The sequence below is a fragment of the Salmo salar genome, chromosome 01 (assembly GCF_965601325.2).
Source record: "Salmo salar chromosome 01, fSalSal1, whole genome shotgun sequence".
NCBI lineage: Eukaryota > Metazoa > Chordata > Actinopteri > Salmoniformes > Salmonidae > Salmo > Salmo salar.
In genome coordinates, this window is record NC_138291.1 from 15,074,825 (window position 1) to 15,146,913 (window position 72,089).

Consider the following 72,089-nt stretch of genomic DNA (forward strand, 5'->3'; position numbering starts at 1 on the left):
CAGTGGAATTGCGTCGCGCGAAATCCAAATACCTCATAAATGCTATAACTTCACTTTCTCAAACATATGACTATTTTACACCATTTTATAGATACACCTCTCCTGAATCGAACCACGTCGTCCGATTTCAAAAAGGCTTTACAGCAAAAGCAAAACATTAGATTATGTTAGGAGAGTACCCTGCCAAAAATAATCACACTGCCATTTTCAAAGCAACTAGCATGCATCACAAATACCCAAAACACAGCTAAATGCAGCACTAACCTTTGACAATCTTCATCAGATGACACTCCTAGGACATCATGTTACACAATACATGCATTTTTTGTTCGATAAAGTTCATATTTATATATAAAAACAGCATTTTACATCGGCGCGTGACGTTCAGAAAATATTTTCCCTCAAATGCTTCCGGTGAATCAGCTCTACAATTTACAAAATTACTATTCGAAAACATTGGTCAAATATAATATTGTCATTCAAAGAATTATAGATTAACATCTCGTGAATGCAACCACATTGCCAGATTTAAAAATAACTTTACTGGGAAATCACACTTTGCAATAAACGAGGTGCTATGCTGAGAAAAATAGGCTAGGTTAGCGCCATCTTGGAGTCATCTAAAATCAAATATACTATTGTAAATATTCACTTACCTTTGATTATCTTCATCAGAAGGCACTTCCAGGAATCCCAGGTCCACAACAAATGTAGTTTTGTTCGAAAAAGTTAATAATTTATGTCCCAATAGCTCCTTCTTGTTAGCGCGTTCCGAAGGCTACTCATAATGTACGAGGCGCGCGGGACTTGTCGTCACAAATGTGCAAAAAATATATATTTACCTTCGTTCAAACATGTCAAACGTTGTATAACATAAATCTTTAGGGCCTTTTTCAATCAGAGCTTCAATAATATTCAAGGCGGGCGATTGCATTGTCTTACTAAACGTTTCGGAACGAGAGGGTACCCACAGGCGCCCGCGTCATAGTAGTAATGGCCCTCCCCCTATGACCAACTTTCCAGGCCTCTCGTTTGGTCAGTTTTTACCGGAGAAGACTCAAACCACTTTGTAAAATGAATCCTAACTCACGGTGTGTTTCATAGGCAAAGTGTTGAAGGTGATTCCACAAATCAGATTTCCACTTCCTGCATGGAATCTTCTCAGGTTTTTGCCTGCCATATAAGTTCTGTTATACTCACAGACACCATTCAAACAGTTTTAGAAACTTTAGAGTGTTTTCTATCCAGATCCACTAATTATATGCATATTGTAGTTACTGGGCAGGAGTAGTAACCAGATTAAATCGGGTACGTTTTTTATCCGGCCGTGCAAATACTGCCCCCTAGCCCCAACAGGTTAAAAGCATGTCAAACACTGTTTAAAATGAATCTTTATGGTATTTTTAACGTAAATTTGCGATATTATTCCAACCGGACAATAGCGTATTCATTGAAGGAGAAAAAGAATGAACAGCGTGCTCGCGTGAATGCGCATATCCAATCCCTTTGTTGCCAGGCAGACCACTCAGTAACTGAGCTCCTATTATCTGCCCAGTAACAGGAGAATGCTCAAACCACTTTCTGAAGGCTTTAGACAGCCATTGGAAGCCTTAGGAAGTGCAACGTAACCCCACAGATACTGTAGTTTCGAAAGGGACTAGAAAGAAGAACTACAATTCTCAGATCCTCCACTTCCTGGTTGACTTTTTCTCAGGTTTTTGCCTGCCATATGAGTTCTGTTATACTCACAGACACCATTCAAACAGTTTTAGAAACTTCAGAGTGTTTTCTATCCAAATCTACTAATAATATGCATATTCTAGTTTCTGGGCCAGAGTAGTAACCTGTTTAAATTGGGTACGTTTTTCATCCGGCCGTGAAAATACTGCCCCCTAGCCCAGACAGGTTAAATAATTTTCCACACACAGTCTGTGCCTGTATTTAGTTTTCATGCTAGTGATGGCCAACAATCCACTCTCACATAGGTACGTGTTTGCAAAGGGCATCAATGTCCTAACAGTGCAATTTGCCAAAGCAAGAAACTCTGAGCGCAGCCCAATCCAGAAATCTGGCAGTGGCTTCTGATTAAATTCAATTTTCACAGAACCGCTTGTTGCAATTTTGATGAGGCTCTCTTGTTCAATTATCGGTAAGTTGACTGGAGGCAGGGCATGAAAGGGATAACGAATCCAGCTTTTTGTGTCGTCCGTTTCGGGAAAGTACCTGCGTAATTGCGCACCCAGCTCACTGAGGTGCTCCACAATATCACATTTGACATTGTCCTTAAGCTTCATATGCACACAGATAAATCATACAATGATGGAAAGAGCTGTGTGTTGTCCTTGTTAATGCAGACAGAAAAGAGCTCCAACTTCTTAATCATAGCCTCAATTTTGTCCCGCAGATTGAATAAAGTTGCGGAGAGTCCCTGTAATCCTAGATTCAGATCATTCAGGTGAGAAAAAACATCACCCAGATTGGCTAGTTGTGTGAGAAACTCATCATCATGCAAGTGGTCAGACAAGTGAAAATTATGGTCAGTAAAGAAAACTTTAAGCTCGTCTCTCAATTCCAAAAAACGTGTCAATACTTTGCCCCTTGATAGCCAGTGCACTTCTGTATGTTGTAAAAAGCGTTACATGGTCGCTGCCCATATCATTGCGTAATGCAGAAAATACACAAGAGTTCGAGAGCCTTGTTTTAGCAAAGTTAACCATTTTCACTGTAGTGTCCAAAACGTCTTTCAAGCTGTCAAGTATTCCTTTGGCAGCAAGAGCCTCTTGGTGGATGCTGCACTGTACCCAAGTGGAGTTGGGAGCAACTGCTTTCACACGCGTTACTACTCCACTATGTCTCCCTGTCATGACTTTTGCGCCATGAGTACAGATACCAACACATCTTGACCACCAAAGTTCATTTGATGTCACAAAGCTGTCCAGTACTTAAAAAATACTCTCAAATGTTTTCCTGGTTTCCAGTGGTTGGAAGAAGAGGATGTCTTCCTTAATTGACCCCCCTTAAACGTAATGAACATATACCAGGAGCTGTGCCAGGCCCGCCACGTGTGCTGACTCATCCAGCTGTAACGCATTTACTGTAATTCACTGGCTTGTATGCGAAGCAGTAATTGTTTCAAAACATCTCCTGCCATGTCACTAATGCGTCGTGAAACAGTGTTGTTTGATGAAGTGATTGTCTGTATAGTTTTTGGGGCCTTTTCCCCCAGCATTGTCCCAGCCATATCCGCAGCAGCAGGAAGAATTAAGTCCTCCACAATAGTTTGGGGCTTGCCTGTCCTAGCCACTCGGTAGTTTACCATATAAGACGCTTCTAATCCTTAATTAACGGTATCAGTTGCTTTTATACATGTCTTACTACTCGAAAGTTGTCTTTATTTTACCTCCAAAAACTCCCGTGGCTTATTTTTCAAATGGTCATGTTTCGTTTCTAAATGTCTGCACAAGAGTGAAGGTTTCCCGCGAGAGAGTAACGGTTAATGTGATTGGATGTTAATTATTTGACTAGGCTACCTGTATTTGACATTGTGTTGTTATTTCGGTGAACACAAGATGGCTTAATTTTATTTTTGGCAGTGATACGAGGCTACTCAGGTGAGTTAAAAACCTCACCCAAATGTATAGCCCCGTTCGAAAATAGAAATGTACTGTTTGAAAATGTGAAGAAGAAATAAAATACATATATACAGTTGAAGTCGGAAGTCAACTTGGAATATGTAAACTTCTGACCCACTGGAATTGTGATACAGTGAATTATAAGTGAAATAATCTGTCTGTAACAATTGGAGTAGCCATCACAAAGCCTTGACCTCAATCCCATAGAAAATTTGTGGGCAGAACTGAAAAAGTGTGTGCGAGCAAGGAGGCCTAGAAACCTGACTCAGTTACACCAGCTCTGTCAGGAGGAATGGGCCAAAATTCCCCCAACTTATTGTGGGAAGCTTGTGGAAGGCTACCCGAAACGTTTGACCCAAGTTAAACAATTTAAAGGCAATGCTACCAAATACTAATTGAGTGTTTGTAAACTTCTGACCCACTGGGAATGTGATGAAAGAAATAAAAGCTGAAATAAATCCTTCTCTCTACTATTATTCTGACATTTCACATTCTTAAAATAAATTGGTGATACTAACTGACCTAAGACAGGGAATTTTTACTAGGATTAAATGTCAGGAATTGTGAAACTGAGTTTAAATGTATTTGGTTAAGGTGTATGTAAACTTCTGACTTCAACTGTATATATTATATATATATATGTTTTTTTTTTAAATATGTGAATCACATTTTTATTTGGCGTCCTCCCGACGGCATTGCGCTTACCCATACCCCATAGGAATACCTGCTGTAAACAAAACTTCTGAACAAACTTTCAATGGTAGTGTAAAACTACCATTATCGACAGAGCCAAGATATTTACTGTATTTGTCTAGGGATCCTTAATTTCATTCACTCACCAAGACAATGAGAGAGCATTGGGGATATTTTCTCAGCTCTTGATATATTGCTTCTATTATACAGTGGTTTGCCAGTGTGCTCTGTACACAATCTGCACATGGAGTTTGTACTGTAGGTCCCTGGGCTAAATCCAGGGGAGAATTTGATGGTAAGACTTGAGGACAGCGCAATCCATCAAAGTCCAGTGACCACATAGGCATATGTCATCAAAGCAGTGAGAGTGAGTTAAAATACATATTATCTGTATTATACAGTATACCCTAAGGTTAAGGCTGCAGATCTTCTGCTTGGGGAACTGTCGATGGAGTTTTCCAAAAGAAACATAAGAAGATACGCTAAAGATGAGCAAATACATGTGATTGTTAAAGTTTAGGGTAAAGTGTTGGGGTAAGTTTATAGCACCAAAAAGTTTGTGCCTGCTACTGTGATCTTAGCTATTTCACTTCATTTTTTTGTTTGTTTAATTCATCACCTCACGGGAATGGAGTAGCAGCTGGAGTCTGTAATTATACACTGCCCTTCAATAGCTCCACACTCTCTTTCTCCATTGTAGCCAGCTACTGCATAATTTACACGTCTATTAGCTCATCAATTACAGTGTAATTACGGCGTTACATAATGAGTTTTCATCATATTATGAAGCGAGTTATCAAACGAACCAACAAACAAACGATCAGGGTAAAGATAAAGAAATGAACGAACGAACGAGTGAGTGAAAATTGAAAGGCAAAAGGTTTAATGTGTGCCATTAGGTAAGTTCACACACACCCAGATGGCTGCCGTTGCTACAGACTGATTAGACTGAGAGGGAAGGCATTATCCCTGAGCATGATCCCTGAGCATTATCCCTGAGTATTAGAATGAGGATTATCCCTGAGCATTATCCCTGAGCATTATCCCTGAGCATTAGACTGAGGATTATCTCTGAGCTTATTGCTTATGTTTGTTTACCTGTAATTCAAATGTTCTGCTGTCGCATGATTCATTATTGTGATTAATAAAAATACTGTAGACTGCCGTCGCAGCCCTCGTCTCTCCATAAACCCTTTAAAGATGCATAATGCAGATTTCTCTGTGAGAAATTAATGACAGGGAAGATAATAACCAAATGCATTATGCATGATAGGAATTACCTTTTACTGGAAACAAGCAAAACAATTCCAGAGGTCGAGTGGCAGAGCTATTGACCAGCGACTGGAGTGATTTAACGGCGCATTGGGAATGTATTAGTCATAGCAGGCTGATATTCTGGTCTGGAATGTTATATGAGACACAAAACAGATACAGGGACAGTATGCTAACACATTGAGAAATTGGCAGTGTGCTAATGCATGGTTCATTCTAGTAGGGGCCTACTCTATGGGACTCTTCTTAACTTGTCATGTCCCCGTGTTATCTGGTGCCCTGTTCTCTCTCTCAGATAATATAATGAAATATGCAATTTAGTAGATGCTTTTATCCAAAGCGACTTACAGTCATGCGTGCATACATTTTACATATTTGTATTTATTTATTATGGATCCCCATTAGTTGCTGCCAAGCCAGCAGCTACTCTTCCTGGGGTCCAGCAAAATTAAGGCAGTTTATACAATTTTAAAAACATTACAATACATTCACAATACACTGTGTGCCCTCAGGCCCCTACTCCACCACATGTGGGTGGTCCCTGGACTTGAACCCACTTTCCTGGCATTGCAAGCGCCATGCTCTACCAACTGAGCTACAGTGTACCAGAATCTACAGTTAGTGTGAGGGAAGGCCAATGATATCACCTTCCACCTGCAGCTTCTCTTGACCATGTCAGTAACCCCACTATCCCCCACTCCTCCAGCCCATCCCAGCTATCCCCCTCTCCTCCAGTATCTCTCACTATCTCCCTCTCCTCCAGCCCCTCTTACTATCCCCCTCTCCTCCAGCCTCTTCCACTATCCCCCTCTCCTCCAGCCCCTCCCACTATCCCCCTCTTTTCCAGCCCCTCCCACTATCCCCCTCTCCTCCAGCCTCTCTTACTATCCCCCCCTCCTCCAGCCCCCCTACTATCTCCCTCTCCTCCAGCCCCTCTCACTATCTCCCTCTCCTCCAGCCCCAAATACTATCCCCCTCCCCTCCAGCCCCTCTCACTATCCCCCTCTCCTCCAGCATTTCTCACTATCTCCTTCTTCTCCAGCATCTCTCACTATCTCCCCCTCCTCCAGCCCCTCTCACTACCCCCTCTCCTTCAGCCTCTCACACCTTCCCCCTCTCCTCCAACCCCTCTTCTCTAGCCCCTCACACGTTCCCCCTCTCCGTTAGCCCGTATCTTCAAGCCCTTCTCCTGTACCCCTCACACATTCCCCCCTCCTCTCCAGCCTCTCTCGTCCAGCCCTTCACATGCCATAATTTCCTATAGCCAGAGAAAATAACTTGGTGTCCTTCTTTCTGTTAATCTCCCTCCCCAGATAGTACAGAGCGCTGTATGGTATGTAAGAATTTAAAACACTGCAGGTTTGTCAGAGTCCACAATTCAAAAAATGTGATACAGCTAAACATTTTGCTCTAGAGGGAATTTAATTGACAAAAATAACTCTTCAATCAAAACTCAGACAGCATCTTTCTCTGTGAGCATTGCCTTGAGAACTCTAAAGGAGTATACTCGAATTCTGCACACTCATTGTTTTTCCACCTCTGTCTAGGTATATCTTATTTAACATTGTCTAGACAGTCCATATACAGCTGACTTGTAAATAAAGAACTCATCTTCTGTTCTCTCTATGAATCTGACACATCTGACAATGGACGTTTCAGAGGTACAATAACAACCGGCTGCAGAACGGCCGGCTGCAGACTGCAAAACGGCCCATTCAGCATTCATACAGAATGTTGCTTGAGGTCAGAAGGCTAATAAATCTGTGGAAGTTAGACCTGGTAATGGACTCCAGGAGGGACGGATAGTTAAACAGTGATGAGCAATGCAAACTGTGGGCAGGCAACACACAGCTGTAACCTCCTTAGAGGCGTGGAGAGGATCGGAAGGAAACGGCAAACGTTTTGGAGGCCCAGCGATGGGTTCTATTTTTGGAATGGGAGGGAGTTAGTGTGTCCTGCTAGCAGTTAAGCAGCACATGTGGATCTAGAAGCAGTTTGAGAGTCAACATGAGGACAGAGGTCGTGTTGTGCAGAAAGTGAGGGAACAGGGGTGTTTTAAAAAAACGAATGGTAAACTTGTATAGACATTTTTAATGGGAGTGCCTTGAGCCTTGAGTGTTTATACAAGGAAGCGTATAGCTACACAATTTTACCCATGGAAACAGATATGTGTCAAGCCCCTGTTACGTAACTCTCCTGAGACGTAGTTAGAGACTAGAGGAATGGTAAGGAGTGGTCTGCTCTCTACTTTTGTCATTAGGATTGTAATAAAGCGTCGTTCAGGTTCGGCCCTTATCCTTTCGTCCTCTAACACCACATGATCTTGTACATTGTATATTCTCTTAAGAATAGAACATATTGCACGGACATTCTGGCGCATGTCCACAACACCCTAGTAGCATTGGCTTCCCTCCAGTAAAACCATGCTTTATGACTTTACTGCAAATTCATTGATTTCATTGACTTGGAATCTATGAAATCACTGGAATACATTTTCTGCAATCAATACGGATCGGTCTTAATTAACGGTAGATTCTTATCACTGAGACCACCTAAAAGACAAGCTTTAGATGTTTACATTGGAATTTTGCTTTTATTTGTGTTGGATTCCTTCCTTATGGGCAGAATCCCCTCGTCTGGCTCATGTCTGACTAACGTAAATAAATGGATCCAAACCCGAGCCAGTTGGGTTGGAATGTCAAGGGTCACCAGTGCAAGCACAGAAATTAGGTTTGAGTGGCCAAGCACCCAGTTCTTCTCAATTTCATTACAGGGTTCTGTGTCCTCAAGAACAGGGGCACTCAACTGGGGTCTAGTTCAAAATAGATGAGAGTTAGATATAGAAAGTGAATATACAATGCATTTGACAAAGCATGGTGCAAAAATATGCTCTGGAAATATTTGTTGACATATCTCAAGCCTCTTATTTTGCATCCAGGGAAAGTCTATTCTAGAAAAGTTGAGGTTTTTCCCCAGTCTGTCATTGCTTGTCGACATATAGCTAACCCAGAGGGAGTGGATCTCCTATCAAACATTAAAGAGCCTCTCCAACACACTTCAAGTAAACAAATTAGACTTGGTTCAGATGGCTCAAGTGACAATATTCTCCAATAATTGGAAATGATAAAGAAACACTTTTATGTGATGGAGGCTTTAACATGTCTCGAGTGCCTGATTAAAGGTTTGAAATCTCCCCTTTAAAATCTCAGTCTTATTATAAATCCCCATACCAAACATTTTTATAATGCTGAGTTTGGATGAATAAACAGCAATTCATGATTTATCACGCAACATATACATTGTAGAATGTTTGACATCGACAAGCTGCCAGCTCTCTCCATACATGACAGAATGCAGAGAGCCAGGAGCTTCACTCTGGGAAATTATGAATACAAAGTAATGTATTATACATCTCCCAGTGAATTTATTCATTCCCCAGCAAAAATCGTAAATGTAAGCCGGCCAAATCAATGGAATATAGTTCCTCTCTGTCCACCTAATCATTCGCTAATGGCTACTATCAATTGCCTGCCTACAGCTTGTATCCTGCACCCACCAGTGTAGCAAATGAAACCAAACAAGCGCTCACCGTCGACCAAGAGAAGGTTTAGCATTGAATCCCAGGTTAATTAATTGAATTATTTTTGCTTGGAGAATTACCGCTCTTATTTATTTATAATCACCTTATATATATAAAAATGTATGAAATTGTATGAAATGTATGCATTCACTACTGTAAGTCGCTCTGGATAAGAGCGTCTGCTAAATGACTAAAATGTAAATGTAAATATATATATATATATATAAAAATACAGTTATTCTAGGTTTGATGTGTATGTGGGGCCATGTTTATTGACTAGTTTAGGAAAGAGTAGAACATGTGGAACCATTTGGGGGCGGATTGGTTCGAGTCAATACATTACAATACATTACAATACATTATTGACTTTGCTAGCACTGACTTTGCTGATAGCTACTTCTTTTTTTGAGGACAATTGTACTTACTATGACTGATATATGTGGTTGTCTCACCTAGCTACCTTAAGATGAATGCACTAACCGTAAGTTGCTCTGGATAAAAACAACAATTTTAAAATACTAAAACATATGCAGTCGTCAATAGTTCAAAAGATGGATGGAGCAGAAATAGTATTGATACAGAAGACCTTCAGGCTAAAGTAGACATTAAGCTATGAGTAGAGAAGTGTACATTGACCCAGCTCTAGTCAGCTGTGCAGCATTCCAACAGGGAGTGAACACATAGAACAACCCCACCATTCGTTATATATACAGCACAATGCAATGCTCGCTTTTGGAAACGCTGTTACTTATTTATCATACCACGAGTGTTCTTCTTCATTCCAGAGATAATTTCTGTGTTACTGTCACCGTTTCTCCCTGTGTTTTCATAAAGACAGTAATGCTGGTAACTACAGCATCAACCGTGAGATGGAAGTCTTAGACGTTGATGTATTGTGTCAGGTTGCCTAGCCTGGGAATCCATATAATGGACAGCCGGAGAAAGCGTGAACAGCCTTTTTGCATTTGTTATCCAGGTCAAGCTATAAAGCATACATAATGCAGCTAGGACACACACAACTTATCTTGATATTATTTATCTTCTCAATATATAATGGAAATGGTTGTTTTCTTGGAGAGGATATAAGACCTTCTAAAGTGATTCAGAGTCATCTTTACATAACACTCATCCACCGGTCCAAGACCTTATACACTGGCATTGATGTGCACTAATGTGCTCCAGCTTGCTCCCTCTGGGCAAGAGCTGTCTAGATCATCTCTTCAATACTCCTTCTCCTGTACCTTCCCATCTCATATCCGTCTGATGTACATCACCTGACTGTTAGATGACGAGCTGAAATGTTGTTTAGCTGACCAACATCCACTTGGGGTTTCGGCCTCATCAACACTATTGGCCTGTCTTCCATTGACTGGCACACTATCGTTTGGGGTCAACGAGGTCTCATATCACTTTCCAGGCATCCAATCTGAATGAAACACATCCTATTGAAAATGTGTCTCAAACTGGACACCCCTTGAACAAGGATTGCTTTTCATGAATTTACCTCTTCCCAGAGATCGCAGACCTTTTGATAACAGTATCACCTATGGGAATCAATTCCCACAAAGCAGTATGGGAGGTCTATGGATATGGGAATCAATTCCCACAAAGCAGTATGGGAGGTGTATGGATATGGGAATCAATTCCCACAAAGCAGTATGGGAGGCCTATGAATACCATTGATCAGTGCTTTGATGGCTCTGGCCTTTAATAAATTGCAATCTTTTTATTATTGGCATGGCCAGTCAGTCTCTGAGATAGATCCTGGCCCTGTGCTGGAGAGCAAGTGGTCTGAGAGTCTATAAACCAAACCAGCAGGGTGTCACAGGTGTCAATACCACCACTGCTTATTGACAAATAGGCAGCTTTGGGGACCCCAGAATGCAATAGGAAATGACAGGGGACCTTGGCTTTGATCTTGACCCGAAACCTCATCCTAGAAATATGTCATTCCTCCGACCCCAGGGGTTCACTAAGGGTCTAGTCATAGACATCTACTGGCTTTAAAACAACAGAATGTCTATCACTCCTTGGATGAACCTAGTTTCCTAGAGGGGGAAGGAAGGAACTATGGGTATCATTTCACCTCTCTGCAGTGTGCTGTCGAGTCCAGACGCAGATAACTGCAGCCAATATAGTTTTATGTTTTATGTGGTTGTGTGCCAATAGGTCCAGATGGACACGGTAGAATGCATGTGTTGTAATGAGTCTGGTCTGCTTACTTTCTGTTCTCTGTTGCTCCAAGTGGTATGGGGTTTCAGGAGAAGGCAGCAGTCAGACATACTTTAGCTTGCTAAATAAACAGCTAATTGTTTTAAGAGGCCAGACATGGTCATTTGATACGGCACTAGACGTAGCTTCTCGTGCACTAGCAATCCTGTTATTTCACTGTTGTAGCACGCATGTGGTTCAGAGGATGAAATATGGCCAGCTACAAGGCACCCACTTACTGCAAGGGAGACCACTTTTACATTGAGGGAGAGAGCTCACTATGAAGTGTAATGTTGCAATGCTACTATTACATTAAAGTTACTATTATAGAACAAAATGTTTTTGGTCTACCCATCTCCCCACCACTTGAATAGTTTTTATAGTTCCTCATCCCTGACCACTTATTCAGCAGTGACACAAACCACCCAACGTATTGCAAAACAATTACAACAATAGCAATTTTCAAAAAACATGCTAAAAACATTAGCAGGACCATTTTATTCAATGTAGCAGAGGGAGTATTTTAAAAGGAAAAGAGTCCCAAAAAAATTCTCCTGAGGGTAAAAAAATAAGACGTTGTTTACTGCTTAACTACACACTGTATATCTCAGTCCAGTGCTCTCTCTCTCTCTCGCCTCTCTCTCTCGTTCTCTCTCGTCTCTGTTGCCTCTGTCGCCTCTCTCTCTCTCTTTCTCTCTCTCTCTCTCTCTCTCCAATCAATGAGACCATAACAGCAGTGTGATCTATTCCCAGCATGGCCCTTTAACATGTGAGCATGTCAGCAGCTCGCTAGAATTAATCGCCTGAGCTGACAGCAGATGGTGCTCTTTGGGTAGGAGAGGCCCTTCCGACCAAGCATTCAGCATTCAGCCCCACTCTCCATGCAATTCATCATCATTCTCTTTCTCTGTCTTCACACCCCCTAGAGAGGACTCAGGCTTGTCATTCTCTGACATAATTTACCTTTGTGCACGGGAATGTCAGTCCCCACGGCCTTGAGGTGCATAGTGGGAGTTAGAGTCCGCATAGTTTAGACCTGGATCCGCTTCCTAATGATGCAGTGTGGTGATAAACTACTGCTGCCTGTTCCACTAGAAGTGGTTTAAAGGTGATTCAGACCTGGAGGCAAGTGTTGTAGGGAGCTTTTGAGCTGTCTTTAGAAGTGTTTTGTGACGCTATAAAGCTTACACATTTATTTCAGAGTGTGCATGTAATACAAGAAAGACTCTCGCTGTTGTTGTCACAAGCCTGTACAATAAGCCTTGAAGTGAAAGGGGCAAACAGCCAAAGTACAATACAAATGAATGTAAGACACCTTGTATTTATTAAAGCATGCCTTTACACTCTTACACACATGCTGTTACACTCTTACACATGTGCTGTTACACTCGTACACATGTGCTGTTACACTCATATACACATGCTGTTACACTCGTACACACATGCTTTTGCACTCGTACACAGATGCTGTTACACTCTTCATGCTGTTACACTCTTACACAACTACTGTTACTATAACGATACAGGACGAGACCCAGATGCAGACATGGGAGGCAGATGGTTAGAGTCTCTGATATTTACTATATAACAAGGGGCAGGCAAGAGACAGGTCGTGGAAAGGAGATAGTGGAGCGGTAGAACTCACACTTCTCAGCTTTTACAAACAACTGATTCTCCAGGAGGCGCTGAAGGACTTGTCGAACATGAAGAACGTTTTCTTGGGCAGAACGAGTGAAAACCAGGATGTCGTTGAGGTAGACAAATACAAAACGATTCAACATGTTCCGGAGCACATCGTTGACCAGGGCCTGGAAGACAGCGGGAGCGTTGCTCAAGCCAAACAGCTTGACCAGGTACTCATAGTGTACACTGGCAGTGTTGAAGGCCGTCTTCCACTCGTCTCCTTCGCGTATACGAACAAGGTGGTAAGCATTCCGAAGGTCCAATTTGGAAAATATGGTAGCCCCCTGGAGAGGTTGAGGGTAACGATTCTTGATTGGGATGTCATTGAGGCCCCGGTAATCAATACATGTCTTGTCCTTCTTCCCCAAAAAGAAGAACCCTATGCCGGCAGGGGACGCAGAAGGGCGAATGCTCCCAGCAGCCAGAGAGTCCTCAATATACTACTCCATGGCCTTGGTCTCAGGGCCAGACAGGGAATATAGCCGGCCTCGAGGCGATGTGGTGCCCAGGAAGAGGTCAATAGCACAATCGTAAGGACAATGTGGAGGAAGGGAGGTAGCACGAGCCTTGCTGAAAACCTCCAGGAGGTCATGGTACTCTGTGGGAACGGCAGAGAAATTCAAGGCCGTACTTAACCATGGAGGTGGACGTTTCCGGGGAAGGCTGCGCCGCCTTCAGGCAATGTGAATGACAGAACGGGCTCCAACCCAGGCTTGAACCAGTCAATATCGGGGTTCTGCTTCTGGAGCCAAGAAAATCCCAAAACAACAGGAATGTGGGGAGACTCAATAAGGAAAAGCTATATTGACTCACTATGATTTCCAGATACCCGCAGATTAATGGGAACTGTTATGTGCGTGGCTCTTCCAATGGGAATGAAGAGGAGTTGAGTGGGGATACCTAGTTCCGATACCAGGGTAGCGTCCATAAAACATCATCTGCCCCAGAGTCAATGTGTCACGACTCCCGTCGAAGTCGGTCGCTCTCCTTGTTCGGGCGGCGTTCGGCGATCAACATCACTGGTCTTCTAGCCATTGCAGCTCCACCTTTCATTTTCCATTTGTTTTGTCTTGTTTTCCGGCACACCTGGTTTACATCCCTTCATTACTCTACGTGTATATTATCCTCTGTTCCCCCCATGTCTGTGTATGGTATTGTTCGTTCGTTACGTGAGTGACGCTACAGGCTGGTTTTGCGCCAGATATTGTTGTAACCCGTGGTTTTGTTATTTGTAACTATTTGTGTAATTTGTGCGCTATTGCTTTTTCCCTTGGGCCGGAGTGTTGTGACGCAGTTGTGTCCGGCTGTTTTTCTCTGCCTGAATAAAGTGTGCCTGTTCACTCATCTCTGCTCTCCTGCACCTGACTTCCTTTGACCAGTTGCGCACACTCTGACAGAATACCACACCATCTTATGGAGTCAGCAGGAGCAGGTACCCCTGTTGTAGGGGTCGAGGAGCGTGTGCTCCACCATCTCGGCGCCGTTATGGACTGCGTCGTTCAGACTATGGAGTCCCTCCAGTACCTCCACCAGCACAACAGGGGTCGCCACTACTCGCCCCTCCTGCACCTGGTCCCAGTGGGATTCGCCTCGCCCTTCCCGGGGAGTGTGATGGGACGGCGGCACGCTGCCAGGGTTTCCTGCAGCAGCTGGACCTATACCTGGCGACCGTCTACCCGGCTCCTTCGGGACGTGAGAGAGTGTCCGCCCTCGTCTCGTGCCTCTTGGGGAAAGTCCTGGAGTGGGCTAACGCCGTGTGGGTAGAAGGAGATGCGGCGCTGGACCAATTTGAGGAGTTCACCCACCGCTTCTGGGAAGTCTTCAACCACCCACCCGAGGGTAGAGCGGCAGGTGAACGTCTCTTCCACCTGAGGCAGGGGACGAGGAGCGCCCAGGAGTTCGCCCTGGACTTTTGGACCCTGGCCGCCGGAGCGGGATGGAACAACAGGGACCTTATTGACCACTATCACTGCAGCCTGCGTGAGGATGTCCATCGGGAGTTGGCCTGCAGGGATACCACCTTCACCTTTGACCAGCTGGTGGACCTGTCCATTCGGCTGGATAACCTGCTGGCCACCCGCGGACGTTCAGAGAGGGCTCTGTCGGTTCCCTCTCCCAGCACCACCGCTCCGGTGCCTATGGAGCTGGGAGGTGCTGCGCTCAGGGAGGCCGGAGGAGGGGCCTTCACGAGCACCATCTGTAGCCGTAGAGGTCACACTGTTGGTTGGTGTCGGGTTGGTTCCTCTGGGGTTCGAGGCAGCAGGCAGAGCACTCTGGCGTCACCCCAGGTGAGCCTGCACCATTCTCATCCGGAGCCTTCTGTTGCACACCTGTTTTTGCAGGGACTTTATCGACAGAGCATTTGCCCATAGTTTTTATTTTGTAATTTTTTTAATCATTTTCTTAGGGGTGGATCAGCTTAATATTGCGGAAAGAATATTGCTTCCATCAATGTAATTGTCTGCATCATTTCCAATCCCCCATATATCTTTGGGGTAAATATATATATCCATACACGTATGCATACATACAGTGAGGGAAAAAAGTATTTGATCCCCTGCTGATTTTGTACATTAGCCCACTGACAAAGAAATGATCAGTCTATAATTTTAATGGTAGGTTTATTTGAACAGTGAGAGAAAGAATAACAACAAAAAAATCCAGAAAAACGCATGTCAAAAATGTTATAAATTGATTTGCATTTTAATGAGGGAAATAAGTATTTGACCCCTCTGCAAAACATGACTTAGTACTTGGTGGCAAAACCCTTGTTGGCAATCACAGAGGTCAGACATTTCTTGTAGTTGGCCACCAGGTTTGCACACATCTCAGGAGTGATTCTGTCCCACTCCTCTTTGCAGATCTTCTCCAAGTCATTAAGGTTTCGAGGCTGACATTTGGCAACTCGAACCTTCAGCTCCCTCCACAGATTTTCTATGGGATTAAGGTCTGGAGACTGGCTAGGCCACTCCAGGACCTTAATGTGCTTCTTCTTGAGCCACTCCTTTGTTGCCTTGGCCGTGTGTTTTGGGTCATTGTTATGCTGGAATACCCATCCACAACCCATTTTCAATGCCCTGGCTGAGGGAAGGAGGTTCTCACCCAAGATTTGACGGTACATGGCCCCGTCCATCGTCCCTTTGATGCAGTGAAGTTGTCCTGTCCCCTTAGCAGAAAAACACCCCCAAAGCATAATGTTTCCATCTCCATGTTTGACGGTGGGTCATAGGGGTCATAGGCAGCATTCCTCCTCCTCCAAACAGGGCGAGTTGAGTTGATGCCAAAGAGCTCCATTTTGGTCTCATCTGACCACAACACTATCACCCAGTTGTCCTCTGAATCATTCAGATGTTGATTGGCAAACTTCAGACGGGCATGTATATGTGCTTTCTTGAGCAGGGGGACCTTGCGGGCGCTGCAGGATTTCAGTCCTTCACGGCATAGTGTGTTACCAATTGTTTTCTTGGTGACTATGGTCCCAGCTGCCTTGAGATCATTGACAAGATCCTCCCGTGTAGTTCTGGGCTGATTCCTCACCGTTCTCATGATCATTGCAACTCCACGAGGTGAGATCTTGCATGGAGCCCCAGGCCGAGGGAGATTGACAGTTCTTTTGTGTTTCTTCCATTTGCGAATCATCGCACCAACTGTTGTCACCTTCTCACCAAGCTGCTTGGCGATGGTCTTGTAGCTCATTCCAGCCTTGTGTAGGTCTACAATCTTGTCCCTGACATCCTTGGAGAGCTCTTTGGTCTTGGCCATGGTGGAGACTTTGGAATCTGATTGATTGATTGCTTCTGTGGACAGGTGTCTTTTATACAGGTAACAAAATGAGATTAGGAGCACTCCCTTTAAGAGTGTGCTCCTAATCTCAGCTCGTTACCTGTATAAAAGACACCAGAAAGGAGCCAGAAATCTTTCTGATTGAGAGGGGGTCAAATACTTATTTCCCTCAATAAAATGCAAATCAATTTATAACATTTTTGACATGCGTTTTTCTGGATTTTTTTGTTGTTATTCTGTCTCTCACTGTTCAAATAAACCTACCATTAACATTATAGACTGATCATTTCTTTGTCAGTGGGCAAACGTACAAAATCAGCAGGGGATCAAATACTTTTTTCCCTCACTGTATACGCATATATACATACACATACCTATATAGACATACATACTTTTTTAAAGATTATACCTTTATTATTATACCGTTGTTGACGGTGGCCACCCTCCCTTCCCTCCCTTTAAGTTTGGGGTTGTTTTTGGTGTTTTTGTTTTGTTTTTGAGGTGCATTCGGGGTCTGCACCTTTGGGGGGGGGGGGGGGGGGTACTGTCACGTCCTGACCAGTAAAAGGGGTTATTTGTCATTGTAGTTTGGTCAGGGTGTGGCAGGGGGTGTTTGTTTTGTGTGGTTCGGTGTTTTTGGTTTATGTTCTATATTTTCTATTTCTATGTGTATATCTAGTTTTCTATTTCTATGTTGGGTTTTTGGCAATGACCTCCAATTAGAGGCAGCTGGTTGTCGTTGTCTCTAATTGGAGGCCATATTTAGTTGGGTTGATTTTCACTTGTGTTTTGTGGGTGGTTGTTTCCAGTATAGTCTGTGCACCTTACTGGACTGTTTTCGTCGTCAGTTTATTTTGTTTATCTGTTTTCTTTAATAAAGAAAGAAAGCAGCGGGGATTGGAGCACCAAACAAGGACCAAGCAGTGGGGATTGGAGCACCAAAGAAAAGGATGGACATGGGAGGCAGAATTACGTTTCTGGGAGAGGAAACTAAGGGAGCTAGATGAGGCCGAGAGGCATCCCCCAAAAAAATGTTGGGGGGGGCACACGGGGAGTTGGGCAGAGTCAGAATGGAGACCTGAGCTAACTCCCCGTGCTTATTATGGGGAGCGACGGATCAAGCAAGCACCTTGTTATGCGGAGATACGCAATGTGTCGCCCATACGCGTGCACAGTCCGGTGCGGTCAATAAGGGCTCTGCAGCGTTGCCAGGCGAGAGTTAGCCGGCAGCCAGGGAGAAGTGCGCCGGCGCAGCGCATCTGTACACCAGTGCATCTCCTCGGCCCAGTTTACCCTGTTCCTGCTCCTCGCACTAGCCCCGAGGTGCGTGTCACTAGTCTGGCGCCTCCAAAGCCAGCCCCACGCATCAGGCCTCTAGTGCGCCTGCCCAGTCCAGTACATCCTGACCCTGCTCCCCACACTAGCCCTGAGGTGAGTGTTACTAGTCTGGCGCCTCCAAAGCCAGCCCCACGCATCAGGCTTCCAGTGCGCCTGCCCAGTCCAGTACGTCCTGGTCCTGCTCCACGCACTCACCCTCCAGTGCGCCTCCATAACCCGTTACAGCCAGTGCCTGCTGTGAGCACTCGGCCTCCAGCGACGCTCTCCAGTCTGCAGCCTTCAGCGACGCTCTCCAGTCTGCAGCCTCCAGCGACGCTCTCCAGTCTGCAGCCTCCAGCGACGCTCCTCAGCCCTGAGCCTCCAGCGATGCTCCTCAGCCCTGAGCCTCCAGCGACACTCCTCAGCCCTGAGCCTCCAGCGACGCTCCCCAGCCAGAAGTCTCCAGCGACGCTCCCTAGCCAGGAGTCTCCAGTGACGCTCCCCAGCCAGGAGTCTCCAGCGACGCTCCCCAGCCAGGAGTCTCCAGCGAAGCTCCCCAGCCAGGAGTCTCCAGCGACGCTCCCCAGCCCGGAGTCTCCAGCGACGCTCCCCAGCCCGGAGTCTCCAGCGACGCTCCCCAGCCCGGAGTCTCCAGCGACGCTCCTCAGCACGGAGTCTCCAGCGACGCTCCTCAGCACGGAGTCTCCAGCGACGCTCCTCAGCCTGGAGTCTCCAGCGACGCTCCTCAGCCTGGAGTCTCCAGCGACGCTCCTCAGCCCGGAGTCTCCAGCGACGCCCCTCAGCCCGAAGGCTCCAGCGACGCTCCCCAGCCGAGTTTACGGAACGGGAGCTACGCCCAGAACCAGAGCCACCTCCGTAGTGGGAGGATTGGGAGGGGGGGGGGTGTAGCACAGGGACCGTTGTTGACGGTGGCCACCCTCCCTTCCCTCCCTTTAAGTTTGGGGTTGTTTTTGGTGTTTTTGTTTTGTTTTTGAGGTGCATTCGGGGTCTGCACCTTTGGGGGGGGGGGGGTACTGTCACGTCCTGACCAGTAAAAGGGGTTATTTGTCATTGTAGTTTGGTCAGGGCGTGGCAGGGGGTGTTTGTTTTGTGTGGTTTGGTGTTTTTGGTTTATGTTCTATATTTTCTATTTCTATGTGTATATCTAGTTTTCTATTTCTATGTTGGGTTTTTGGCAATGACCTCCAATTAGAGGCAGCTGGTTGTCGTTGTCTCTAATTGGAGGCCATATTTAGTTGGGTTGGTTTTCACTTGTGTTTTGTGGGTGGTTGTTTCCAGTATAGTCTGTGCACCTTACTGGACTGTTTTTGTCGTCAGTTTATTTTGTTTAAGTGTTTTCTTTAATAAAGAAAGAAGATGAGCACTTTACCCGCTGCGTTTTGGTCCAATCCTTACGACACCCATGACACTATGAGGCCATGGAGAGACTCTAATTGTGGTTTTAAAAGAAAACATGAATCATTGGCGTACAATGACACCTTCGTTTTTAAGCCACTGATTTCTAATCCCTTAATATTATTGTTTGATCTAATGTAAACAGCTAACATTTCGATGGCAATAATAAATAAATATGCCGATAGTGGACAACCCTGTTTTACTCCTCTAGATAGTTTAAAACTTTCTGAGATGTAGCCATTATTTACTATTTTACATCTTGGGTTACTATACATAACTTTAACCCATTTTATAAGAGATTCCCCAAAATTGAAATATTCTAGGCATTTATATATAAATTCCAGTCGTACTTTATCAAAAGCCTTTTCAAAATCAGCTATGAAGACCAGGCCTGGTGTCCCCGATATTTCATAGTATTCTATTGTTTCCAGTACTTGTCTTTTATTATCTCCAATGTATCGTCCATGTAAAAAACCTGTGATTAGGATGAATAATATCTGACAATACTTTTTAATTCTATGCGCCAAGCATTTTGCTAGGATTTTTGCATCACAACACTGAAGTGTAAGAGGTCTCCAGTTTTTTAAATGGACTGGATCTTTATATATACCATTTGGGTCCTGTTTCAGTTATAATGATATCAGACCTTCTTGTTGCGTGTTTGATAATCTACCATTTATATAGGAGTGGTTAAAACATGCTAATAATGATCCTTTGAGTATATAAAAAAAAGTTTTGTATACTTCTACTGGTATGCCATCCAGCCCTGGAGTTTTCCCATCCTTAAAGGCCCCAATTGCATCAAGCAGTTCCTCCTCTGTAATTTGACCTTCAAATGAGTCTTTCTGTACAGATGTTAATTTTACATTATTATTAGGAAAAAAATCCATACAATTAGGTTCAGTTAGTGGAGATGGAGGAGCCTGAAACAAAAAAATATTCTTAAAGTACTTTACTTCCTCTTTCAAAATATCATTTGGTGAATCATGCGTGACTCCATCATTTGTAACAAGTTTTAATTTTTAAAAAATGGTAGCATTTCTATATTGAACATTGAAATAGAGTTTGGTGCATTTCTCCCCATATTCCATCCAGTTCACTTTATTTTTATAATATATTACATTCGCCCATAGTATAGGGATCCCTATTGTTCCTGTGGTTAGGCCCTTCCCAGTTCACGCTCTGGACAGTTGACCATTAGGGTCCGGGTTGATTAGGGAGGCCACCACTCCCCTGGGCATGGTGACGCAGGGGGGTCACAAGGAGAGAATCAGTCTCTTCCTCATTAACTCTCCTGCGTTTCCTGTGGTGCTAGGCATTCCCTGGTTAGCCTGTCATGACCCCACTATTTCATGGCAACAGAGGGCTCTCACTGGGTGGTCGCAAGAGTGCTCGGGGAGGTGTTTAGGGGTTTCCGTTGGTGCTACTACGGTGGAAAGTCCAGACCAGGTCTCTACCATGCGCATTCCCCCCGAAAATTCCGATTTGGCTCTTGCCTTCTCTAAGAAGTGGGCGACTCAATTATCACCCCATCGTCGGGGGGATTGTGCGATAAACCTCCAGGTAGACGCTGCACTTCCCAGGAGTCACGTGTATCCCCTGTCACAGGCGGAGATGGCGGCTATGGAAATATATGTCTCCGAATCCCTGAGTCAGGGGTACATTCGGTCCTCCACTTCACACGCCTCCTCAAGTTTTTTTTATGAAGAAGAAGGAGGGAGTTCTGCACCCATGTATTGACTATCGAGCCCTAAACCAGATCCCTGTGAAGTACAGTTACCCGCTACCTCTCATAGCCACAGCGATTGAGTCAATGCACGGGGCGCGCTTCTTCACCAAACTAGATCTTAGGAGCACTTACATACTGGTGCGTATCCGGGAGGAAGACGAGTGGAAGACGGCGTTCAGTACCACCTCAGGGCATAATGAGTACTTCGTCATGCCGTACGGGTTGATGAATGCTCCATCAGTCTTCCAAGCCTTCGTAGATGAGATTTTCAGGGACCTGCACGGGCAGGGTGTAGTGGTGTATATTGATGACATTCTGATATACTCCGCTGCATGCGCTGAGCATGTGTCCCTGGTGCGCAGGGTGCTTGGTCGACTGTTGGAGCATGACCTGTATGTCAAGGCTAAGAAATGCCTGTTCTTCCAGCAGTCCGTCTCCTTCCTAGTGTACCGCATTTCCACCTCAGGGGTGGAGATGGAGAGTGACCGCATTTCAGCCTTGCGTAATTGGCCGACTCCCACCACGGTAAATGAGGTGCAGCGGTTTCTAGGGTTTGCCAATTACTACTGGAGGTTTATCCGAGGTTTTGGTCAGGTAGCGGCTCCCATTACCTCACTGCTGAAGGGGGGCCCGGTACATTTGCAGTGGTCGGCTGAGGCGGACAGGGCTTTTGGTCACAGGGCTTTTGGTTTACCTCGGCTCCCGTGCTGGCGCATCTGGATCCCTCTTTGGCGTTCACAGTGGAGGTGGATGCGTCCGAGGCTGGGATAGGAGCTGTGCTCTCTCAGCGCTCGGGCATGCCACTGAAGCTCCGCCCTGTGTGTTCTTCTCGAGGAAGCTCAGCCAGGCGGAGCGAAACTATGACGTGGGGGACCGGTGTTGTTGGCTGTTGTCAAGGCATTGAAGGCGTGGAGGGCTTGAGGGGGCTAAACACCTTTCTCTCATCTGGACTGACCACCGCAACCTGGATTCCATCCGGGTAGCGAGGAGACTGAATCCTCGTCAGGCAAGGTGGGCCATGTTTTTTACCCGTTTTGTTTTCACCCTTTCCTACAGACCAGGTTCCCAGAAGGAGCGGCCAATGGATCCTACCCCCATACTCCCGTCCACCTGCCTGGTGGCGCCGGTAGTATGGGAGCTGGACGCGGACATTGAGCAGGCGTTACATGCAGAGCACGCTCCCCTCCAGTGTCCCGCTGGGCGTCTGTGCGTTCGGTCTGCTGTCCGTGACCGGTTGATCTATTGGGTCCACACGTCACCCTCCTCTGGTCATCCAGGCATCGGTCGGACGGTGCGCTGTTTGAGTGGGCAGTACTGGTGGCCTACCTTGGCCAAGGACGTGAGGGTTTATGTTTCCGCCTGCTCAGTGTGCGCCCAGTGTAAGGCTCCTTGGCACCTGCCCAGAGGTAAGCTACACCTCTTACCCGGTCCACAACGGCCATGGTCGCACCTGTCGGTCGATTTCCTCACCGATCTCCCCACCCCTCACAGGGAACACCACGATCCTGGTTGTTGTGGATCGTTTCTCTAAGTCCTGCCGTCTCCTTCCTCTGCCCGGTCTCCCTACGGCCCTACATACTTCGGAGGCCTTGTTTACGCACGTCTTCTGGCACTACGGGGTGCCTGAGGATATAGTGTCTGATCGGGGTCCCCAGTTCACGTCGAGGGTCTGGAGGGCATTCATGGAATGTCTGGGGGTCTCGATCAGCCTTACCTCGGGTTTTCACCCCGAGAGTAATGGGCAGGTGGAGAGAGTGAACCAGGATGTGGGTAGGTTTCTGCGGTCTTATTGCCAGGACCGGCCGGGGGAGTGGGCGGCGTTCGTGCCCTGGTCCGAGATGGCTCAGAACTCGATCTGCCACTCCTCCACTCCTCCACCAACCTCTACCGCTTCCAGTGCGTACTGGGGTACCAGCCGGTTCTGGCGCCTTGGCATCAGAGTCAGATCGAGGCTTCTGCGGTGGACGACTGGTTCAGGTGCGTGGAGGGGACATGGGACGCCGCCGATGTTCACCTCCAGCAGGCCGTGCTGCGCCAGAAAGCCAGCGCAGACCGTCTCCGCAGTGAGGCCCCGGTGTTCACACCGGGGGACCGGGTCTGGCTCTCGACCCTAAACCTGCCCCTCCACCTGCCCTGCCGGAAGCTGGGGCCACGGTTTGTGAGGCCATATAAAGTCCTGAAGAGACTGAACGAGGTTAGTTACAGGTTACAGCTTCCCCCCGATTACCGTATTAACCCCTCGTTCCATGTGTCTCTCCTCAGGCCGGTGGTGGCTGGCCCGCTCCAGGAGTCTTAGGTGCGGGAGGTTCCTCCGCCCCCTGTGGACATCGAGGGGGCCCCAGCGTATTCCGTTCGCTCCATACTGGATTCGAGGCATCGGGCGAGGGGCCTTCAGTATCTCGTGGAGTTGGAGGGGTACGGTCTGGAGGAGAGAGGCTGGGTTCCGGTGGAGGACGTGTTGGACCCTTCACTGCTGCATGCAGGAGTTCCACCGTCGCCATCCGGATCGCCCTGCACCTCGCCCTCCGGGTCGTCCCCGAGGCAGGTGTCGGCGCGCGTCGGGGGGGGGGGGGGGGGTACTGTCACAACCCCGGCCGAAGTCGGTCCCTCTCCTTGTTCGGGCGGGGTTCGGCTGTCGACGTCACCGGTCTTCTAGCCATCGCCGCTCCACCTGTTATTTTTCATTTGTTGTGTCTTGTTTTCCGGCACACCATCATTACTCTACGTGTATATTATCCTCTGTTCCCCCATGTCTGTGTGTGGTATTTATCGTTCGTTACGTGTGTGACGCTACAGGCTGGTTTTGCGCCGGGTATTGTTATAACCCGTGGTTTTGTTATTTGTGTAATTTGTGCGCTATTGCTTTTTTCCTTGGGCCTGAGTGTTGTGACGCAGTTGCGTCCGGCTATTTTTCTCTGCCTGAATAAAGTGTGCCTGTTCACTCATCTCTGCTCTCCTGCACCTGACTTCCTTCGACCAGTTGCGCACACTCTGACACAATGAGCCCCCGGAGTGACTTAGACTGGTCTCCCCAAAGCAGGATCACAAAAAAAGGAGTTTGGGTAATGGGAATTAGAGAATTCCCAGTCTGGCTCACCAGTGTACTTGTACCTACTAATGAGTCAGGTCTCTTCACTGGGCAGGTGGCTATGTAATGTACCGCAGCACCACAATACAGACAACTGTTGGAGCTTAGCCTACGTGAACGTTCCCTGGGCGATAATCTAGTACTGCCCAGTTGCATAGGTTCCAGTGTATCCGACTTACCCGGCACTGATGATTCTCGAGGGAACTCGGGTTGCTTCGAATCTTCTCGGAAATGCAGCCTTCGGGACTTCCGTATTCCTTAGGTGGTAAGCAAGCAGCAGCGGACGAACGAGTGTGACCTAGACCCGACCTAGACCCGACCTCCTCCCACTCCTGCCTTCCCGCAGATGCCCATCAATCCTAATGGTAAGGTCGATGAGGGAATCGAGGTCCAACGGTAACTCCCGAACTCCCGGTAACTCCCGACTTCGGATTCCATGCACTCTTGGTGGCAAGGAATCCGAAAATGTACTGTGTTGTCTGCCACACAACGGGAGTCTTGACGTAATTGAAGTAGTTTTTGGGCCGCCTCTCACACGGATACCGGAGAATCGAACACCTTCCTCACCTCTGCCATGAAATCTTCCAGATGACGACAAATGGTGGATTGTTGCTCCCAAAACTTTAATATCCCAGGAGAGCGCCCTTCCTGACATTAGTATAATAATATATGCTATCTTCGACCGATCCGAAGGGACTGAAGATGGCTACAGCTCAAAAATGAGAGAGCACTGAGAAAGAATATCCCGGCAGTTTCCAGGATCCCCAGAATATCGCTTCGGAGGAGGTAAGCGGGATTCTCGGGGAGCCGGGGTAGGCTGTACAAATCCACCACTGGTAGGGGAGTGTAACGGCTGTCTGTAAGAGGGAACCAAGGTGCAGCAGAGGATGTGTTCATCATTAGAATTTTAATACAAAAAAACAAGAGAACACTACAAAATGAACAAAAACGACAGCAAACAGTCCTGTTAGGAAAAATACTCTAAACAGAAACAATTACCCACAAAACCCAAAGGAAAAACATGCTCCTTATGTGTGACTCCCAATCAGCAGCAACGAGCTTCAGCTGTGCCTGATTGGGAGCCACACACATGGCTCAAAACAAAGAAATACCAAAACATAGAAAAAGGAACATAGAACGCCCACCCAATGTAACATCCTGGCATAACCAAAATAAAGAACAAAAAACCCCTCTCTATGGCCAGGGCGTTACAGGGAGTTACTGAGTGACTGGAAGTGTCACAAATTAAGTCGTGGTGTTGCAAAGAGGAGGACCAAAACGCAGCGGGTATGTGGAGACTCATTCTTTTAATGAATTAAAAAAAACAAAAGCATCCACAGGAAAAAAACTAAACAATGAACAGTACTCACGATACGACAGTGTAGCAGGCTAAACCAAAAAGCAGTGCTCACAAACAATTCCCCACCAACACACAGACAAACACACCCAACTAATATAGGACTTCCAATCAAAGGAAACACCACACAGCTGCCTTCAATTGGAAGTCCACCCCAATTACCTCTACATAGAAACACACTTACTAGACTACACATAGAAATACATAAACAGACCATAAACCAAAAACCCGGAAATACTAAATCAAACACCCTTTTACCAAAACACCACCCCGAACCACATGAAACAAATACCCTCTGCCACGTCCTGACCAAACTACAATACCAATTAACCCTTATACTGGCCAGGACGTGACAGTACCCCCCCTTAAAGGTGCTAACCCCGGAAGCACCTTAAAAAAAAACAAAAAACAACAACCCCAAACAACAAAACAAAAATTCCCCCCTACTAAAGGGAGGGAAGGGAGGGTGGCTGCCGTCAACGACGGCACTGTGCTACACCCTCCCTCCCCAACCCATCTATATCTGGAGGTGGCTCCGGTTCTGGCCGTTCCAGGCAGTCGGGCCACTCTGCCAGCTCGGGGCAATCTGGCCACTCTGGCAGCTCGGGGCAGTCTGGGCAGTCTGGCAGCTCGGGGCAGTCTGGCATCTCCTGGCAGTCTGGCATCTCCTGGCAGTCGGGCCACTCTGGCAGTCGGGCCACTCTGGCAGTCGGGCCACTCTGGCAGTCGGGCCACTCTGGCAGTCGGGCCACTCTGGCAGCTCCTGGCAGTCGGGCCACTCTGGCCTCTCCTGGCAGTCGGGCCACTCTGGCAGCTCCTGGCAGTCGGGCCACTCTGGCAGCTCCTGGCAGTCGGGCCACTCTGGCAGCTCCTGGCAGTCGGGCCACTCTGGCAGCTCCTGGCAGTCGGGCCACTCTGGCAGCTCCTGGCAGTCGGGCCACTCTGGCAGCTCCTGGCAGTCGGGCCACTCTGGCAGCTCCTGGCAGTCGGGCCACTCTGGCAGGTCCTGGCAGTCGGGCCACTCTGGCAGGTCCTGGCAGTCGGGCCACTCTGGCAGGTCCTGGCAGTCGGGCCACTCTGGCAGGTCCTGGCAGTCGGGCCACTCTGGCAGGTCCTGGCAGTCGGGCCACTCTGGCAGGTCCTGGCAGTCGGGCCACTCTGGCAGCTCCTGGCAGGCGGGCCACTCTGGAAGCTCCTGGCAGGCGGGCCACTCTGGAAGCTCCTGGCAGGCGGGCCACTCTGGCAGCTCCTGGCAGGCGGGCGGCTCTGGTGACTGTTGGCAGGCGGGCGGCTCTGGTGACTGTTGACTGGCGGGCAGCTCTGGTGACTGTTGACTGGCGGGCAGCTCTGGTGACTGTTGACTGGCGGGCAGCTCTGGCGACTGTTGACTGGGATGATGCACTTGAAGCCTGGTGCGTGGTGCTGGTACTGGACATACCAGACTGGGAACACGTACCTCCAGGCTGGTACGGGGAGCTGGCCTGGGGCTCCATTCTTGCCCCGCAAAACTGCCCTTGTGCCCCCCCCAAAAAAATTATTGGGGCTGTCTCTCGAAATTCCTAAATTCTTCCATTGCCCTGGAAACGCGCCTCATTAACTCGGGCCATGTCCATCCTTCCTCCTCGTTCCTCTGCTGCTTGGTCCTGGTTTGGTGGGGAATTCTGTCACAAATTAAGTCGTGGTGTTGCAGAGAGGAGGACCAAAACGCAGCGGGTATGTGGAGACTCATTCTTTTAATGAATAAAAAAAACAAAAGCATCCACAGGAAAAAACAAAACAATGAACAGTACTCACGATACGATAGTGTAGCAGGCTAAACCAAAAAGCAGTGCTCACAAACAATTCCCCACCAACACACAGACAAACACACCCAACTAATATAGGACTTCCAATCAAAGGCAACACCACACAGCTGCCTTCAATTGGAAGTCCACCCCAATTACCTCTACATAGAAACACACTTACTAGACTACACATAGAAATACATAAACAGACCATAAACCAAAAACCCGGAAATACTAAATCAAACACCCTTTTACCAAAACACCACCCCGAACCACATGAAACAAATACCCTCTGCCACGTCCTGACCAAACTACAATACCAATTAACCCTTATACTGGCCAGGACGTGACAGGAAGGGCTCCGTTGTGGAATACTGCCTTTGAGATAACTCACAGAATTGCTCCAGTAACGTCTTGAACCCCTGGTCGTGGTGTTCCGTCAGTGAACGGAGCCCTTCCATAAGGTTCTGGAGTAGCTCCTCGTGTTTTTGAATGGTGGCTCCTTGCCGGGAGACAGCATGACGGAGCCAGTCTGTGTCTGCTGGGTTAGTCATGGCCAGTTCGTCCTATAACGATACAGGGCGAGAACCAGATGCAGACACGGGAATCAGATGGTTCGAGTCTCTTGATATGAATTATAAAACAAGGGGCAGGCAAGAGACAGGTCATGGACAGGCAAAAGATCATAAAGCAGGTCAGAGTCCAGGAGGTACAGAGTGGTGGGCAGGCTTGAGGTCAGGGCAAGCTGAATGGTTAGGCAGGCGGGCATAGTGTCAGGGCAGGCAAAGGTCAGAACTGGGAGGATGTGAAAAACAGAGACTTGGAAAAAGCAGGAGCACGCGAAAAACACGCTGGTTGACTTGACAAGACAAGACGAACTGGCAACAGACAAACAGAGAATACAGGAATGTATACCCTGGGAATAATGGGGAAAACGGGTGACACCCAGGGGTGGGTGGAGACAATCACAAAGACAGGTGAAACAGATCAGGGAGTGACAGTTTCACTCTTACACAACTACTGTTAAGCTCTTACACAACTACTGTTACGCTCTTACACAACTACTGTTACGCTCTTACACAACTACTGTTACACTCTTACACACATCAAATAAAATAGTATTTGTCACATGCACCGAATAATACAGGTGTAGACCTTACCGTGAAATGCTTACTTACAAGCCCTTACCCAACAATGCGGTTTTAAGAAAAATAAGAGTTAAGAAAAATATTTACTAAATAAACTAAAGTAAAAAGAGCAACAATAAAATAACAATAACGAGGCTATATACAGGGATAACGGTACCGAGTCAATGTGCGCAGGTGCAGGTTAGTCAAGGTAATTGAGGTAATATGTACATGTAGGTAGGGGTAAAGTGACTATGCATACATAATAAACAGCGAGTAGCAGCAACATAAAAAAAAAAAAATGGGCGGGGATCAATGCAAATAGTCCGGATAGCCATTTGATTAGCTGTTCAGTAGTCTTATGGCTTGGGGCTGTTAGCTGTTAAGAAGCCTTTTGGACCTAGACTTGGCGCTCCAGGTACCGCTTGCCGTTCGGTAGAAGAGAGAACAGTCTATGACTAGGGTGGCTGGAGTCTTTGGCAATTTTTAGGGACTTTATCTGACACTGCCTGGTGTAGAGGTCCTGAATGGCAGGTCCTGACGGCTCTCCTTTTAATGTAGTCCACGATCAACTCCTTTGTCTTGATCACATTGAGGGAGTAGTTGTTGACCTGTCACCACACTGCCAGGTCTCTAACCTCCTCCCTATAGGCTGTCTCATCATTGTTGGTGATCGGGCCTACCACTGTTGTGTCATCAGCAAACATCATGATGGTGTTGGAGTCGTGTTTGGCCATGCATTCATGGGCTAACAGGGAGTACAGGAGGGGACTAACCACGCACCTCTGAGGGATTCCGTGTTGAGGATCAGTGTGGCAGATGTGTTGTTGCCTACCCTTACCACTTGGGGGTGGCTCGTCAGGAAGTCCAGGATCCAGTTGCTGAGGGAGGTGTTTAGTCACAGGGTCCTTAGCTTAGCTTTGAGGGCACTATGGTGTTGAACGCTGAGCTGTAGTCAATGAACAGCATTCTGACGTAGGCGTTCCTTTTGTCCAGGTGGGAAGGGAAGTGCTGAGTGCAATAGAGATTGCATCATCTGTGGATCTGTTGGGGCGGTATGCAAATGGGGGGTTCTAGTGATTCTGGGATGATGGTATTGATGTTAGCCATGACCAACCTTTCAAAGCACTTCATGACTACAGACATAAGTGCTACAGGTTGGTAGTCATTTAGGCAGTTTACCTTGGTGTTCTTGGGCACAGGGACTATGGTGGTCTGCTTGTAACATGTAGGTATTTCAGACTCTGCCAGTGACAGGTTGAAAATGTCAGTGAAGATACTTGCCAGTTGGTCAGCGCATGCTTGGAGTACACATCCTGGTAATCCGTCTGGCCCTGCAGCCTTGTGAGTGTTGACCTGTTTAAAGGGCTTACTCACATCGGCTACGGCGAGTGTGATCACACAGTCGCCCTGAACAGCTGGTGCTCTCATGCATGCGTCATTGTTGCTTGCCTCGAAGCGCACATAGAAGTAATTTAGCCCGTCTGGTAGGCTTGTGTCACTGGACAGCTTGCAGCTGGGCTTCCCTTTGTAGTCCGTAGTTGTTTGCAAGCCCTGCCACATCTGGCGAGCGTCAGAGCCGGTGTAGTAGGAATCAATCTTAGTGCTGTAATTACGCTTTGCATGTTTGATGGTTCATAGCAGTATTTCTTATAAGCGTCCGAGTTAGAGTCCTGCTCCTTGAAATGCGGCAGCTCAATACTTTTAGCACAGTGTGGATGTTGCATGTAATCCATTTCTACAGGTTGGGGTATGGTCACTGTGAGGACAACAACATCAATGCACTTATTGATGAAGCCGGTGACTGATGTGGTATACTCCCCAATTCCATTGGATGAGTCCCGGAACATATTCCAGTCTGTTTTAGCAAATGGTCCTATAGCTTAGCATCTGCATTATCTGACCACTTCCGTATTGAGCGAGTCACTGGTACTTCCTGGTTTAGTTTTTGCTTGTAAGCAGGAATCAGGAGGATAGAATTATGGTCAGAATTGCCAAATAGAGGGCGAGGGAGAGCTTTTTACGCGTCTCCGTGTGTGGAGTAAAGGTGGTCTAGAGTTTTTTTCCCCTCTTGTTGCACATGTAACATGTTGGTAGAAATGAGGTAAAATGGATTTAAGTTTCCCTGCATTTAAGTCCTCAGCCACTAGGAGTGCCGGATCTGGATGAGCATTTTCTTGTTTGCTTATGGCTTTATACAGCTCGTTGAGTATGGTCTTAGTGCCAGCATTGGTTTGTGGTGGTAAATAGACAGCTATGAAAAATATAGATGAAATCTCTCTTGGTAAATAGTGTGTTCTCCAGCTTTTCATGAGATCCTCTACCTCAGGCGAGCAAAACCTAGAGATTTCTTTAATATTTTAATTTGTGCTCCAACTGTTATTGACAAATAGATACAGGCAGCTGTTCTGTCTTGCCGATGCATGGAAAAACCAGCCAACTGTAATTTATCCATGTTGTTGTTCAGCCACGACTCAGTGAAACTTAAGATATTACAGTTTTTAATGTCCCGTTGGTAGGATAGTCTTGAACTGAGCTCATCCAGTTTATTCTCCAATGATTGCACATTGGCCAATATGACGGATAGTAGAGGCGTATTACCCACTCGCTGACAAATTCTCACAAGGCAGCCGAATCTGTGTCCCCTGTATCGGCGTCTTTTCTTCATGCAAATGACATGGATTTGGGCCTGGTAAGGTATCTGGAGTAAATCCTTCGCGGCCGACTTATTAAAGTTTTTTTTTTTCCAGTTCGAGGTGAGTAAACGCTGTTCTGATATCCAGAAGGTATTTTCGGTAATAAGAGATGGTGGCAGAAGCAATATGTACAAAATAATTTACAAACAACGCAAAAAAAACACACAAAATAACCCAATTTGTTCTGAGCCCGTAAAACGGCAGCCATCTCCTCCTGCGCCATTCACCATGCTGTTACACTCTTACACACATGCTGTTACACTCCAATAACATATTAATGGCTGGAATGGAGGGAATAGAATGATATCAGACACATGTAAACCATGTGTGTGATGTGTTCGTTAGTATTCCATTTATTCCGTTCCAGCCATTAATATGAGCCCGACCTCCCCAATTAAGACGTCACCAGCCGCCTGTGGCCTATAGTATATACTGTATGTCACTTAGATACCCATAAGCAATCTAAAGGGGACTCACTCTCCCTCCTCTCTAGTTTTATAAGTCAGACCCTTCATCTCAAATGCAAATGTTTTAATATGTCAAAGTGATGTCGAGAACCAATCAGGTATATTGCTGTGATTAGATTAAAATCTGGATTTTTCACCAACTCAGCAGAAGCTGTATTGGTAGTCAATTCAAGATCTGTGCTAATATGATGGAGGACAGTTTGAAATGATCCCTACTAAAACGCACGACAGGCCACTTCTAAAAGGGTCACCATCGATGAGCTTTATTCGCTAGAGGCTTCACATGAATAAAAATATAATCTGCTGGTTTCAGTATATGTAATATTTTCCTGTGCCTCAAATGAAATGTCAATGAAGGCTGAACACCGGACTCCCAGACAGCTCTGCTAGCACATTTCCCATTTTCCCCACACAATAGAAATCAATGCACCGAGTCATTCACATATTCATTAAGAAAATGTGCCCACAGTTCCCAGCTATTTGTGAAGTGGGCTGACAAATTGTTGCCTTTTCACATTATTACTTTAGCCGGCAGTGGGATTCAGATTTGGACACTTTTCTCCCTTCAGTTAATAGTGCTACTTAATGCTCATCAATCTTAGCCTTCAAAAGTTATTGATTGCCAGCCAGAATAAATCAGAGTTATTCCACTGTGATGGCCATTACAAAGTACAACTATTACAGTGAAATGGCTCTTGATTTAATATGTGAAAAGTCTTTGCCTTGGTGCACTGCAGTATGTGACCACTGGGAAGGAACTGAGTGTACGAGCTGTACAAGTGGTCCTCATCTTTACTCAATGTTCTGAAATGAATTTCAATCTCTGCAGGATCTCGCTCTTTTTCAATCCCCATCCACAACTCCATTACAATAAAGCAATGCATAACATCAACCTGGACTTTTCCCTAGTGATTTATCTGAGCCAAGTTATGATGGTGATGTCATAGTGGGTGACTGCATCATAATCACAATGTGTCACTAATGTAGTCATGCACATACAGTTATGGTATTATCCCACAGACAGAGCCTGCGGTTTCTTTTGAACGTGTTACATGTTACTCACTTTGGTACTAAAATAATTTATTTGAGGATAAAATGTTCTGTGAAAGATTACAAATCTGAACACGCATGCTGTAGTCTGAAAAGAGGTCTGTTCAGTTGAGATCATTTCCTGAATCTAGTGGGCTGTTTTTTGGGCCCATTATGATGGCATTATTTTTGCCCAGTTAAAATCAAATCAAATTTTATTGGTCACATAAACATATTTAGCAGATGTTATTGCAGGTGTAGCAAAATGCTTGTGTTCCTAGCTCCAACAGTGCAGTAGTATCTAACAATTCACAACAATACACACAAATCTAAAAGTAAAATAATGGAATTAAGAAATATATAAATACTAGCAATGTCTGAGTGGCATTGACTAAAATACAGTTACGATGGCATACACTTATTCTCAGCGTTGGGTAGATTACTTTCTAAATGCAATCGGTTACAGTTATTAGTTACAATACCTGTCCAAAATTATAATCAGTAACGTCAGTTTTGGATTACCCAAACTCAGTAACGTCCGTTTTGGATTACCTAAACTCAGTAACGTCCGTTTTGGATTACCCAAACTCAGTAACGTACATTTTGGATTACCCAAACTCAGTAACGTCAGTTTTGGATTAGCCAAACTCAGTAACGTAATCTGATTACTTCTCCTGTGAGAAGCAATAGAAGACAAAAAGGATCAAATCAAATTGTATTTGTCACATGTACCGAATTCAACAAGTGTAGTAGACCTTACAGTGAAATGCTTACTTACAAGCCGTTAACCATCAAAAGCATTTGGTGTGTCGTCATAGTGGCCTCTGACTGTCACAATCGTTATATAAATAATCGGACCAAGGCGTGAGTAGAGTTCCACATTTCATTGCTCGTGAAACTTCAAAAAAACAACAAAGATATAACGATCGTGCAAAACAAGCGCACAAAGCACTCACACAAAAAAATATCCCACAACACAGGTGGGAAAAGGGACACACTAAGTATGATCCCCAATTAGAGGCAATGATATTCAGCTGCCTCCAATTGGGAAGCATACTCACACACCAACATAGAACTACAATAACTAGAACCCCCCCCCCTAGTCAGGCTCTGACCTATTACACCATAGAGAACCCCTAGGGCTCTCTATGGTCAGGGCGTGACAGTACCCGCCCAAAAGGTGCGGACTCCGACCGCAAAACCTGAACCTAGATGGGGAGGGTTAGGGTGGGCAACCAGCATCAGTGGCGGCTCCGGTGCAGGACGTAGCACCCACTCAGACCGCGGATCCGGCCATGAAGCCGAGCTGAACGCCGTGCCCGGACTGGGCACCGGAGCAGAAGAAGGCTCCGGCCATGGAGCAGGACTGGACGCCGTGCCTGGACTGGGCACCGGCGCAGAGGAAGGCTCCGGCCATGGAGCGGGACTGGACGCCGTGCCTGGACTGGGCACAGGTGCAGAGGAAGGCTCCGGCCATGGAGCGGGACTGGACGCCGTGCCTGGACTGAGCACCGGCGCAGAGGAAGGCTCCGGCCATGGAGTGGGACTGGACGCCATGCCTGGACTGGGCACCGGCGCAAAGGAAGGCTCCGGCCATGGAGTGGGACTGGACGCCGTGCCTGGACTGTACACCGACGAAGAGGAAGGCTCCAGCCATGTCACCGGCGCAGGAAGCTCCGGGACGTGGAACGTCACTGGAGGCTCTGGACTGTGAACCGTCGCTGGAAGCTCCGGGCCCTGGACCGTCACTGGAGGTTCTGGGCTGTAGACCGTCGCTGGAGATTCAGGGCTGGTGACACTCTTCAGGGCGAGTGCGGGGAGCCAGCACAGGACGTACCGGACTGGGGAGGCGCACTGGAGGCCTGGTGCGTGGAGCCGGCACAGGTTTCACCGGACTGATGACACGCTCCTCAGGGCGAGTGCGGGGAGCCGGCACAGGACGTACCGGACTGGGAAGATGCACTGGAGGCCCGGTGCGTGGAGCTGGCACAGGTTTCACCGGACTGATGACACGCTCCTCAGGGCGAGTGCGGGGAGCCGGCACAGGACGTACCGGGCTGGGGAGGCGCACTGGAGGCCTGGTGCATGGAGCCGGCACAGGTTGCACCGGACTGATGACACGCTCCTCAAAACGCCTGCGCTGCAGCATACTCCTAGCCAACACCTCTCTCCGATAACCCTCCTCAAATTGCTCCATCGACTCCCAGACGGTCTCTGGCTCTCTCTTTGGCTCGGCCGACCGCCCCTTGTGCCCCCCCCCAAAAAAAATCTTGGGGTTGCCCTTGGGCTGTTTATGGCCTCGTACCCCGGCGTCGTCGCTGTCCCCCTTTACTCCTCGGCGACTCCCGCTAAGGAAGGGTCTCGCATCCACCCAGTATGTCTTCCCATGTCCAACTCTCCTTTAGCTCCTGGGCATGCTGCTTGGTCCTGTAATGGTGGGATATTCTGTCACGATTGTTATATAAATAATTGGACCAAGGTGCAGCATGAGTAGAGTTCCTCATTTTATTGCTCGTGAAACTTCAAAAAAACAAACAAGATATAACGATCGTGCAAAACGTAGCACACAAAGCACTCACACAAAACAATATCCCACAACACAGGTGGGAAAAGGGACACACTAAGTATGATCCCCAATTAGAGGCAATTATATTCAGCTGCCTCCAATTGGGAACCATACTCACACACCAACATAGAACTATAATAACTAGAAAAAAAACCTAGTCACGCTCTAACCTATTACACCATAGAGAACCCCTAGGGCTCTCTAGGGTCAGGGCGCGACACTGACTTGTGGTCAGACTCACTCAGCTGGAATAAATTTAAACTTGTGCCGTTTTTCAGTGCTGAACTGAATGTCCTTGAGAAAACAGAAGTGTCATAATGTATTTTTACCTCGCAAAAATCCTTTCTGAATTTAAAAGCAATCTGATTACAATATTTTAACCTGGAACAGAAGTGATTCAATTTATCGTTTTTCTGTAATCAGATGACATGTAATCAGTTACTCCCCAGCCTTGCTAATGCTCTGTTAAAACCACACTTTACCATTTGAACTCCCATCGTCTTGTCACTGGGCCTTATGACAGCTGTGTCACTAGCCCTGTACTGTACTGTACTGTAGTGTCTTATGAGAGCTCTAACTAGGTCTGTAATGTACTGAGTGTCTTATGAGAGCTCTAACTAGCCCTGTACTGTACTGTAGTGTCTTATGACAGCTGTCTCACTAGCCCTGTACTGTAGTGTCTTATGACAGCTGTCTCTCACTAGCTCTGTACTGTACTGTAGTGTCCTGTAGTGTCTTATGACAGCTGTCTCACTAGCTCTGTACTGTAGTGTAGTGTACTGTACTGTGCTGTCTTATGACAGCTGTCTCACTAGCTCTGTATTGTACTGTAGTGTCTTATGACAGCTGTCTCACTAGCTCTGTACTGTACTGTAGTGTACTGTACTGTGCTGTCTTATGACAGCTGTCTCACTAGCTCTGTATTGTACTGTACTGTACTGTACTATACTGTCTTATGACAGCTGTCTCACTAGCTCTGTATTGTACTGTAGTGTCTTATGACAGCTGTCTCACTAGCTCTGTACTGTAGTGTACTGTACTGTGCTGTTATATGACAGCTGTCTCACTAGCTCTGTATTGTACTGTAGTGTACTGTGCTGTTATATGTCAGCTGTCTCACTAGCTCTGTATTGTACTGTACTGTACTATACTGTACTGTGCTGTCTTATGACAGCTGTCTCACTAGCTCTGTATTGTACTGTAGTGTCTTATGACAGCTGTCTCACTAGCTCTGTACTGTAGTGTCTTATGACAGCTGTCTCACCATCCCTGTACTGTACTGTTGTGTTCTATTAGACAGGTGGGCTAGCGTGTGCCTCACTGCGCTGAAACAGCTGGGACCAGTCATCAGCACTCACTGGAGATGACATCACCAGACAAGTGTTACACTGACTCATCTCCCTCACTCTCTTTAGCATTCTCTCTCTGACACACACTTTACCACAGAGCCAATGCGTTCAGTGACAGTATGCTAGGCTAGGCTAGGTCGGTGAAATAACCAGGCTGTGAGCCAGGTGAATCCCAACTGTTGCACTTTGCACTTTAATGGGCACAGAACATGATTTAGAACATGGGTTTTTCCTGACCATATGACCTGACCAGGAAAAGCCCTGGACCCTATTACAGACATGCTCCGGAACTTGGGAAGACTACTAAGTATTTTTTTAAATCTCCAGCTTTGGTCTGGATGTGTCAATGTGTAGTTCATACATGCATAATCTATGAGCAGAATTACAGTCTTACCTCAATTAACCACGAAATCCCTAGTTTGAAAGCGACTGTTTTTCTGGCAGCTATGCTGCGCCATTTTCACACCATTTTCCCCCACATGGGCCAGCCCACTAGCAATTTGAGTTCTAGCCAATGAGCTTCAACCCCTTTGCCATTTGAGTGACAGCTAGCAAGATGCACACAAAGCAGAGCAAGAGAGAGAGCAATGGCATGGTGCACATATCTGCACATACAGTATGTGACGTAGTACGCTAAAAACTATGCAAAAGTACCGGAGAATCTCTTTAAAGGCTTTACCTATAGGGCCTGGACCCTATTTAAAGCCTTTACCTATAGGGCCTGGATTTTATTTCCTGACCAGGTCACCTAGTAAGGGAAAGTACCCATACAAGGCTTCCCTTCCTCACAGCAATATTACCATACAGTTTGTACCTACTTTAGCTGTGAAAACAGAATATAAGGACAATGAAAGTATGAGGGTTGTTAAAAATATGACCAAGACAATTTGGCTTTACTGCCTAGATGGGTCCACCCCTGCCCAGGATATAAACCAGCGATCTTTTTAATTACATGGCATAAAACCCACAGTATAATATGATCACCCCTCTTATTACAAAAGGACTGGGATTGTATGATTTCTCAGAGATGACTGATGGCACTAGTGCAGGTTTTCCCAAACTCGGTCCTGGCGACCCCCCTGGGTGCACGTTTTGGTTTTTGCCCTAGCACTACACAGCTGATTCAAATAATCAATCTTGATGTGTTCGTTATTTGAATCAGCTGTGTAGTGCTAGAGAAAAGGGGGGGGGGGGACAGGACCGAGTTTGGGAAATCCTGCACTAGTGGAGGGGAGGGAGTGCATAGTGCATAATGCAAATAACTGGGTCCCATTGCAGATGTCATAAAAAGCAATGAATTAGTAATTTATACATTTCTGGAGAAGGTGAACGTGAAGAAATATGTGATGTGCTGTTAAACTGTCCAACGTATCTTCTTAACTTATATCCACTCTCTTATCTATAAATGTAGGAGAAGGTATTCATGTGATATCAGTCGGTGATTCCTTCAATCAAACTAGAAGAAGTGGGCTACAGTGGGGGAAAAAAGTATTTGATCCCCTGCTGATTTTCTACGTTTGCCCACTTACAAAGAAATGATCAGTCTATAATTTTAATAGTAGGTTTATTTGAACAGTGAGAGACAGAATAACAACAAAAAAATCCAGAAAAACGTATGTCAAAAATGTTATAAATTGATTTGCATTTTAATGAGGGAAATAAGTATTTGACCCCTCTGCAAAACATGACTTAGTACTTAGTGGCAAAACCCTTGTTCGCAATCACAGAGGTCAGACTGCTTGTAGTTGGCCACCAGGTTTGCACACATCTCAGGAGGGATTTTGTCCCACTCCTCTTTGCAGATCTTCTCCAAGTCATTAAGGTTTCGAGGCTGACATTTGGCAACTCGAACCTTCAGCTCCCTCCACAGATTTTCTATGGGATTAAGGTCTGGAGACTGGCTAGGCCACTCCAGGACCTTAATGTGCTTCTTCTTGAGCCACTCCTTTGTTGCCTTGGCCGTGTGTTTTGGGTCATTGTCATGCTGGAATACCCATCCACGACCCATTTTCAATGCCCTGGCTGAGGGAAGGAGGTTCTCACCCAAAATTTGACGGTACATGGCACCGTCCATCGTCCCTTTGATGCGGTGAAGTTGTCCTGTCTCCTTAGCAGAAAAACACCCCCAAAGCATAATGTTTCCACCTCCATGTTTGACGGTGGAGATGGTGTTCTTGTGGTCATAGGCAGCATTCCTCCTCCTCCAAACACGGCGAGTTGAGTTGATGCCAAAGAGCTCCATTTTGGTCTCATTTGACCACAACACTTTCACCAGTTGTCCTCTGAGTCATTCAGATGTACATTGGCAAACTTCAGACGGGCATGTATATGTATTTTTAAGCAGGGGGACCTTGCGGGCGCTGCAGGATTTCAGTCCTTCACGGTGTAGTGTATTACCAATTGTTTTCTTGGTGACTATGGTCCCAGCTGCCTTGAGATCATTGACAAGATCCTCCCGTGTAGTTCTGGGCTGATTCCTCACCGTTCTCATGATCATTGCAACTCCACGAGGTGAGATCTTGCATGGAGCCCCAGGCCAAGGGATATTGACAGTTATTTTGTGTTTCTTCCATTTGTGAATAATCGCACCAAATGTTGTCACCTTCTCACCAAGCTGCTTGGCAATGGTCTTGTAGCCCATTCCAGCCTTGTGTAGGTCTACAATATTGTCCCTGACATCCTTGGAGAGCTCTTTGTTCTTGGCCATGGTGGAGAGTTTGGAATCTGATTGATTGATTGTTTCTGTGGACAGGTGTCTTTTTTACAGGTAACAAGCTGCGGTTAGGAGCACTCCCTACCTGTATGATAGACACCTGGGAGCCAGAAATCTTTCTGATTGAGAGGGGATCAAATACTTATTTCCCTCATTAAAATGCAAATCAATTTATAACATTTCTGACATACGTTTTTCTGGATTTTTTTGTTGTTATTCTGTCTCTCACTGTTCAAATAAACCTACCATTACAATTATAGACTGATCCTTTCTTTGTCAGTGGGCAAACATACAAAATCAGCAGGGGATCAAATACTTTTTTCCCCCACTGTATATGGTGAGCACATTTAGCAGTACCCTCCTTCTGTGATCTACAGCTCACCCTCTAGCGCACTTCATCAACCTTAATACCAATAATATCACACAGTCCTATGAGTAATCATACAGATGAGGAAGAGGAAGATGATAAAGGTGCTGCATGAAGCAGACTGGTCTGGCTCAGTCTCCGAGGGGGCTGATAACTCCTGAGAGAGGCTGTTGAGTGCAGTCAGTCCACAACATTACATCATCGCCCAGTTTGCCTTCCCGGCAAACTGAGCTGAGATCAGCGTGCAATGTACGTACCTCCCACCAGCACACAGGCAGAGACACAGGCTGCAGTCTGCAGTACCTTAATGCAGCCCCCCCCACCCCCTCCCCGCCTTCGGAGAAATCTGAGAGACACTTCGTCTGCAGCTCAAACACGGCTGGTATCAGCTTCATTCTCAGGTGAAGCAGCTTCTATTTGAGTAGTCAGCAGAGCAAATCAGGCTCTGGCAAACAGACCCAGAAACCCCAGTGTTTGCAGTGAGATCACACAGAGTAAACACATTATTACATAAATCAAAGAGTCCATGGATGTCACAGAACATTTATATTCTAGAACAGTATTTTTTGCATATATCCAGACATAGCAGTGAGCTTGCACATATCTCCTATTGTGAGACGTATTACTCAATACTGTATATGGTCTCTTTTAAGTATTGTAGTTTGGTGTCAGTGAATATTAGAATCTTATTGTTAGCTAGACTGCATCCCCTGCCCTTGCATTGGGGGCCTAGTGTCCAGGGTGTCAGTTGGGTAAAAAATGTTATGAAGACGTATGGCCAGATGATCTAATTCCACCAGGTTGACACAGGTGACTCTAGCTCCGGTTTCACCTAACTCCCCCTGGTTAGCTCCAACTGACAGCATAATGATGACAAAGCCTAACCAGTAAGCAACCAATAGTAGCAGCACCAGTGCTTTTATGGTGCAATGAAAATGAAGGATGAGGCATCACTGTCAAACGGGCTCCTGCAAATCACCAGACATGGCCGCCGGATAGGCGACCACGGGCACGATGGGGACGACAGTGCTGGAATCGAGTCGAGCTTGAAATTTGTCAACAATCAGTGGATAGTCACCGGAATGTGGTGCCGCAAATCGACATGGCTGCTGATCTGTGGTTCACCACAGCCAGAAAAACTGTCGCTGTCAGTGTCACAGTTTTTGTTTCTAGGAATGTTCTACTATGAAGTCTATGGCAAGATGAAGTGCTAGATAGTTATACGTAATGTTAGCAATAACATTTCGGAACATTTCTACCAAGGCCTATAAAAACATTTACATTTAATACACACTTTACTGCACGGCCGAGGTCAAAGAGCAACTTTTTCTCTCTTTTTTGTTTGAAGGCCGTCATGACAGCTGGTGGAAGGCCTTGTGAGGAAAAGCAAGAGGTTTTACTGACTTCACTACACATCTTCTGATGCCTGCTTTCCCCTTTTGTCAAGAAGACCCAAACGCAAGCAGCTGGAGCAACACAGTGCCCAGGGACTTAAAGAGGTACATTGTTAAACAAAACTTTTCACGTATGCTGCTATAAAAATGAAGCCTCTAACCAGATTACCACGTCTCCACTGCTCTGAGTACGTTGACGCAGGCGGCGGCCATTTTTATTGGAGTGGTTTGTTTTGGGAGCAGCAGAAGACACTGTGATGATGTCATATGGGTTGACTGGCCTTTCCTCTTGGTAGTGTGTAGCACACGAACTCTCTTGTCCTGTGCATGAAATCAGTGCTCAGACTGTGGGTCCACGCTTTGGAGTGTCTCTCTCTGCCTGAGGTGTTGTGCTGTAAATGCCATTATGGTCCCAAAATGGATTACTGGGAGGGTGTGGAGAGAAACAGCACAGGCTGCACACGTACTAAAAGGTCTTTACTTGTACCGTACTGAGTTACAGAATACAGCACTTCATCCCAGAATATAAAACCCACCATCCTACAGGCCACTCTAGCAACACATGGAAAGATATTCGTCCAATAAGGTATAATTTTAATTCCGCATCATTCTATTCTAAGTATTTTTAAATCAAGGTGTTTTTGTTTATTATAAATAGTCAAGATTGATCAGGTTAAGGACAAAACACACAACTGAAACTCTACTGCGGAATAATTATCCTGTGGTCAATATCAATTATTAGCACAACTTGTTACACCTGTGCTAGATACATCACCAGTGAATATGGTCTTCTTTAGCTGTCTAGTCATTGGTCCATCCAGTCTAATGTAAAGGGCAGACACATACACACACATACATGCATGCACGTACACACACACAGCAGGCAAACAGCATGAGGAGATGCATGTTCCATCCAGCCTGATGACATCACCGCCTTGGCTAGGTAGCTTGGTCATTTTCAATAGGCTCTCCTCTGTTGCCGAGGAGAGCCTCCACCAATCGCTGTCCCTTGTTTTTAATGTATACAACACCGGTTCCATAAATGATCTGTGACAAAGTGATCCAAAGACAACATTATGCGATCACTCAAAGGAGGCTGTTGTCTGCTGTTCTCCCCATGGCTCTGTACCGTCTGGATGCACTGTGTTTATGGCTCTGTCTCACTGTGAGCAGAATATTGAGTTGCTGAAGGTTTGATGCGCGATATGTGCATTTGACAGTGCGTCATCTGTGGCTCTTTCCCGATAGAACAAAATATTTTCATAATTCCTTGTCCTTTCTATATGTTTAGGTGTTCCAGGATAAACACTAGATGCAGCAGTCCAGTTGTGTACAGTCTATAATTTAACATTGAGAAGAGCCTATAGGGAAGCACATTATTTCAGAACTGCTGACTGGACAGAGTCCTTCTCTCTCTCTCACTGTTCTGTTTAGCAGTACATGCACAATACACGAACTGTGCAGACAATAAATCCTCAACTGTTTAGCTCAATACCATACATGACACTGGCTGAAGATCTATACATGTCTTGAGATTCCCCCCCTCCTCTCAATAGCCTAGCAGTCCCTTGGCGGACATTTAAGGAGCCATGAGCCGCTAAAGCTCTCTTTCTCTGGAGAAGCAAGGTCAGGAGGTCAGAGATATGTGTTCTTTTCCCACTGCACACAGGATGTGTCAGAGCAATGTCAGTGGAATGAAAGTGGAGAGAAAGACGGCAGGAGAGGTAGGGCTTGGAGACAAAGGCCAGGCTTCACAGTGAGAGCTTTAGATCACTGCATCGGCAGGCTACGCACTCTGCACACGAGGCAGACCGAGGCACACACCTCAAACACAACAATAAAAATGTTCCAGTGTGATGCCTAGATTGACCTATCTGGGGTTCTGCTCCTGGAGTGTGTGAGACGGTCACACACACACAAAGGACTGCCCACCTCTATCCCCCCTGTCTACTTCAGGAGCCCACCATAGCAGAAGAAACCCCCGACGCGTGTCGAGCTGAGGAATGGATCTGGGTAACTATCAATTAAAATGAAATCCCATCTGTGGAGCAGAATGAGGAGGACACGTTCAATAGAAAATAGCTAAAATACAGTCCTGAGGAACAGTCTTGAGCTCAGTTCTGCCTGACGACAGCGGTTGATCCAGGCATCGGTGCTCATATAGGCAATGAATCAAATTGCTAGCATTATCAGTGACTACACCTCAGAAGACTTCAACATGATTCATTACAATTAATTACAGAAATGCTATATGCTGTCTAATTTATCATTTTTGCGTTATTCTAAATCCATCATCAAAACGTAGCCAACAGCAGGTTTTTTTTTGCAACAAACTGCCAAATCAGCAGGTTTCAATGTGTGCATTTCAACCGCCCCACTGATGATTCCAAACATTGGTAAACAATTAGCATCTTTGCTGAAGCCTATATACACTGATTTCAAAATCCAAACTACTCTCATTTGTGATCCAACATCAATGGGAAATGGTTAGGAAATGGTTGTAAATATCTCTAAACCTTTTTTCAACAAACTATACAGAAAAAAATCATCCAATTATGTCAAATCCTTAAGGAATTGATGAGAATTAGATTTCAAAACATTAAACTCTTTTACATCGTGGGATGTAAGATAAACATTTAAGGGAAGTGTAGAAATGGTAAAAATCATCATATATATACATTAATAACGCGCCAGGCCTGGACTAAAGCCACTCTTCACAGTGCAAAATCATCACGGCACGGTTAAGACCAAAAGGTGAAACGGTCCGCAGGCATCATTACCCCAATGAATGACCATTCCCACTGCATAAGCAAAACCCAGTTAATGGTAGAAGTCACTACCTTGGTCATGATAATGGTTTTAAATGCTCATCTAATGCAGTATGCTTATGCAGAACTTTGCTACTCCAAATGGAAGGACATCAGCTTTAGCGACAATAAAGGTAATTGAATCGAGGGGGCCTCTGCCCGTAGCAATTAAATGGTCAAGGGTCAAAGACTGTGGGTGATTTGTATCATATATTTTCATTATCAAGTGTGTATTAACATTTTACCTTGTATAATCGCAAAGTGCGGTTTGTTACATGTACTGTAAATGTTAGCGATTCTAGCGTTTTGTCTATATATGTTTCCAGTATAGGAAATCAAATCTGATCTGAAAGTGCTCTTGGGGAGGTCCCAGTCATAAATATTCCTGTTTTTATACACTGGACATTCATCAGAGGTTGAAATTGCATAGCATTAGCAGGCGGTCCAATGAAGGAAAAATGATGGGCTGTAATTACATTTGAAATTACGTGATATTTCATCTGGTCTCATTAATTAGGAAAGAGGATGATAATTAAATAATTATTTATTTCTAGGAAATAGGAGAGAAAAATTGAAATCTACTCAAGGATGTCAAGGGTTAAAGGAGACCAGAGTAGGAAGTGTTGGCCCTGGTGCATTTTGGGTATCATTACATCATGGAAAGCAACTTAATTCAAGGTGCAGCAGAGTAAGCCAGACTTCTGAAAATGTGGAAGGTTGGTAAACAAAAAAATTGCGTAGGCTCGTTTTTACTAACACATTGAAAATGTGGCACACTTGGTGCTTGTCCTTGCAATTAATCAAAGCCATAAGGCTACTGCATCTGCTTTGTCTGACAGCGTATTCTTCTATAGCATCACTATCACAGCTGATAAGACCTTCGATGGCCACCCATCCCTCTTAAAAACGCATAGAGACGTATCTAATCTTATCTAATACACGATTACAATACGATCTCCCATTTCAGCCCCTGTATCTTCCCCTTAATGGGGGGTAGATGAGAATAAATACCTTTGTCCAACTACATGGATCCAAATGCCACCCCAGTCACCTGGCCTTAACTTTGATCAGTCATTTTCTAGTAACAAGATTTCTCTGATTTCATTAAATAGTAATTTCGCACCTGGAGGCCCATGGCTTTGCTCGGAGATCAATGATGTAATCACGTTAGCATTATGCCAATTGGCTTGAAAGTCTTTTGTAATATCCCTTTATTGTTTTAATGACTTTTGGTTCAGATTAAACTGGTTTCAGGAGCTAAGGTATTAAGCGACACACCCATTGAGGGGAGAAAAGGCTTTTTCTTGATGCATATCTTATTATGGCAAAGGGAAGGATTAAGGACTGTACGCTATCCTCTCTCCACGTCCTGCTCCTCAGTGATTAGTAATGGACCTCTCAGGACAGACCGTTGTCAAGTTTCTGCCCTGCAAGATACATATAGCCCAGTTCTAATACCTTGATGGCTATTTCCTTCAATCCTCCCTTCCTTGACTTTACGACTGATCTGAAATGCTTTGACCGGTAAAAGCTATAGAGTGGAAGGTTTGCTCTCTCCTATCCAGCCATGTCTGATGTGTGATTTCTTTGAGGCAGAGGAGGCAGGAAGGATGCGTTTTAAAGGCATACTCTACTCTTCTGTACCCTGTGGATCCACAACGATCCTCTTCCCCTTCTTCTTTGATTGTGTATTTGTAAAGACCCTCAGTCCTACAAAACAACAACAACAACTAGTCAGGCCACACTGTTGAGGGGAAATAAACGTCATAGTACTCCTTCATAAAGAAATATTCAGGGCCTCTCAAGTGGCACAGCGGTCTAAGGCACTGCCTCGCAGAGCTAGAGGCGTCACTACAGACCCGGGTTCGATTCCGAGCTGTATCAGAACCGGCTGTGATCGGGTGTCCCATAGGGCGGCACACAATTTGCCTAGCATCATCTGGGTTAGTTTGGCCGAGGGGGCTTTTGCGCTGTAGAGACTCCTTGTGGCAGGCCGGGTGCCTGTAGGCTGACCTCGGTCGTCAGTTTAACAGTGTTTCCTCCGACACATTGGTGTGCCTTCTGGGTTAAGCAGAAGGGTGTTAAGAAGCGAGGTTTGGTGGGTCATGTTTCAGAGGACGCATGACAGCCTTTGCCTCCCGAGCCCATTGGGGAGTTGCAGCAATGAGACAAGATTAAAAAAAAAGAATATATGAATCAAATAAAACTCAGTGTAACTCAATGCTAGAACTGTGAACTGTGTGCGACTATTGAGCAAACACTAACATTAACCGCTTGACAGTGAGTGCTAATTACATCCTTGTTGATGGCTACGTGGTATATTAACACTGCTGAATCATTTAATTTGCGGGATTGTTTTATGATTAGTCAAATATCTGGTTTACCTGAAGGCTATATCTTGTGGTGGTTTAGATCACAGAGCAACTGTTTTCTGAAAGACAAGGCCCTGTTATAATCATCTGGAGTCTTCTGTGACTGACACCAGAGGCAAGCATTAGTCGCAGATTGTTTGTACTCTATCACAAAGCAGCAATGAAACGCATTCAGTTGATGTTTTTATGGCATAGTAATATGGATGTGTGTGTGTGTTATCTGACGACGATATGTATGTATGTACACACACACACACACACACACACACGCACACACGCACACACGCACACACGCGCACACACGCACACACGCACACACACACGCACACACGCACACATACACAAGCCCGACACAGATGCCCTTGCAGATGAAGAATGAGGTCACCCCCATAGATCCATGTCATCCATCCTTCTGAAAGCTTGAGAGCACTGCTATTTCTCTTCCTAACAAGGCGGAGGATTGTTGGTGCTGGTGACGATGCTCGTTGAGGTACTCATGTGCATTTCTGTCACCTAGAGTCGCGGTCATGAGCAGGATTCACTGAGAGGGAAATAATTAAATAAACACATGAAAGCGCGGCCCGAGTCACATCTGACAGTGAAAAGAAGGAACAGCTCGCTGGAACGAGCCCCACAATCCCGGTGAAGGTTCTGGGAGGATAATTATGAAGGCCAGACGTGTGGCGGGACACTTTCCAACGTGGTTCGTCTCTCACTCTCTCTTTCTCTCTCTGTCTGTCTCTGTCTCTCCCTATCTCTCTCTCTCTCTATCTCTCTCTCGCTGTGGTAATCTTCCCCAGCCTCCTCAGTTATGTGTCCATGGACAGGAAGAGGCATTTTCTCCGGCATGAATACCATGAATACCAATAAGTGTTTCAGAAAACACATTACCAAACACAATTAGAGCAGACAATGCTTCCATAATCTTGGAGGGGGACGCTAACGCGTGGCCCTGTAAACACATATTTACTTTTAAATTAAGTTCATGCCATTTCGGCTATTGGGGTCTCGCTCTATGTCATATAATACAAGTGTCTTCTTCTGAAGAGTAATGTCCAATCTATGTAATTACTTGGCTGGGATGGGGGGAGGACTTCTTTCAGGACATAAAAAATAAGAAATGTTCCTCCGGCACAATGTAAAAGGGTGCTTTTTCCATGCTCATGCTGTTTGCAGATGAATTGTCTTGAGGCTGCCCCAGGCAACCATAACAGGGCCCTTATTGCTTCTGCTGGTGTGTGAGTGAGAGCCACAAGGATGACTGTGTCAGTGACTCCTGGTGAATCACCCTGGGTGTGCTAATCTAATGCGAGTAACAAGAGCTGAGTGTGTTTGGTGTTGTGTTTAGGGCTTACTCTGTGTGTGCAGGCTGTCTGCCCCTCAGTAAAACCCTGACTACATAGCCCATAGCTGGGCAGGAAATGGGGCCTACAGGGCAGTCTGTGGTTCCTCTAATTATCTTAGTTGTGTGGGAGAGTTGGGAGTAGAGCAAGAAAGTGAGACATGAGTAATGGAATGAGGCAGATCGATTTCACACGTTACATGTTCCTCTATTGTGTCTTAGTCGGCAGGTGTAAACAGAGAGTTCACGTATCCTACCTACAGGCAACACAGCTTACTAGTTTATTAAATGGGTAGAAACTAACTGCCACTTTTGCTGCTAACTTATCAAAGTGCCTGTAAGATGAGCTGTTTATGTGTGAGCCATTACACAGTACCGTCTGTTGCATACACAAAACACTGTCACGTGTAGTTTGACTAATCTCTATTAATTACGCTCTGAAAATGCCAGTGTTGACTCTCTGAAGCAAATATGTGTATGTCTTCGTAGAGAAATGTTTCTTTCACGCTGTGATGTTATTCATCTATCCTCAGAAACTCATCTCATTGTTGCCATAACGACACTTTGGTTAATTGTAAGTGTATATAAAATGAAGCCAAGCTAATGCTAATCTAATGTTACGTGTTTCTTTCCTGCACTGCAAAGTCTGAAAATCAACTATTGATATCCATTATTCATTAGGTGACGTGACTGATAACAATGCACAGCTGTAGGCCACATTTGTACGGATGTTCTATTGACATACGCGTACTGTTAGTTGACAGCGCAAACACTACTGACTCTTAGTGTCACACTTCCTGTCTCCCCCATAGGGACAGAATAGAGAGCTGTGTAAATCTGTCAAGTTGTTTTGACTTTTCTCTGAACAATATTTAGTGTGGACAAACAAGTGATAAAGGTCTCTTGAAACATTGGTTGACCTGTAAACCTTCAGTAGAGAAAAGAAGAATGTCATTATGTACGAGGATATGCTCATGGGTTGTATGCAGTGTTGGGGAGTAGTGAACGACATGTAGTTTATCTAGTAATGTAACTCCGTTTTGCAGTAGCTTGGTGGTAGCTGAACTAAATTCAAATCTTGGTAGTGTTTTCAGTAGTTCTTTACTTTTCAGCCATGTAGCGGTGTAGCTAACTACTGGAACTACAAACTACTTTTTGCAAAAAGGAAAGAAAATATGGGTGAATTAGGTAATAATATACATTTTTTTCAGCATCAAAACCTGCCTAATTCTCATTTGAAACATAGTTTTTGTGCTTAATAGGCTAACTCACACATTCTGTTATCATCTGACATCAGAGGGAGCTGTTCTTGCAATTTGTAGTCTATGACATTTCAGATGTAGATATGATCATTTATCACACAGTAATTTGGATGTAGTGATGTACTTTTTCAAAGTAACTTTAGTTAAGTAAACTATACGCTTCTTATTGGTATCTTGAGTGTAGCTTAACTTCTGTCAGTGTGAAGTAGTTGGTAGCTTGGTAAACTATATTTTCAGAGTAACTTCCCCAGCACTGATTGGATGATGTTTAAGTGTTGCATGAGAAGGTGTGCAAACATATAAATAAATAAAATGCTGCCACATTATTCCGTAATCTTTTCCCAAAGCACATATGAGAGGGGATAAAAAATACATTAGTCTTCTCATAGTGCAGCGCATCAGTGGGCCATTGGGTAATCAATGAGCATACTGTACCTGCGCAGACCACCACCGCCTGCCGGCATGAGACTGCCTGGGTACCTCATGCAGTGGCTGTGGATAGATAGTTAAGATAGACTCTGAGAAAATGAGCTCATTGTACTTGTGAGGCACTTGAATGTACTCCATACAATGAAGTCTGTGTGTGTCATCATACACTTAACCTCTATGGAAATTGGTCTTTAACTGTCTAGATGTCTCAGGGAAAGACAGGAAACAAAGTTGAACTCATATTACTCATCACTCAAGATGTAATCCACTGGTGGTTTGAGTCAGTGTTGCAGAAACACCAATTAAAACAGAGAGATTATCAGTGAATTTGTTCCCCACACACACACACACACACACACACACACACACACACACACACACACACACACACACACACACACACACACACACACACACACACACACACACACACACACACACACACACACACACACAGAAATAGGCCTGAACTTGTCTTCCATGGAGCAAATCCTGGTGCATCTTTATCAGCTGTCAGAGTCAGACAGATATTTCTTCAGGGCCAGGCAGGAAATTAGGCTATTAAATTACAGCATTTCACATGCACTTTGTCATTTTCCTTTGCTTTCCTATGTTCCATCAAAGTAAGATATTGTAGCCATGTATCTTTCCCAGGCTGGGTTTTTCCTCCGGTCTCAGACCTGAGCTTCTTTGGCTTTTGAATGTTTTCTGTCTGGCTTCTCTGCTCTTCTGCTGATCTCAGCTTAATTTGCACCTACATTGGGTTCAAGGACAAAATCCATTTCAGAGAGGTCAGTGAGGGTCACTGGCCAGTCTGGGGCCAGGGAGAGTGAATTAGCGATGATCATACATGGCTTCCATATCGAAATGTCTGCGACCTAGATGTTACATCAGTAGTACGGCCAGACAACCCACTGGAAGGCTGGAAATGTGACCTAAAGACTAAGACATACAATCACAGTGAAAACACCTATATTCACCACATGGATGGGTGATAGATCAAAATATGAAATCCCAATAGTAAATGAGAATGTTCAGTTCTGGCTCAGACTATTGGTTTCTTAAAAAAAACGTATTTTCAGATTTGTTGAAGAGAAGAGGGGTTTAATCTGGTAGTCTGAGGCCCTTTGTGTAGCAGTACCTAATTTACAGTAGATGCAGTTGTCCCAGGAGGAAATGTGTGAAAGGGGTTTTGGCCACATTTACATTGAGTGTAACACCTGTGTAACAATATACTATGTAACATGATAGTTAGTACATGTATTTATACACCACTTCCCTACCTCTGTTGTGCTTAGTCTTTTTATGTTATTTTGTCAAGTAATTAATCCAAAGAGAAAGCATCATTGAAAGTTTATTTCCAAGTCTGGTTTAAAGCTATACGTTCAATAACATGTACAATGGCATCAACAGTAGCTGTTTTCTTGATATGTAAATGCGCTGAATATAATATGCTAATCTTCATGAGTTTGGAGTCTATAGGATGTTTACTGCCGAAATACACTACAGTCACATATGGCGAAATGTCAATAAAAAAATTTACATAAATATTAATTTGTGAATTCAAATGCCCATCACCTTCTTTTGTGCCTTATGAAACACTGATAAATAGTATGTCGGGTTGCTTCAAGAGTATCCACTTTAATACAGTCTGTTTGTAGGCTGCAAGCTGGGATAATGGATCCCTCCGTTTTTATTCTATTTTATTTGAATGACATTCCAGGGAATTTTTCCAATTGTCATGATCTCATTTGTACTTCTTTTTATACTTGACTACAGAGATGTCAGTGCGGGACATAGACTAGTGTAACATTTCAAAGAAGGGAGGCCATGATTTTAAGCAGCACTTTTATCCAAGCTGATAAAACATCTGTCTCTATGCCTTCTCTTCCACACAACTCCTCTCATCTCATCTATCATCCCACTATCTCTACTTTTACTTGAATTTAACATCAGAACGCTATTGGAATACTATTGAAACACTATTGGAACGTTATACAGCTTCGGTATGAAAGGGAAACGGAATCTCTTTATTTCAGACCCTCCGTTCACTATGGTCATGATTGATTATTATCCAAAGAGGCCATTTGGGTAAGGTGGAAATAAGAAAAATTAACTTCACTAAAGGGTAAAACATTGTTGATTCTTGTGAAAACTTTCAGTGGTAGACACTTTCTGCTGTATATGCTTTATTAGAAAATGTTCAGAGGAATAATAATTTTATCCAAGAGAACGAACATATAATCCCTTAAACTCTATTCTCTAATTATCTGGCCATTTCAAAATATCAAATTATTCAAGATCAATTCAATGTTCCTGCTGAAGATTAGAGAGCTCAACAATAAAAGGGAAAAAGTTAGACTTTCCCACATTAGAAATCATTTGTGATTTATGAGTTATGAGTTAGGGCTGAGTGATATTATTAAATGTACTTTGCACAGGGGATCTTCAACAAAGAGAATTTCAGAACATGTATTTTTACATTGGGGAACTGATAATGTTAACAGTCGTTAGTGTTTAGATTTCTCAGCGTAGTTATTTCAACGGTTCTGTAACGAGGGTCGTATAAAGGGGACCAATGTGCAGTGTGTAGAGTGCTCAAACTTTACTTTAATGAAAACACTTAAACAAAAACAACAAAACGACAGCCAACAGTTCCGTCAGGTATACTAGCGAAACGGAAAACAACTACCCACCCCAACACAGGAAAAACAGGCTGCCTAAATATGGCTTCCAATCAGAGACAACGATAGACAGCTGCCTCTGATTGGAAACCATACCTGGCCAAAACATAGAAAACAAAAACATAGAATGCCCACCCACCTATCACACCCTGACCTAACTAAACAGAGAAAACACAGCTCTCCTATGTCAGAGCGTGACAGGTTCACTTTTTCTCTGACCGTCCATGCTGTTTTTGTGGTCCTTCTTTCTTTGTCCTTTACTTTATTTGAGTCATACTAAGTATGCTACTATGCTAACTATACTATGCTAACTATGCTAACTATACTAACTATGCTAACTATACTAACTATGCTAACTATGCTAACTATACTAACTATGCTAACTATGCTAACTATGCTAACTATATCCCTCATAGTTCTAACCCATGAGCTCTATATATTGCATCCTTTGCAACAACATTGAATTTCAATATTTCAAGACAGGTACGTAAAAGACAAGGAAGAGTTTGGGGTCTCATAAAATATTCAATCCACTGGGAGAAAACATAAAAGAATGTCACTGTGATTTTTTGAGTCGTGTCCCTCCTGCCTGTGGCTATGTCATGCCACCACAGGAGACAGTCAAACACACATAATGGTCAATACCTAGTACCTGCCAATTCATACAGATTTATTCTTCAAGTTGATGTGAAAGTTGCATTTTTATTTATTTTTATTTGTTATTGTTAGTATATATTCAATCAATAGGCAGAATAAACAGCATTGGACAAATGACAAATGCTTTGTCAGAGTACGTCTAGTCCAAGTAGCTTTTCTGTCAATTTACTCTTGATCAATTAGATTTTACCAGATGCCTACTACAATTGAAAAGGTAAATTTTTTTGACACCTCTCTTATTGAAAAAGTTAAGTTAAGTCAGTCCAACACACTTTGCATATCAAATACCTACAACGCCATAATACATTTCTCAAAAATGTTGCAAAGCAAGAGCAGGAAAGAAACCACACACAACACATGACATCCAGTGCATGAAGTCTCAGGTGCCACACATTTTCATATCCCTTTTTATCCCACAGGCCAGAATTTACAAATATATATAAAATGAATGCCTCAGCTTTCATTTTCTAATGCAGTGACCAATTTCTGCCTAATTAAAATTCAAATAAATCACATCGGAACAGGATTTTCCGTACGTATTCATGCCTTATCAGTAACTGAATTGATGTAAGTGATTTATCCGAGGCAATTTAAATAACTTGCTCCACCACCGACACTGCCAGCACCTCCCACTTCTGACACTGCGTTACTTCATAGTTCGGAACCCACTCTGACACCATGTCACGTTATGGTTATAGGGAATAGGCAGAGAGATTTGAGTCAAGTTAACATGTATACTGATAAGATAATAGCAATAATTCAGGTAATGCATCCGGGTCCTTGACATTTACCATGACATATCTAACCCTTTACCGTACAGGTGGAAGATCAGCAGCACTGTAAATTCAGTCATACAAATCTACAGTGTGTGTAACATAAAGCACTGGCCTTGGCAAAGTCTTCTTTCATACACAAAACATACAATATATTGGAAGCCTCATGCCTTTAATCGATATAGCTCACAGTGGGAAGGGTGGAGCCTAACAGCAGCTTCCAACAGGTCTCTTTTTGCCTTATTTCTGGTCCGTCCATCATCATCCCCATTTGGCCGCTTCACCTTCATCATCTTACTTTTCATTTTGATTAATCCTGTCTCATTGGGGACTTCAGACTATCAATGGGAATTATTCAAATCCCCAGGTATAATATGACCATGGAGAAGCAATGGAAGACATTCATTAACCCCCGATAGTGGGGAGCCCATGGTAAATCTAGATGGATTCAGTCCCACCTGCAAATCTGATTAGTTACAGTGCTCTATTTAATTTCATCCTCGTTGAAGGTAGAAGTTTAATTTTGTCCCGTGCATACCCAAATATCTCCAGAAAAATGTTCAGTGTGTTTTCAATAACAGCCTATTTGTGATAACGAGCCGTTATAAATGTGTTGTGGCGCTAAGTGTTGTCGTGTGAGAGATTAGTACATGTAAAATAAACATATAATAATACTTTAGCTAAGAAATTGATCATTGTGATTTTCTTATTTGCCTGTCTGGAATGCTACTGGTGTAATAATGGAGGGATATTCATTTATCACCCAACACTTAGCAGTTGGTTTCAAATGAATGAATCAAACTTTTGAATCCAGACTTTTACCAATAAAGGGATACACATGTATAGATCCAGTCTGAAATGTAATAACTTGTAGAACACTCTCTGTGGATGCTAATGTACTATTGATCCCTCCATTTTATTTTGTCCAACACTTCCTTCCTCTGACAAACGTTTTGTTTCCGTATTAATTATTTTTGTTTTGTTTTTACCATGGAATGGAACATGGACATCAATAGAGGAATAAATCACAGTTGGTATAGACCATACACAGGAGTATTTCTGTTGGTGGGACATGTTTTTCACAAAGCAGAATGGGACCAACATCTGCTGTAGGCCTAGATGATTCTATAATTTGTGCCGTAATATGTTCTATTAATGCCAGAGCACTCGCAGGCATTAGGGAGACACTCGATGCAAGCCCCTTGGATCTGCTTTGCTTCTTCTCTGCTTTATTTCTCGGTAACATGGCACAGATCGGTGATACTGCCATTCTTTTACATGCGTATGTCAGTTATTTCAGTGGTAGGGTGTTGAGCGGTGCACATCTGCCAGGGGAGGATGTTTCCCCAAGAGCCAGCGCTCTGAGCCAGTGTCTAATAAATCAAACCATAAGTTGACATGCTTCACGATATAGCAACACTTACCAGTATTGCATGAGCCAATCACCACACCTTTATTTAAATGTGCAAGAAATAATTGGACAGTTTAAAAGTACTCTTCCTTCCAAGTATACACAGGATTTTTGTCGTTGTAATATTTTATTCATTTGGTTATTCTTTCTTTGTCCTTCATGGTCCTATGGCTTGGATGTAGGACACATCTATGTCCATGTGTCTGTGTCCATGATGGGGGTTCCTACACATCTCACCCAGATCTGACTACCTGCTGTGTTATTAGGCAAATACAGTACACTAGCGACAGCCCAGCTCCCTGAATGTTGTCATCAAGAACATCTAGTTATCACGTCTCACGCTCAACCACCTGCGGAGTTCACAGAGATATCTGCCTCCCCCATAACATGCCTGTGTCTCTCTGCTGGAGACCTTGGATATGGTAAACACACCCAGCCTTCCTAGTCTTGGACGTGATGCCCTGAGACCCATCCAACTAGTACACACACACACACGCACGCACGCACACACGCACGCACACACGCACACACACACACACACACACACACACACACACACACACACACACACACGGCGGCAGCGTAGCCTAGTGGTTAGAGCATTGGACTAGTAACCGAAAGGTTCCAAGATCAAATCCCCGAGCTAACAAGGTACAAATCTGTCATTTTGTTCTTAACTGACTTGCCTAGTTAAATAAAGGTACAAATAAAATACATACAAGGTGGCTTTTTGGCTATGTAGAAATGAACAGACTCAAAGAGTGTATTGGGTTGTCCTGTCTGGTTCTGTACCAGCCAATCACATACAAAAGGGCATACAAGGTGTTTTATTCCATGTATAAATTACCACACTTGAAGGGTATGGAGTTGCAGCCTACTTTGTGGTTGTGTATTCTGCAGTGCCGTCCTCTGAATAAGGTTGTTTCCAGTGGCATCAGGCTCTAAGTATGTGGATTACAGCAGTATACGTTTGTATAATGCCTGTGATAATGGGATAAAGCAGCTTCCATGGAAGAAATCTGTATGGAGAATGGATTATTCTAAAGCTCTGCCGATGTGATGTTGGACTCAGGAGTTGTCACAAACAGACTGGATCTCAAGTGGGCGCTACACCTTGAAAAGTGTGACGATGCCACTCTCTATGTCCACATTGTATCCACTTGGGGAAAAACATGGGCACGGGGAAGGAAGGTACACCCTGTAGGTTTATTTAGTATTTACCACTGTCTCTTCCTAACGATGAGCTAAGTTCCATTAAAAATATGACTAGACATATATGCAAACTACACTCGCACACTCACACCAGCTCCTCATTGAGGTTAATTCACTTTTAGTTTTCTCCACCAAGCACTAAGTACCCTGATTTTAGTGAATTCCAGCTCCAGTAGAAGCAGCTGATTGGTTGCCAGTCCCTGGTGGTGGGAGCAGCCCTGCTGTGGCCATGTCATTGATTGGGAGTAATGGATCTAGCTTGGCCTGATAATGCATGATGTAATTGTCAAAGGGGTTTAATTATGCACTTATTACATGAGGGACTAGGCTTACACGCACACACACACACACACACACACACACACACACACACACACACACACACACACACACACACACACACACACACACACACACACGCTAGTAGATGCACAAACAGTGCATTCGGAAAGTATTCAGACCCCTTGACTTTTTCAAAATGTTGTTACGTTACAGCCTTATTCTAAAATGGATTAAATAAATAAAACATCTCAGCAATCTACACACAATACCCCATAATGACAAAGCTAAAACAAGTTGGCTAATTTATTTATTTTTTTAAACTGAAAAATAAATTTCCATAAGTATTCAGACCCTTTGCTATGAGACTCGAAATTGAGCTCAGGTGAATCCTGTTTCCATTAATCATCCTTGAGATGTTTCTACAAAGTGATTGGAGTCCACCTGTGGTAAATTCAATTGGACCTGATTTGGAAAGGCACACACCTGTCTATATAAGGTCCCACAATTGAAAGTGCATGTCAGAGCAAAAACCAAGACATGAGTTAGAAGGAATTGTCTGTAGAGATCCGAGACGGGATTGAGTCGAGGCACAGATCTAGGGGAGGGTAGCAAAACATTTTTGCAGCATTTAAGGTCCCCAAGAACACAGTGACCTCCATAATTCTTAAATGGAAGAAGTTTGGAACCACCAAGACTCTTCCTAGAGCTGGCCACCCTGCCAAACTGATCAATCGGCGGAGAAGGGCCTTGGTCAGGGAGATGACCAAGAACCCGACAGTCACTCTGACAGAGCTCTAGAGTTCCTCTGTGTAGATGCGAGAATCTTCCAGAAGTACAACCATCTCTGCAGCACTCCACCAATCAGGCCTTTATGGTAGAGTGGCCAAACGGAAGCCACTCTTCAGTAAAAGGCAAATGACAGCCCGCTTGGAGTTTGCCAAAGGGCACCTAAAGACTCTCGGACTATGAGAAACAAGAATCTCAGGTCTGATGAAACCAAGATTGAACTCTTTGGCCTGAATGCCAAGCGTCAATTTGGAGGAAACCTGGCACCATCCTTACAGTGAAGCATGGTGGTGGCAGCATCATGCTGTGAGGATGTTTTTCAGAGGCAGGGACTGGGAGACTAGTCAGGATCGAGACATAGATGAATGGAGCAAAGTACAGAGAGATCCTTGATGAAAACCTGCTCCAGAGCACACAGGACCTCAGACTGGGGCGAAGGTTCACCTTCCAACAGTACAACGACCCAAAGCAGAAAGCCAAGACAACGCAGGAGTGGCTTCAGGACAAGTCTTTGAATGTCCTTGAGTGGCCCAGCCAAAGCCTGGAGAGACCTGAAAATAGCTGTGCAGAAACGCTCCCCATCCAACCTGACTTATGATGAGAGGATTTGCAGAGAATACAGGTGTGCCAAGCTTGTAGCGTCATACCCAAGAATACTTGAGGCTGTACTCGCTGCTTAAGTTGCTTGAACTGAGTACTGAGTAAAGGGTCTGAATACTTATCTAAATGTAGTGGTGTAAAGTACTTAAGTAAAAATACTTTAAAGTACTACTTAAGTAGTACTACTTTACTATTTATATTTGTAACTACTTTTACTTTTACTTCACTACATTCCTAAAGAAAATGATATGCTTTTTACTCCATACATATTTCCTGACATCCAAAAGTACTAGTTACATTTTGAATGCTTAGCAGGACAGAAACATGGCCAAATTCATGCACTTATCAAGACAACACATGGTCATCCCTTCTGCCGCTCATCTGGCGGACTCAATAAACACATGCTTTGTTTGTAAATTATGCCTGAGTGTTGGAGTGTGACACTGGCTATCTACTTTGCTTAATATAGGGAATTAGAAAATATTTATACTTGTACTTTTATTTTTGATTCTTAAGTATATTTTAGCAATTACATCTACTTTTGATACTTAAGTCTATTTAAATACAAATACTTTTACTCAAGTAGTATTTTAATGGGTGACTTTCAGATTTACTTGAGTCTTTCTCTATTAAAGTGTCTTTACTTTTACTCAAGTATGACAATTAGGTACTTTTTCCACAACTGTGTAAATGTGATATTTCAGATATTATTTGCAAACATAAAAAAAAATAATCTAAAAACAACTTTTACCTTTCTCATTATGGGCTATTGTGTGTAGTTTGATGAGGAAAAATAACTATTTCATCCATTTTAGAACAAGGCTGTAACTTAACAAAATGTTGAAAGATTCAAGGGGTCTGAATACTTTCCGAATGAACTGTATACATGGACACACACACACACACACACACACACACACACACACACACACACACACACACACACACACACACACACACACACACACACACACTCTCCAATTTACACTGTAGAAATAAATATAATAATGGCCATATTGGGTTGTATGTTCTATTGGACGTAGTATATGTTTATAGTAGACACACACTACAATTTTGACAGTGAGAAGCTGTAAAAAATTAATTCTCTCTCTCTCTCTCTCTCTCTCTCTCTCTCTCTATATATATATATATATATATATATATATATATATATATAGAGAGAGAGAGAGAGAGAGAGAGAGAGAGAATTGTGTTATTTTATAGTTTTGATGTCTTCACTATTATTCTACAATGTAGAAAATAGTAAAAATAAAGAAAAACCCTTGAAAGATTAGGTGTGTCCTAACTTTTCACTGGTTTTGTATATATATATATATATATATATATATATATACACTATATATATACACTGCTCAAAAAAATAAAGGGAACACTTAAACAACACAATGTAACTCCAAGTCAATCACACTTCTGTGAAATCAAATGGTCCACTTAGGAAGCAACACTGATTGTCCCAGATGTGCTCAATTTGATTCAGGTCTGGGGAACGGGTGGGCCAGTCCATAGCATCAATGCCTTCCTCTTGCAGGAACTGCTGACACACTTCAGCCACATGAGGTCTAGCATTGTCTTGCATTAGGAGGAACCCAGTGCCAACCGCACTAGCATATGGTCTCACAAGGGGTCTGAGGATCTCATATTGGTACCTAATGGCAGTCAGGCTACCTCTGGCGAGCACATGGAGGGCTGTATGGCCCCCCAAAGAAATGCCACCCCACACCATGACTGACCCACCGCCAAACCGGTCATGCTGGAGGATGTTGCAGGCAGCAGAACGTTCTCCACGGCGTCTCCAGACTCTGTCACGTCTGTCACATGTGCTCAGTGTGAACCTGCTTTCATCTGTGAAGAGCACATGGCGCCAGTGGCGAATTTGCCAATCTTGGTGTTCTCTGGCAAATGCCAAACATCCTGCACGGTGTTGGGCTGTAAGCACAACCCCCACCTGTGGATGTCGGGCCCTCATACCACCCTCATGGAGTCTGTTTCTGACCGTTTGAGCAGACACATGCACATTTGTGGCCTGCTGGAGGTCATTTTGCAGGGCTCTGGCAGTGCTCCTCCTTGCACCAAGGCGGAGGTAGCGGTCCTGCTGCTGGGTTGTTGCCCTCCTACGGCCTCTTCCACGTCTCCTGATGTACTGGCCTGTCTCCTGGTAGCGCCTCCATGCTCTGGACACTACGCTGACAGACACAGCAAACCTTCTTGCCACAGCTCGCATTGATGTGCCATCCTGGATGAGCTGCACTACCTGAGCCACTTGTGTGGGTTGTAGACTCCGTCTCATGCTACCACTAGAGTGAAAGCACCGCCAGCATTCAAAGGTGACCAACACATCAGCCAGGAAGCATAGGAACTGAGAAGTGGTCTGTGGTCCCCACCTGCAGAACCACTCCTTTATTGGGGGTGTCTTGCTAATTGCCTATAATTTCCACCTGCTGTCTATTCCATTTGCACAACAGCATGTGAAATTTATTGTCAATCAGTGTTGCTTCCTAAGTGGACAGTTTGATTTCACAGAAGTGTGATTGACTTGGAGTTACATTGTGTTGTTTAAGTGTTTCCTTTATTTTTTTTAGCAGTATATATATATATATATATATATAAATAGTCAAGGTTTTCGTCGGTAATGGAGGACCAAAACGCAGCAGGTATGTGTAAGCTCATCTTGACGTTTATTAACTTCCCAAAATGAACACCAAAATAACAAAACAAGTGAACGAACGATATACAGACAGTCTGGCAAGGCGTAAGGCTAAACACAGAACAATCTCCCACAAACACACAGACAAACACACCCAACTAATATAGGACTTCCAATCAAAGGCAACACCACACAGCTGCCTTCAATTGGAAGTCCACCCCAATTAACTCTACATAGAAACACACTTACTAGACTACACATAGAAATACATAAACATAGACCATAAACCAAAAACCCGGAAATACGAAATCAAACACCCTTTTACCAAAACACCACCCCGGACCACATAAAACAAATACCCTCTGCCACGTCCTGACCAAACTACAATAACAATTAACCCTTATACTGGCCAGGACGTGACATATATATATAGTTTTGATGTCTTCACTATTATTCTACAATGTAGAAAATAGTAAAAATAAAGAAAAACCCTTGAAAGATTAGGTGTGTCCAAACTTTTCACTGGTTTTGTATAGACTGCGTGCACAATTATTAGGCAAGTGAGTATTCTGATCTTATCATTATTTCTATTCACATTTTCGAACTCCAAACCATATAAACTTGAATGCTTATTGGATTTAATCATTTTCAGGTGATATGTATTTGTGTAATGAGGGAGGGTGTGGCGAAAGTGAATAACACCTTATATCAAGGTGTGCATAATTGTTAGGCAGCCTCAGTACCTCAGGTAAAATGGGCCAAAAAAGAGATTTAACTGACACTGAAAAGCCAAAAATGTAAAATGCCTTTCAGACGGATGCGACACTCTTTAAATAGCTAAACTATTGAGGCGTGACCACCGGACAATCAAACGTTTTGATTGCGAATAGTCAACTGGGGCGCAAAAAACGCATGGGGAAGAAAAGGCGCAAATTAACTGCAAAAGACTTAAGAAGAATTAAACGTCAAACTACCAGGAACCCATTATCCTCCAGTGCCACCGTATTCCAGAACTGCAACCTACCTGGAGTGTTCAAAAGTACAAGGTGTCAAGTGCTCAGAGACATGGCCAAGGTCAAGAAGACTGAAACAAGACCACCACTGAATAAGATTCACAAGTTGAAGTGTCAAGATTGGGCAAAGAAATACCTGAAGACAGATTTTTCAAAGATTTTATGGACAGATGAAATGAAAGTGACTCTTGATGGACCAAATGGATGAGCCCATGGCTGGATCAGTAATGGACATTGCATCACTTTGAGTCAGGTGCCAGCAAGGTGAAGGAGGGGTACTGGTATGGGCTGCTATCATTGAGGATGAGTTAGTTGGACCTTTTCGGGTTGAAGATAGACTGAAACTCAACTCCCAAACCTACTGCCAGTTTCTGGAAGATTATTTTGTCAAACAGTGGTACAGGAAGAAGTCCTCAGCATTCTAGAAGGCCATGATCTTTATGCAGGACAATGCTCCATCACATGCATCCGACTACTCCACTGCTTGGCTAGCCTGTCTCCTAGAGATGAACGTACTTTGGTGCGAAAAGTGCAAATCAATCCCAGAACAACAGCAAAGGACCTTGTGAAGATGCTGGAGGAAACAGGTTCAAAAGTATCTATATCCACAGTAAAATGAGTCCTATATCGACATAACCTGAAAGGCTGCTCAGCAAGGAAGAAGCCACTGCTCCAAAACCGTCATAAAAAAGCCAGACTACGGTTTGCAATTGCACATGGGGACAAAGATCGTACTTTTTGGAGAAATGTCCTCTGGTCTGATGAAACAAAAATAGAACTGTTTGGCCATAATGACCATCATTATGTTTGGTGGAAAAAGGGGGAGGCTTGCAAGCCGAAGAACACCATCCCAACAGTGAAGCACAGGGGTGGCAGCATCATGTTGTGAGGGTGCTTTGCTGCAGGAGGGACTGGTGAACTTCACAAAATAGATGGCATCATGAGGGAGGAAAACTATCTGGATATATTGAAGCAACATCTCAGGACATCAGTCAGGAAGTTAAAGCTTGATCGCAAATGGGTCTTCCATATGGACAATGACCCCAAGCATACTTCCAAAGTTGTGGCAAAATGGCTTAAGGACAACAAAGCCAATGTATTGGAGTGGCCATCACAAAGCCCTGACCCTCAGTCCTATAGAAAATTTGTGGGCAGAACTGGAAAAGTGTGTGCGAGCAAGGAGGTCTACAAACCTGACTCAGTTACACCAGCTCTGTCAGGAGGATAGGGCCAAAATTCACCCAATTTATTGTGGGAAGCTTGTGGAAGGCTGTTTGACCCAAGTTAAACAATTTAAAGGCTATGCTACCAAATACTAATTGAGTGTATGTAAACTTCTGACCCACTGGGAATGTGATGAAAGAAATAAAAGCTTAAATAAATAATTCTCTCTACTATTATTCTGACATTTCACGTTTTTAAAATAGTGGTGATCCTAAATGACCTAAGAGAGGGAATTTTTACTAGAATGAAATGTCAGGAATAGTGAAAAACTGATTTTAAATTTCTTTGGCTAAGCTGTATGTAAACTTCCGATGACTTCAACTGTATATCTCACTGATCACCCCCAAAGCCAATTCCTCATTTGGCCGCCTTTCCTTCCAGTTCTGTGCTGCAAATGACTGGAACGAATTGCAAAAATCACTGAAGCTGGAGACATATCTCCCTCACTAACTTCAAGCATCAGCTGTCAGAGCAGCCACCGATCACTGTACCTGTACATAGCCAATCTGTAAATAGCGCACCCTACTACCTCATCCCCATATTGTTATTTATCTTCTTGCTCTTTTGCACCCCAGTTTTTCTACTTGCACATCATCATCTGCACATCTATCACTCCAGAGTTTATGCTAAATTGTAATTATTTCGCCTCTTTGGCCTATTTATTGCCTTACCTCCCTACTTTTCTACATTTGCACACACTGTACATATATTTTTTCTATTGTGTTATTGACTGTACATTTGTTTATGTGTAACTCTGTGATGTTGTTTTGTCGCACTGCTTTGCTTTATCTTGGCCAGGTCGCAGTTGTAAATGAGATCTTGTTCTCAACTGGCCTACCTGGTTAATTAAATAAAGGGGAAATAAAAAATAACATAAATATATATACAGGATATGGATATATAGGATTTGGATATACAGTATGTGGATTTACAGGATGTGGATATGCAGGATGTGGATATGCAGGATCTGGATATACAGGATGTGGATATGAGAGGCCGATACAGGTATTTCCTAGTCACCCCTTGACATTGAGAGGAGTGTGAGGTCCCACTTATAAAACATTTTCTATCATTCCACGCAAGTCTTTATCCCTCCAGGCCATGTTGGACAGTAATGGAGGCCTCCCTCCCTCATCACATGTTTGAGTGCATACGCTACACTGAGCAATGCTTTTCAATTACCTGCGTCCGAGCTGCAGACCAAAATATGTCTCACATATTTCTGAAGCAAAATGATTAGGTTAGACGCACAGAGAAATAGAATATACCTTGTATTTAGTTTGCCGGTTGTCTTTTCCCACGATTGCATAGAGGTCGTCACATGTATGACTGTTGGAGCGCCAGGCTCATGTACTGTATGTCTGTATGGTTTTAGTGGATATGGGAGTGTTTATGAGTGGTGTTTATAATGTTTATGAGTGGTGTTTATAATATTTAAGAGTGGTGTTTATGAGTGGTGTTTATAATGTTTATGAGTGGTGTTTATGAGTGGTGTTTATAATGTTTATGAGTGGTGTTTATAATGTCCATGAGTGGTGTTTATGAGTGGTGTTTATGAGTGGTGTTTATAATGTTTATGAGTGGGGTTTATGAGTGGTGTTTATGTGTGGTGTTTATGTGTGGTCTTTATGAGTGGTCTTTATGAGTGGTGTTTATGACTGGTGTTTATGACTGGTGTTTATGAGTGATGTTTATGAGTGTTGTTTATGAGTGGTGTTTATGTGTGGTGTTTATGTGAGGTGTTTATGTGTTGTGTTTATGAGTGGTGTTTATGTGTGGTGTTTATGTGTGGTGTTTATGAGTGGTGTTTATGAGGGTGTCTATGAGTGGTGTTTATGAGTGGTGTTTATGTGTGGTGTTTATGACTGGTGTTTATGTGTGGTGTTTGTGAGTGGTGTTTATGAGTAGTGTTTATGAGTGGTGTTTATGTGTGGTGTTTATGAGTGGTGTTTGTGTGTGGTGTTTATAACTGGTGTTTATGTGTGGTGTTCATGAGTGGTGTTAATGAGTGGTGTTTATGACTGGTGTTATTGCATGGTGTTTATGACTGGTGTTTATGTGTGTCGTTTATGAGTGGTGTTTAAGTGTGGTGTTTATGAGTGGTGTTTATGACTGGTGTTTATGTGTGGTGTTTATGTGTGGTGTTTATATATGGTGTTTATGTGTGGTGTTTATGACTGGTGTTTGAGTGTGGTGTTTATGTGTGGTGTTTATGAGTGGTCTTTATGTGTGGTGTTTATGTGTGGTGTTTATGGCTGGTGTTTATGACTGGGGTTTATATGTGGTGTTCATGAGTAGTGTTTATGAGTGGTGTTTATGTGTGGTGTTTATGAGTGGTGTTTGTGTGTGGTGTTTATGACTGGTGTTTATGTGTGGTGTTCATGAGTGGTGTTAATGAGTGGTGTTAATGAGTGGTGTTTATGACTGGTGTTATTGCATGGTGTTTATGTGTGGTGTTTATGAGTGGTGTTTATGTGTGGTGTTTATGTGTGGTGTTTATGACTGGTGTTTATGACTGGGGTTTATATGTGGTGTTCATGAGTAGTGTTTATGAGTGGTGTTTATGTGTGGTGTTTATGAGTGGTGTTTGTGTGTGGTGTTTATGACTGGTGTTTATGTGTGGTGTTCATGAGTGGTGTTAATGAGTGGTGTTAATGAGTGGTGTTTATGACTGGTGTTATTGCATGGTGTTTATGACTGGTGTTTATGAGTGGTGTTTATGAGTGGTGTTTATGTGTGGTGTTTATGACTGGTGTTTATGTGTGGTGTTTATGACTTGTTTATGTGTGGTGTTTATGAGTGGTGTTTATGAGTGGTGTTTATGACTGGTGTTTATGTGTGGTGTTTATGACTGGTGTTTGTGAGTGGTGTTAATGTGTGGTGTTTATGTGTGGCGTTTATGAGTGGTGTTTATGAGTGGTATTTATGACTGGTGTTTATGTGTGGTGTTTATGTGTGGTGTTTATGAATGGTGTTTATGTGTGATGTTTATGACTGGTGTTTGTGTGTGGTGTTTATGTGTGGTGTTTATGAGTGGTGTTTATGTTTGGTGTTTGTGTGTGGTGTTTATGACTGGTGTTTATGTGTGGTGTTCATGAGTAGTGTTCATGAGTGGTGTTTATGTGTGTTGTTTATGTGTGGTGTTTATGACTGGTGTTTATGACTGGGGTTTGTGTGTGGTGTTCATGAGTAGTGTTTATGAGTGGTGTTTATGTATGGTGTTTATGAGTGGTGTTTATGAGTGGTGTTTATAATGTTTATGAGTGGGGTTTATGAGTGGTGTTTATGTGTGGTGTTTATGTGTGGTCTTTATGAGTGGACTTTATGAGTGGTGTTTATGAGTGATGTTTATGAGTGTTGTTTATGAGTGGTGTTTATGTGTGGTGTTTATGTGAGGTGTTTATGAGTGGTGTTTATGTGTGGTGTTAATGAGTGGTGTTTATGAGGGTGTTTATGAGTGGTGTTTATGAGTGGTGTTTATGTGTGGTGTTTATGACTGGTGTTTATGTGTGGTGTTTATGACTGGTGTTCATGAGTAGTGTTTATGACTGGTGTTTATGTGTGGTGTTTATGTGTGGTGTTTATGTGTGGTGTTTATGACTGGTGTTTGAGTGTGGTGTTTATGTGTGGTGTTTATGAGTGGTGTTTATGTGTGGTGTTTATGAGTGGTGTTTGTGTGTGGTGTTTATGACTGGTGTTTATGTGTGGTGTTCATGAGTGGTGTTAATGAGTGGTGTTAATGAGTGGTGTTTATGACTGGTGTTATTGCATGGTGTTTATGTGTGGTGTTTATGAGTGGTGTTTATGTGTGGTGTTTATGTGTGGTGTTTATGACTGGTGTTTATGACTGGGGTTTATATGTGGTGTTCATGAGTAGTGTTTATGAGTGGTGTTTATGTGTGGTGTTTATGAGTGGTGTTTGTGTGTGGTGTTTATGACTGGTGTTTGTGTGGTGTTCATGAGTGGTGTTAATGAGTGGTGTTAATGAGTGGTGTTTATGACTGGTGTTATTGCATGGTGTTTATGACTGGTGTTTATGAGTGGTGTTTATGAGTGGTGTTTATGTGTGGTGTTTATGAATGGTGTTTATGTGTGGTGTTTATGACTGTTGTTTATGTGTGGTGTTTATGAGTGGTGTTTATGAGTGGTGTTTATGACTGGTGTTTATGTGTGGTGTTTATGACTGGTGTTTGTGAGTGGTGTTAATGTGTGGTGTTTATGTGTGGCGTTTATGAGTGGTGTTTATGAGTGGTATTTATGACTGGTGTTTATGTGTGGTGTTTATGTGTGGTGTTTATGAATGGTGTTTATGTGTGGTGTTTATGACTTGTGTTTGTGTGTGGTGTTTATGTGTGGTGTTTATTAGTGGTGTTTATGTTTGGTGTTTGTGTGTGGTGTTTATGACTGGTGTTTATGTGTGGTGTTCATGAGTAGTGTTCATGAGTGGTGTTTATGTGTGTTGTTTATGTGTGGTGTTTATGACTGGTGTTTATGACTGGGGTTTGTGTGTGGTGTTCATGAGTAGTGTTTATGAGTGGTGTTTATGTATGGTGTTTATGAGTGGTGTTTATGCGTGGTGTTTATAATGTTTATGAGTGGGGTTTATGAGTGGTGTTTATGTGTGGTGTTTATGTGTGGTCTTTATGAGTGGTCTTTATGAGTGGTGTTTATGAGTGATGTTTATGAGTGTTGTTTATGAGTGGTGTTTATGTGTGGTGTTTATGTGAGGTGTTTATGAGTGGTGTTTATGTGTGGTGTTAATAAGTGGTGTTTATGAGGGTGTTTATGAGTGGTGTTTATGAGTGGTGTTTATGTGTGGTGTTTATGACTGGTGTTTATGTGTGGTGTTTGTGAGTGGTGTTCATGAGTAGTGTTTATGAGTGGTGTTTATGTGTGGTGTTTATGAGTGGTGTTTGTGTGTGGGGTTTATGACTGGTGTTTATGTGTGGTGTTCATTAGTGGTGTTAATGAGTGGTGTTAATGAGTGGTGTTTATGACTGGTGTTATTGCATGGTGTTTATGACTGGTGTTTATGTGTGGCGTTTATGAGTGGTGTTTATGTGTGGTGTTTATGAGTGGCGTTTATGAGTGGTGTTTATGTGTGGTGTTTATGAATGGTGTTTATGTGTGGTGTTTATGACTGGTGTTTGTGTGTGGTGTTTATGTGTGGTGTTTATGACTGGTGTTTATGTGTGTTGTTTATGTGTGGTGTTTATGACTGGTGTTTGTGACTGGGGTTTATATGTGGTGTTCCTGAGTAGTGTTTATGAGTGGTGTTTATGTGTGGTGTTTATGAGTGGTGTTTGTGTGTGGTGTTTATGACTGGTGTTTATGTGTGGTGTTCATTAGTGGTGTTAATGAGTGGTGTTAATGAGTGGTGTTTATGACTGGTGTTATTGCATGGTGTTTATGAGTGGTGTTTATGAGTGGTGTTTATGAGTGGTGTTTATGTGTGGTGTTTATGAATGGTGTTTATGTGTGGTGTTCATGACTGTTGTTTATGTGTGGTGTTTATGAGTGGTGTTTATGAGTGGTTTTTATGACTGGTGTTTATGTGTGGTGTTAATGACTGGTGTTTGTGAGTGGTGTTAATGTGTGGTGTTTATGTGTGGCGTTTATGAGTGGTGTTTATGAGTGGTATTTATGACTGGTGTTTATGTGTGGTGTTTATGTGTGGTGTTTATGAATGGTGTTTATGTGTGGTGTTTATGACTGGTGTTTGTGTGTGGTGTTTATGACTGGTGTTTATGACTGGGGTTTGTGTATGGTGTTCATGAGTAGTGTTTATGAGTGGTGTTTATGTATGGTGTTTATGAGTGGTGTTTGTGTGTGGTGTTTATGACTGGTGTTTATGTGTGGTGTTCATGAGTGGTGTTCATGAGTGGTGTTAATGAGTGGTGTTTGTGAGTGGTGTTATTGCATGGTGTTATGACTGGTGTTTATGAGTGGTGTTTATGAGTGGTGTTTATGTGTGGTGTTTATGTGTGGTGTTTATGAATGGTGTTTATGTGTGGTGTTTATGACTGTTGTTTATGTGTGGTGTTCATGAGTAGTGTTTATGAGTGGTGTTTATGAGTGGTGTTTGTGTGTGTTGTGTATGTGTGGTGTTCATGAGTGGTGTTAATGAGTGGTGTTAGTGAGTGGTGTTACTGAGTGGTGTTTATGACTGGTGTTTATGAGTAGTGTTTATGAGTGGTGTTTATGAGTGGTGTTTGTGTGTGTTGTGTATGTGTGGTGTTCATGAGTGGTGTTAAACGAGTGGTGTTAATGAGTGGTGTTATTGAGTGGTGTTTATGACTGGTGTTTTTGAGTGGTGTTTATGAGTAGTGTTTATGAGTGGTGTTTATGTGAGGTGTTTATGACTGGTGTTTATGTGTGGCGTTTATGAGTGGTGTTTATGTGTGGTGTTTATGAGTTGTGTTTATGACTGGTGTTTATGTGTGGTTTTAATGAATGGTGTTTATGAGTGGTGTTTATGACTGGTGTTTATGACTGGTGTTTATGATTGGTGTTTATGTGTGGTGTTTATGAGTGCCGTTTATGTGTGGCGTTTATGAGTGGTATTTATGTGTGGTGTTTATGACTGGTGTTTATGAGTGACGTTTATGTGTGGCGTTTATGAGTGGCATTTATGAGTGGCGTTTATGAGTGGTGTTTATGACTGGCGTTTATGAGTGGTGTTAATGAGTGGAGTTAATGAGTGGTGTTAATGAGTGTGGTTTATGTGGGAGTAAACAAACAAAACCTTAGAGTTGGATGCGTATCCATGCATCTAATCATGTATCTAACCAAAAAACACATTTCCACTCTAATTTCTTCCTCCATTTCCCCACCTGTGCTGGAAGAACCGAATTTGTGGGTGTCCTGATCTCTGTGAGCAAAAGCTGAAGTATTAAAGTATACTTTTACAGATATGGAGATGTGCTGTACAATGGGCTAAGGCAATACGAACTGAAATCCATGACCATACAAGATATCATAAACAATGTAAGAAATTGTAAAACTATTTCAAAAGTGTCAGTCTGAAGGATGGTTAGTCATTTCTTTGGGAGTTGAAGCCGTTCTGGTGCTATTGTGAGCGGAGGAAGCCTTTCAGTCGGCTTCAGAGAGACAGTCAGGTTCGCAGCCTCAGCAACACACCTCGCTGTCCCCTCACGTTCTCCTTCCTCCAGTTTTGTAGATAGTTAGCTGGCTAGCCATTCCTCTCCGCTAACACCGTGTAGCACCCACCCACTTGGGGGATGCTACTTATGCAGCCACAAAGGCGCTGGAAGCTCACCACACAATGTTTAGCATTCATCTCCGCCTTTGATCCTCTCACTTCACTTCCAATTGGCTCATTCATCACCCCTCCTCTCTCCTGTAACTATTCCCCAGGTTGTTGCTGTAAATGAGAATGTGTTCTCAGTCAACTTACCTGGTAAAATAAGGGTTAACATTTTTTTATCATAATAATCTGCTTCTCCTCATGCCGGTGGCATCTTTCGAATCCCAACTGTCCCTATCAGCCTGTGTTTTTTAAGTTCATATATTGCTGTTGATGTGTTTACCAGTATGTAAGCCAGGAACTCTAAAGGCAGGAGTAAACATCGTAGAGAGGTGTGAACCCCATGTACACTTGTTAACTAGACCGGCCTCACTTTGTCTCTCCTACTGTAAGTAATTGTGCCACGTGCTACCCAACTGCAAATCTCCACAGGCAGTATCTGTACAATCCCTTATTGGACAACAGCTTACTCCGCTGCTCATGGCCTCTTCTCTAAATTGCCTCTACTGATTCATAATTTTCGATGAAACAGGAGTGTATCTGTGGCTCAGGCCAGGTTTTACCCTGGGTGCAGCCCCTAAATAAACCCCATTAATCATGTTTTTGGGAGGAACGATGGAGAGAGCGATGAGGAGGAGGGAGGAGGAGGGGGGATGGAAATCTCCTGGTGTCCGCCCATGTCGGCCGATGCATTAATGAGGCTCATGTAGGGAACAGACGCTAGGGCCTGGGATGTAATGGAGTCCTCCTGGAATTGATGGGATTGTTGTTTGTAAAGGGGGTGATCTCTCCCTCATAATAGGGAATAACACTAACGCTGGGGAGGGGGCTGGCTAGGCACCATAAAACTGGGTTTTGGCAACATTCCAATCACATAGACAGAGCATACATAGAGATGTAGGCTACTTTGTCTTTTCGATATGGCACTACATGGACATACACAGAAGTATGGATGCACTCACATTTGGTCGCAAACAAACACAGACACAAAACCTACAGAAGCATTTGAACTGATATGTTTACATTGGTGCCATGTGTACATTCATTACTGAGTTTTACAGCAAGCCTATTTGGAGCATTTAGCAATTAACAGAAATGTTCAGATCAAATATGGAACAACAAACACTGGCAGTTATCTTTTTATAATCTCTTGTATGTAAATGAGGATTTGATTTTGCTCATGCAAATAAGAATTTCAATTAACCGCTAAATAAGAGTCTGGGACTGTTAGTCTATTGTATCCTCCAATGAAAATAAATGATGAATATGCAAATAGCAATTCACATTGGAAATACAGATGGTGCTTAGAGATAGAGGGAGAGGGAGAGAGAGAGGGAGAGAGAGAGAGAGCATCCTTTAACATGCAAATAAACCACTTTGTTTTCAAAGATCAATCATAATTGGACAGGTACACACAATCACATGGGGTAATTTGATGACCCATTTTATTTTGGGATCACAAACCCCAAATTCTCCCTTTCTCCATGTGCTAGGTCTACTTTGTGTGTTCTGCATTTCATTGACTTCACTGGCAAACCAAGGTGTGCATTTCAAAGCTTCTCCTGTGGTGATGGCACAACAGCACAGTGGTCAAGTGTTTGTTCCACCAATTCGGTACTCACTGGATCACTTCAATGATACACGCCAAATGATGCACCCCAAATGATACACCCCAAATGATACACCCCAAATGATACAAATGCCTGTCCCTTTGGAATCTACATAACAAACTCCTCCACCTGTCAGCATTTCAACATCTCTGAAAACTACACCAATGTAGTGAAACAGATTGATATACCAATAGCTAAGAAGGAAACTCAGACTCTAACTAATAATTAATCGGTATTAAAACCTAACTAATACATTAAGCGTTTTCATCTCTCAAAATGTAAAGATGATTTCTGGGTTTCAAAAGGCTGCTAATGCTGCTTATACAATAAGCATACATATCCACCAGTCGATTGGCGCCCTGACCAGGATTCATCATTTAACAATGAATGGTGTATACCTATATAAAGGCTTTATCTGGGTTCACATGTTGACCCTTTAC